Genomic DNA, 72089 nt, shown 5'->3' with positions numbered 1-72089 from the left:
GAATATAACAAAAAAATGAGTATGTAACTGTGGGGCTTGAGGAAGAGAAGGAGTGCTTAATGGGGGAGAAGAAATGTCCAAGTGGATAGAACTAATCAACACTTAGAAATACAGTATATGAATGTTTAAGAAACCATTTAATCATGTTACTCAGAAGACAGTACAAGAAAAGGCTGAGGGTTAAAAATGGCTGTTGGTAAAAAAAATAAAATCAGAGAGAGAAAAAAGTCAAAAACTGCTGTTGCTCCATCAACTCTAAGAGTAGTATTTGATATGTCTTGATTGTATATATATTTCTTTGGTAAAAAATTAATTTAAATATTTTTATGAATACTTGGGGGGTATATCCAGCAGTGCTCCAGGCTCTGTGCTCCAGGATCGCTCCTGGAAGTGCTCAGGGGATCATATGCAGTTCCTGCATATGTCAAACCATGGTTCCCACATGCAAGGCAAGCACCTTAAGCTCTATACTATCTCTCTGACCTCAAAGTAATAAGTTTTCAAAGTGTTCAAAGGAGAATAGAATAGGGACAGATAAGAATAAAATATCATTATCAAGAGACGTAGTTGCCAGATTTATTAAGAAAATACTGAAAACATTTTCATTTAAGTCTAAGATTAAGTTGTCTTTGAGTTGAAGTATATGGAGGCGTCAAAATATTGTTTTCTTCTTTAAGGAGATAAAACAATGTTGAGCAAGGTTCACAATTCAATTTCATCTTGATTCAGCTTGTCTCTACTGTATATTTCTGATTTATTTATTTTTGCTTATTTTTGGCCACTCCCAAAGGTTGTCAGGAATTATGTTACAGATCACGGGATGAACCAGCCCCAGCTGAGAGCATGTTAACATATAGTTTAGCCTAAGAGAACTTTTATATGCTGTCTTCAAAATCATGTTGGTTGAAAATAGACAGAATTGGGGCTGGAGCGATAGTATTGTAGGTAGGGATTTGCCTTGTAGATGACCAATCTGCATTCTATATCCAGCACCCTCTATGGTGCCCCAAGGACTGCCAGGAGAAATTTCTGAGTGCAGACCCAGAAATGAGTCCTGAGCATCACTGGGTATGGCCCTCTCTCCCCACAAAAAGAAACATAATACATAGAATAATAGAATTTAAAGGTGATTATGGTCAATAAACAGAAGAAAGTGATAAACATAAAAGGATCATCTTTTTCTATAGATTTTGTTGCTATATAGTTGAACTGTGTCCTACACTGTTGTGTGGAAATCAGAATTTGTAATAAACTTAAGATATTTAGATGAAATTTTAAAGTAAATTGTACAACCTGGCTTCTTCTGGCTTTTATAAGTGTGAGTAGAGAGAAATAGAAGCAGCACAGAAGCATGAGAGAGCCAATATTGATTGTTTGAGTATAACTATCATATCTAGAATGCAAAGGTTTCCCATTGGAGATTTGCTATTAGAAAAATGTGTGTTGAAGAGACTAGGATTGCTCTGCACACACTTTGTTAGTGTTGGCTCTTGGGTGTCATTTTCCCAGACAAATTTCTTCTCCAGTAGAGAAAATTTCATTAGGTTTCAAGGCCTAAGATTAATTCTCTGTGTCCGAACAAGTCCTCTGGATCTACATTGTTTGTATAGAACTATGCATAATTCATAATTCATGCATGTATTTATAATGGTTGATAAGTTATTTTAATAAAGTAAAAGTAAAGTAAAGGCCTTTCCGTTGTTCATTGATTTGCTCGAGCGGGCCCAGTAACGTCTCCATTGGAGATTTTGTTGTTACTGTATTTGGCATATCGAATACATCACAGGTGCCTTGCCAGGCTCTCTTGTGTGGGCGAGATACTCTCGGTAGCTTGCCGGGCTCTCCGAGAGGGGCGGAGGAATCGAACTCGGGTCGGCCATGTTGGCTGCGTGCAAGGCAAACACCCTAAATAATGTACAATAAGATATATTTTTAATTATTTTTATGTTACTAAGCATAAACTAGAAATACAATTATATAAAATAGCACTGCACTGCACTGTCCTCCCATTGTTCATTGATTTGCTCGAGTGGGTCCAGTAATGTCATTGTGAGACTTGTTACTGCGTTTTGCATATCAAATATGTCATGGCAAGTAGCTTGCCAGGCTTTGCATATCAAATATGTCATGGCATGTAGCTTGCCAGGCTTTGCCGTGAGGGCGAGATACTATTGGTAGCTTGCCGGGTTCTCCGAGAGGGGCGAAGAATCGAACCCGGGTCAGCCGGGTCAGTTGCATGCAAGGCAAATGCCCTACCATTGTGCTATTGCTTCCGCCCTAATTATTAAAGTATAAAATTCTGTATACATTATGATAAATTATTGGCACATGAAATTTACTTGTAAATGACAGAAATCATTTTTCACAACCAATATACTTGGATATCTTAAATTTGAACCACTGGAATATTATTGTTTGCACTAACAATGGAACTGAATAATGTTTTTCAGGACTCAAAAGGACAATTAATTCTGCATGCCCATGTCTGGTTTTGGCCTAAGCAAAGGTCCTTGGTCTTTGCTATGCCCTCATCAAAATCACCAACACTTTTAAGATGCTTTTCAATCATTAAATAAGAGCATCTCTTAGAACTTATTTTACAGTAAAACAGATACCTAGTATTTGAGGGAAGGTACTGAAAAAAAATTCTATGTGTTATTTTGAGACCACTGTTCCTGGTCTCATCAAATATTTTGAAGCCATTGCCGAAAATATTAATTTTTTTCATTGTCACCCAATTTAAATTGGTCACAGTTATTAAGAACCAAAGGCATGCTTCAGTAGTTGCCCAAGTTGAGAAATTGGGTAGAATTGGTGGCCTCTTGAAAGGATGGGAGCCAACTCCATGTGCTACTCCCAGATTTTATGTCAAATGAAAAAAATGGATCTTTCCTCATTTCATTTTGCAGTTGAGAAAAGCTTCAGTCCTAAGGAAAGTGACTTCCTAATAAAGAAGAAGATTTTTCCTTAAGGTCCTCAAATTCTGCACTAATATCTGTATTTCTCCAACCATACACTATGGCCAAGTCTCAGGAATTTCACTTTCTCTTAAAAATCCAGAAGTTTCTAGGTATTTTACAAGACAAACAGGAAAGTGAGGATGACCAGGGTGGAGACAGCACTGAAGGTCTAAAACAATGTGCCTAGTTTCAACAAAGACAACACACTGTCCTTCTCGGGGAGATGGAAGAACTATAATCAACTCCCCAAAACTTCCGCCCCCGAAAAAGAAAACATCAGATTTTTTAATTAATGTCAAATACCAGTGAATTTAGTAAACAGATACCAAGATTCAAAGAGAAGGGAAGAGCTGAGTGAGCGAGGTGGAAAGAACTCAGTGCTGGGCTCAATCCACTAGGGGGCGTTCCAGTAATCGTGCAGGATTTCAGCGCCAGGGTGGATAGTCTGGTGGATAAGAAACACCTTGGCTAAGGTGTTAAGAGGTTAAGAGGTTAAAGCCATTGATTGCTTTCAAGCTTCCAACCACAGTTCCATCCCCAATACCACATATGATCTCCTGAATACCACCAGGAATGAGCACTGAACCAGGAGTAAGCACTGAGAACCTCTGGTTGTATCCCAAATTCTCCCTTGAGCTCCCCACAAAAAATAACCGGAAATTTTATAAAATATTGAGTAATTTTCATGTTACAAGTCAGTAGGTTGCTAGAGGAGAGCACACCCAGAAATTCCCAGGAGCTGAACGTGGTTCAGTACTCAGGGGATCATGCAGTGTTTAGAATTGAATCCAGGCCTCCACCATACACAATATATACTCCAGTCCTTTGAGCTATCTTTCCAATTCCGCAAAAGATATTTCATTTTCTGGGGTTGGGGTCTTCTAAATTGATTGTCTACATGTTCATAAACAACAATGCCTGGTGCTTGGAAGGTCATGTGTTGTCAATCAAACATAATTCAAGTCATGTGTCCTAATCTCTATACTATATCTCCCTGGTTCAGTGCACTATTTGTTTTTCCTTTATAAAAAAAAATTGTCAGAGTACTGTATTTAATTACAATGCATTTCGTGTACTGACTTAAAGGGAAATATCGTAAACAAAAATGAAAGTTTAGGGGGAAATGGCAGTTGAACTTGTACTTATTTTATTTATTTTTTTTGGGGGGAGTCACACCTGGCGATGCACAGGGGTTACTCCTGGCTTTACACTCAGGAATTACTCCTGGCAGTGCTCGGGGTACCATATGGAATGCTGGGAATTGAACCTGGGTCAGCCGCGTACAAGGCAAACGCCCTATCCACTATGCTATCATTCCATCCCAGCTTGTGCTTATTTTAACAACACATTTGTAATAATCTGTCTCATATTTTAAAGTTCATTATTGAATTTCAGAATAAAAACTGAATAAATAGAAAATATGACATCAAGAGTTAAAACAGAGAAAGTGATAGATTGATACGTTGAAAGTAAAATTTATCTTGACTAGGCTTGAACACTGAAAGATAATTTTCTCCAAAGGAATGTTTATCTTGGACCAGAAAGATTATTTATGTAGCTCAACACCATTCTCAAACTAGGAACTCATGATATGATGAAAAATTGATTTTTGTTTTTAGTAGAGCTGGGAATAAAAGAGTACATTCAAGGTAAGGTTTTATATGCTCTACTTTTGAGATCTACAAACAGCTTTATTTAGTTACATCTGCTACCTAAAATCCTACTGAATGTGTTATTTGCCATGTGTTCTTGCTGAGTTAACCATCTACCCTCTTAAACCCAGAGACTTCACCTATGGCTCAAGTTTCATGAAATATTTGTAGAAAGCACCAAAAGAATAATCTGTTGCTAGAGGATACTTAATGGTACAACAACTATTCTACAAATAAAAAATACTTGTCTGTGAATATTCCATAGAAACTAAAAATGAGAAACCCCAAAACTGATCTGCACACAAACACACACACACACACACACACACACACACACACACACACACACACTAACATTTTTAAATTTTTCAGAACAGGTTTTCTCCAGGGTGCCCGGACACGTTGCATACCAGGTCCGGGCAGACGTGGGGCAAAGGAGGAACACCCCCCTGGGAGCAGCTGATGGCTGCATCTTTTATAGAGGGTCTCAGTCTAAAGGAAGGTCAAATCACATAAAGTTTAGCATCACTGGCCTGCTAGCTCTCCTACTCTGCCTTGCCTTAGTCCAATCCCAATCAAGATTAGATGCTGCAGTTAAGATAACCTGCTAAGCATATGTGACAGATTCTGTCTTAGGAGCATGTGAGTAGCAAGTCAAGTGAGACTCAAGTCCGGACACCTGGTGCTGACACCCTGTTCTTGCCAACTTTGCCCAGGTACTCCCTCTTTCAAGGGTTCACTTCAGGGCCACTTTGCAAGGTCTGGTCTTATCTGCTCCAGTGCCCATCACCATGCTCCACAAAATTATCGCAGACAGGTTCAAGGAGGTAATCAGGCCTCAACTTTCTAAATTCAAAAGGTAGAGATAAATTTTTTTTGTATATCAAATCAATGGTATTACTAGCTAATATGTTTTGGTTAGAACACTATGGTCTATGTTTTATTAGTACTTTGGTTCCCATTTTTTGAAGAAAGACATTCAAAATATTCACGGCAAAGCCTGGCAAGCTACCCGTGATGATATGCCAAACACAGTAACAACAAAGTCTCATGATGGAGACATTACTGGGCCCGCTCGAGCAAATCAATGAACAATGGGAGGACAGTGACAACAACAACAGTGACAACATTTTTCAGAAGTTTGTGTTTGATATAATATTTCCTTGCAATTGAAGACACACTATTCTGTAAAACCTATTTCATAAATATAATATCACAAACAAAACAAAAACAAACTGTCCTCCCGTTGTTCATCGATTTGCTCGAGCGAGCCCAGTAATGTCTCCATTTTTGTTACTGTGTTTGGCATATTGAATACGTCATGGATTTCTTGCCAAGCTTTGCTGTGCGGACGAGATACTCTCAGTAGCTTGCCAGACTCTCTAAGAGGGGCGGAGGAATCGAACCCGGCTCCGCCGGGCTGGCTGCACGCAAGGCAAACGCCCTACCGCTGTACTATCGCTCCAGCCCCAAATATAATTTTATTATTTTTAAATATAATATACAAAATTTATTCTAAAAGTCTGATCATATAATGGATTCTTTGCTACTAACAAAAATTAGGTTACAGATAACTGAATATAGGGCTGGAGCAATAGTAGAGCAAGTAGGACATTTGACTTGCATTTGGCCCACCCAGGTTGGATCCCTGGCATCCCATAAGTTCCCTCCGAGCATCTCCAGTAGTAATATTGAGTGCAGAGCCAGGTGTAACTCCTGAGCATCACCTGGTGTGACCCAAAACAAAACAAAAATATTTTAATAAAACCAAAAAAAAACCCCAGATAACTAAATAGAAATGGAACTACCAACTAAACCAGTTACACAGGAACTGTACTTCATTTTAGGGGGAAAATTCAAACCTCACTATTAGAAAAAAAAGTGCACTGGTCATAGTATACATTTTAATATTTCATTAAAGTGGGAAGTAAATTTTTATTTAATTACCTATTTGGCATTTGGGCCATACCCGGCAATGCTCACGGTTCACTCTTGGCTTGCACTCAGGAATTACTCCCGGTGGTGATTGGGGGAACAAACCCAGACTGACTGTGTGTAAGGCAAGGGCAAGTGCCCTACCGGCTATACTTTTGTTCTGGACCCTAGGGGCTGAATTTTTGTAATAAAAATGTTTAGGACTAACCCTTTCTGTACATTCAGGAACTATCATACTATCACTGGTTACATAATTTTTTCATTTTGAAAAAAAAAAGTGGGGGAGGAGCCATAGCACAGCAGGTAGGGTGTTTGCCCTGCACACTGTCAACTGGGGTTCGATCTTCGGCATCCCATATGGTCCCCTGAGCGCCACCAGAGGTGATTCCTGTGTGCAGAGACAGGAGTAACCCCTGAGCATTGCTGGGTGCGACTCTCCCCGCCCCTCCCCCCAAAAAAAGGAAAGAAAGAAAAAGAAAAGAGCAAAACAGTCTCTCTGTAAGTGGTTTCTGAGACATAATTTAAAAAAAAAAATAGTAACAGCATTTTATTAGCAAGCTGTAAATCAGAGGGGTGTAGCTTTTCTGCAGCTGACTTGTCTAGAGTAATGCTACAAATCCCTCCCTGGATTAGAAGAATAGCACAGTAAGACCTTCATCATTGAAACAAATGATAAAACATGAAAGAGAAGAAAGAGTTCTTAAAGTCACGGCTATCTTTCTGAACGTTTATAAAAGTAAAGGATTGTTTGTACAAATAAAGGCAGTTAATAAAGGCAGGCATCTAAGCATGGTACATAAAGGGAGTGTCAAGATTATGTTAGAATTATATTTATTTTAAAACTTATCTGGTCTATCTATTGAGTATACAAAAAAGTTGGATTAGACATTGGTGCAAGTTTAACCTGACTATATATTTGTGGAGAAGGTTAGTTTTGGTGAAAGCAAAAAGTCAAATCTTTCCTTTTAAACAGAGTAACAACAGAAATTTAAAGGTAGAGACCAAAATAGGCAGTAATTTTTTTCTAATTATGTATTTTTTTCCAATTAAACAGGTTGAAGCTACATCGCGTTAAAATACTTTACAGTCCCCAAACTTATTAGCCTATATAAAGTGCCAGTTCAATTAAATTTTGATTAAAAACTATTTTCCAAGAGCTATCATATCTAGGAGTGAAAAAATTAGATTTCTCCCCGGTCAAAGATATCATTCAACTCTAAACGTAAGCAAAGCTCCATCTTATACATATTAGCCTTCCAAAAGTAATGTGGTTTTAGACTGATGACATTTTGTCGCTTTTGTGGTTAAAAAATAAATAAATAAATAAACATATAAGTATTTACCAGACACAAAAATATAAGTACCAATTAGGCATGTTCAGTCTTATTCATCTCTAAAGCTTATTTAATTATGGGCACTATGAAATAACGCATAGAATAATTATTATGCAAAACAATAATGCATTTTGGTACGTGAATCACGAATTGTGGAAAGAAGTAGTGTATTCAAGAAAGACGATGGTTCATATACGGACAAACAATCACAGGGTGGAACAAATTTCTTCTAGGAACTTTGCGCTTTGGGTTTCAGCTGGTCGCTGGTATATCCTTGACTCGATTCTTCTTCGGGGCACACCTTTCCTCGGGATGTCTGCGCTATCACTGGTCCCCCTGGCCCCCGCGGCGCCGCCGCCGCCGCCGCCGCCGCCGCCTGCGCCTCCTCCTCCTCCCCCTCCTCATCCTCTTCCTCCCACTCCTCCTCGTTCAGATCTTTGGAAATGAGTTCTCGGGCTAACTTGATATTCAGGCCTTCGTTGTAGTGCAGCTTCCTCTTAATCTCGAACTGCCGCTTTTTCTCACGCTCCTCGGGGGACAGGTCGTTATCCTCGTCGCCGCTGCTCTCCAGGTCGTGGACTCGAAACTTGATCTCGGAGCCCTTGGCCGCGGCCAGTTTCTTGGCCAGGAGCGCCGGGGTGCCCGCGTCGCTGGTCTCCGAGTCGCTGGCCGCGTCCTCGTCGCGGCCGGCCCGACGGTTGTGGGGGCTGCAGGGCGGGGCGATGTCCACCAAACCGTAGTCCTTGTCCGCGGCGGCGGCGGCGGCGTGGTAGGGCGCCAGCAGGGTCCTCGCCTCCCGGGGGGTGTTGCTCAGCTCTTCCGGGACGCTCCGGGGGTCGTCGGGCTGCTCGGCCGCGCCCACCACCGTGGACGTCGTGGAGCTCTTGTTCTTCAGGATCCCCTTGATGGGCCGGTGCGAGGCCGTCGAGGCGGCCATGGTCCTCCGCACCCACCCACCCACCCACCCGGCTCGGCTGAGCGTCGCTCGTGGGTGCTGCGTCCAGGAAGGCAAGGGCTGGGCTTGGCCAGGCAGCCGCGGAGCCCTTCGGCGGCGGGGGCTAACGCGGCGCCACTTGCCGTCGCGGAGAGGGGGGACCCCCGTCGTTGTCACGACACAATGATCTTGGTGACCCCCCCACCCCCGATGGATGGCCCGGAGCAGACGCCGCCGCCGCCGCCCACCGCGCGACTGACTGGCCACCCACCGCGGCTTCTTCCCTCCCCATCCCCCTCCAAGACCCCCCCCCCTCCGCCACCCTCCTGCGCCCACCCCCCCACTGCCAAGGAAGCCGCCCTGATCCCTTTTCTTCTTCTTCTATTTTTAAAGTATTATTTATTTAGTTTTATTTATTTATTGAATTATGGGCACTATGAAATAACGCATAGAATAATTATTAGGCATAGATAATATGCATAATAATATGCATAATAATATCATGCATAATAACGCGTAGAATAATAATTATTTCCACTGCCTGAGAGCAAATCGATGCACAACCGGGACGACAGTGCTACAGTGGCTGCGTTTAGAGGAGTCCTCAGTTTACCAAATCGATGTTGGAGATTTCAACCAGGTAATTAGGGCGTTCAGTGTGTGTGTGTGGGGGGGGGGGGTGATTGATTTCTTTCCCTTACAAACTCCTTTGGGTTGGAGCCATAGCACAGCGGTAGGGCCTTTCACGCAGCCTTTCACAGAGCCAGCCAGCCAGCCAAATCGAGCCGGTTCGATTCCTCCACCCCTCTCGGAGAGCCCGGCAAGCTATGAGAGTATCTCGCCTGCGAGGCAAAGCCTGGCAAGTATTCGATATGCCAAAACACAGTAACAACAAGTCTCACAATGGAGATGTTACTGGGCCCGCTCCAGCAAGTCAATCAGGGAGGACAGTGCTACGAACTCCTTTGAAGTGAATTAGATCCCAAAGGAATGCTCCAAATTGGATTTATCCGGAATTGGAAATCATCAATGCAAACCCTATCAGTGTTTCTGGCAAAGTATGGATGTGGTTGAGAGATTTTCTGAACGTCACATGCCAAGGTAAGGTTGTTCAGGTAACCCCCAAGGCCATCTAAGTCTGGGAAACTGTGAGGATACAGTAGCCAAATAGGGGATAGCTGGTTATTCACCAGTTGTTAAAAGGCAGTCATGTAATATGGCCAGGCAACAGGATTAACTCACTGTTAGAAATACTCTTCAATGTTTTTGAGTTCTAGAATAAGCCACACTGAAGTTAGTGAAGCAGTTTGGAGCATCATTCCTAAGATACCTTACAAAAATGGATTGTTTGTGGTTTGATTTTGGGGTTTCAGAGCCACATCCAGCTATCCTGGGGGCTTTTTTTTCTGGGTGGGTGCTCAGGGATTACTTCTGAAGGTGTTCAAGGGAACATATATAGTAGCCGGATCAAATGTGGCAACTACACACATCCTGTGCTATTTCTCTGCCCCTTGATATTAGCTGAGGAGCATATATTCAGAAACACTATTTAACTGGGGGTGCAATTATTTATGGGGTACCAAGTGCAAATCATTTGCAAATGGAAAGGAATTCACTTAATTTTCATATTTTATTCATCTTATCAAGAGACCATTCCTTCTCAGAAATATTTTAGGGCACCGTAGACAATGGAATAGTTCTGATGGATGCAAATATCTCCTGGAATAATAATTTATGATCAGTAATATATAGCAAGATTATAAAGCAGAATTTAACTTAGCTAATTTCTTTAAATTCATGTGATTACAGTAGATGGAGTTTTAGCAAATGCAGAAATTTTAACTTTCTTAATTGTAGAGGCTCGAAAGGCAAATATCAATTTTTCTTTGCTGCAAAAAATATTTGTAAAAATGGTTTTAGAGTTATACTTTTTTTAATATACCAAATTATGGGATTATTCTCTGGTTTTTACTTTCCTCCATTGAATTCAAGCTGATCACTTTTGCCCTCCTTCCTTTCCTTCCTTCCACCAACTTGAAAATCTGGTTTTACTTCAAAGAATGGTTCATCTCTGCTCACAGTTATAAATTCACTAGGGAACCTAAAATTAAACCATTAAACTTTGAGTCCCCCTCATGGTTCTTTACAGAGTTTAAGATTCTGCAGTTAAGTCTTTTGGGAATTAATCCCTTCCCTGTGACACACAGATGCTTTGGGATTTTTTTCCCCCTATTACCCTGGGGATCAGAATCTTTCTACTGATAGAGTTAGGCAGTGGTAGAGTGTAAACAGGCCTTTTACTGGCAAGCTCCCCGTGACGTATTCGATATCCCAAACACAGTAACAACAAAGTCCCCAATGGAGACGTTACTGGGCCCGCTCGAGCAAATCGATGATCAACGGGAGGGCCTTTACCTTTACTGGAGTTTATAGATACAAAATTTCAAATCTTCATATAATGATGGTTATTTTACCCAAACTATTCTCTTTTTCATAGGAGTGGAATGAATATGGCACAGATGTCTTTCCCCGTAAGCTCTCTGCAGAACAGCACCAATGTTGAGCGGAGGCACACAACTAGTTACTGCTTAGAATCTGGTCCTACTGAACAATTCATTTGAAAGCATATAGCACTGTAGCACTGTAGCACTGTCCTTCCATTGTTCATCAATTTGCTTGAGCGAGCACCAGTAACATCTCCATTGTGAGACCTGTTGTTACTGTTTTTGGTATATTGAATACACCACGGGGAGCTTGCCAGGCTCTGCCATGCGGGCAGATATTCTCGGTAGCTTGCTGGGCTCTCTGAGAGAGACAGAGGAATCAAACCCAGATCAGCCGTTTGAAAGGCAAATGCCCTACCCACTGTTCAATCATTCCAGCCTGAAAGCTTATGGTAGGTGTTTAATAAGACACATATGATGGAGACACATTTGTTTTGGGACCTAGGGCATGGGAGCCCCTGGAAATGCTCGGGAGCTATTTCCAGTTTGGAACTCAGAACATGAACTGCTGGAATCAAATTCAGGGTCATGCAATGGCATCTCTGGCCCTTCTCTTAAGTTCATAATTTATTTTTATTTTTGCAGCACCAGGCTTCTAATCAATAGCCTCACCTGGGTAAGGCCAGTGCTCTACCAAGTTGTAGCCACGTTAAGAAAGAGACCAAGACACAATTTTAGTCATAGCTTTGAACTACCAGGTGGAGGAGATAACTCAAAGGGCTAGGGTAATTATTTAGAATTGGCAGAGGTCAACAAAGGCAGCACAAAGCGCAGCTGCAGTGCTCACCAGCTTTGCATGCAACAAAGCCAGGTTAAGTCATATGATGATGCCACATACACATGATTAGATCATGAAAAGTTTTATTATACAATGAGGCCTTAAGTGGAAACTAGCAAGGTAATAAGAGTTTGGGGGCTGAGCAAACATGTATTTTTTCCAGGTGATTAAAAAACATTTATTGACATAATATTAGTCTATAAAATGTGTTTTAGGCATACCATCTTATAATTTGACATATGAATATATTTCATGATCACCAACAGAAGTTGAGTTTCTCCGTTACTGTACAAGGACCCCTGTACTGCACTTACTGAGTGAATATATTAACAAAGAGTATTTAAAGTGTTTCTCGGGGTTACCGGCTGGTGAACTGTAGAGATTCTAGCATAACTAGGAATTGCTTGGCTTGAGAGTTTCCCTTGATAGTACCATCCTATCTTTTTTTTTTAATGTAGGGACTAAAGAGAAAGAAAAAATGAAACTGCACTTGAGTCATCAAACATAGAATCCAAAACTTTATTTACAGTGTTTCTTTCAACAACAGGGGGGAAAAATACCAAACCATCTTCTAATAAGCACATCATTGCTCCGTAACTATACTGATCATAAGAGAATCTGAGGAAGATCCAAACGAAAAAAATGGTATCACTCTTTCTGGGAATGTACCAGTAATCTTACGCAAGAACAACTTGCTCTTCAAATTATAAAAGGAAAGTTCTCCCAATTCATAATCCAGAAACACACCAAATCTTCTACTTTGTTCTCCTTGTTCAATGTCCCTAGTATTCCAGATGGGCCTCAAGGTCTGATTAAACTGCCAGAAGTCATTGTCAGAGATTGATGACATCGGAATACTTTCACGGAAGATTTCTTTACACACTCCTAGGGAAAATTCACCAGTACCTTTGACTTCTACCTGCCAAAAATGTCTGCCTTCATTAAAGTACTCACAACACAGCACAGCTGGGAAAGGAATCCTGTTCTGAAAATTGTCTACAATGTTTGTTGGTCTTATTCCAAATGCTACCCTTTTTCTGTCATTGGAAATAATAAGTTTTGGATGGGCAGTTTCAACGTCTAGTGTCAAATTTTCCTGAAAAGTGCTGACCATTTTCTGTAGACCAAAATAATGAGGAGGGAGAATGAAACTGTCTCTCTCGATCTCACATGTCAAGACCCTCGAGGATGGCAGGTCTGCATACTCACTCTCAGTACTTTTAATGCTTCTTAAAAATTTCTGGTCGGCCTGCAAACACTTCTTTGTTATTTCATACAGACGATTTTTCAGGGTTTTCATATGGTTTGAAATACAACTTTTGTTTTGAGTTAGCTTATCTTCCATAATGACCTCTGAAGTAAGCAAAGCGGCGGCCATTGCAATCTCCTCCTTTTTCAAGATATACTTAAATTTCTCAAGTTCATGGCGTAATTCTCCCTTGCGATTTTCTATCTTAAACCTTGCATCTGTACATTCTGAAAGTTGATTTTCATATGCCATTTCCGCATCGGAGATCTGTTTCTTCAGAAGTTCCACATACGTTTTGAGCTTCTTTCTTTGATGCACTATGGCTCTCCCAGTGGGCATCAGGTGGTGACCCTGATGGTCAGAAGAGGTCCTGCACTGGGGACACAATAGCTCAGAGTCCTCCTCACAGAACAGGTCTAAGACTTCATTGTGCTTCTCGCAGATGGGTTCCTCTTCCTGCTGTTTCCTCTTACTACTTCCATTGGGAAGCTGCTTACTGGCATCAATAATGTGAGACAATTGGGCATTCCTTTTGGTGTTTCCACCAGGGCAGTGGTGAAAGCAGACTGGACAAAGGAAGACGTCCTGTAGATGATCCCAACGCTCTTGGATACAAGAGTCACAGAAGTTGTGCCCACAGTCAAGGGTGACTGCATCTCTCAGGTAATCCAAGCAGAGGGGGCAAGTGGCCTGTTTCGGGAGCTCAGTTAGGGAGGATGCAAAGGCCATTGCTGTGGGTGGGGTTTGTCTGAGGAAATGCCGTTCAGAAAGTCCTGGTTTTCCAGTCACTCTGAAGGTTGAGAAACAGACACTTCCTTAACTTTCACTCTTGGGGACCTGAAATCTTTCCAGGTTCCCAAGCTCTAAGGTCACAAGCTTATTTCTGCTTCCTTTTCTTCAGCCACTGAAGCAGATGCTAAGTGTAATCAGGTCCAGGTAATCACTGACCACAGTCTCCGGATTCCTGTTGCTCAAATTATCTTGACCAGTTAATTCTCCTTGATAGGAAACAGCTATGAGATCAACAAGTGAGGCGGTCTGATCACTTCAGACGAGATTCAGGGTGATGGCCACAGACGATCTGATCACTTCAACAGAAACTATCAAGGAGAAAAAAAAAAGGCGATAAATAGCATGTATGTCAGTAATAAAATATATACAGTTTCCTGATCCCAATTTATACATAATTCTGACACAAAAATTAAGCACATGTAATATAACATTAATACTTTTCATATTTATGATTACATTATTATATTGTGACTCCTCCACCCCTCTTGGAGAGCCTGGCAAGCTACCAAGAGTATCTCACCCATACGGCAAAGCCTGGCAAGCTACCCATGACGTATTCAATATGCCAAACACAGTAACAACAAGTCTCACGATGGAAACATTACTGGGCCCGCTTGAGCAAATTGATGAATGGGAGGACAGTGACAGTGATTGTGACTAAAATATTAAAACATCAATTATCATAGTATAGGATTTCTCAGGTTCTTCCCCTCTGGTCCCTGCCCGCCCCCACTCCCCCCAGTCCCCACATTCCATACAGTGTGCCACAAATTGTGATCCCTGAGCAAAGGGTTAGGAGCAAGCCTTGAGCACAGCCAGATGTGGTGACCAAACAAAAACAAAAAAGGGATCGTCGAGCCCTTTTCTAAAAAGGGGTCTTTTTCTCACAAAGAAAACAGATCCATCAGAAATGATCAAAAATGAAAGAAGTTATAACAGACACCTTTGGAAATATCAAATGAGATTATTATAAACAACTTTAATTCACTGAACTAAAGAATCTAAAAGAAATGGATATATTTCTATTCTTATCCTCACCAGACTAAGTCAAGTGGATGTGGACATTCTAATAGAACTTCTACTATCAAGCAATTCATGCTGAGACAGTTATAAAAAGTTTCCCCCAAACAAGAGCCTGGAAAGTCAGGGAGGAGGACTGATGTCAGAGTTTATGAGGAATGAATGCATAATATGGAGGTCCAGCTCACTCTGATTGTGAACAATCACTTTTTGGGACAATGGTGTAGGACCTTGATGCTCATTATAAGGGTCGTATGTACGTAAGTAGGAAACTAGTGTTTAGGGATCACTCCTGGCTGTTGGTTTAGGAAAAATATGTGATGTGATGCTTTGGATTAAATCAAGGATGGGAAATAATAAGAAAAGTACCTTAACCCCCTACTTGCTTTCTAGTCCTCCTTTAAACATATAATCATCTAATCTTCGATAAGGGGGCAAGAAAAGTGAAATGGGACAGGGAAAGCCTCTTTAATAAATTGTGCTGGCAAACCTGGATGGCTACATGCAAAAAAGTGGGCTCAGATCTCTGCCTAATGTCATGCACAAAAGTAAGATCGAAATGGATTTATGACCTTAACATCAGACAGGAATCCATAACGTTTATTGAAGACAAAGTTGGCAAAACCCTCCATGATATTGAAGCTAATGGTATCTTCAAAGATGTCACGCCACTGGCCGAACAAGTGAAAACAGAGATAGACAAATGGGACTATCTTAAACTAAGAAGCTTCTGCACCTCAAAAAAAACAGTGACCAAAATACAAAGACAGCCTACAGAATGGGAAAGGATATTCACCAAATACACATCCGACAAGGGGTTGATATCAAGGATATACAAGGTACTGGTTGAACTCCACAAGAAGAAATCACCCAACCCCATCAAAAAATGGGGCGACGAAATGAACAGAAACTTTCTCAAAGAAGAAATCCGAATGTCAAAAAGGCACATGAGAAAATGCTCTACATCACTAATCATCAGAGAGATGCAGATCAAAACAACAATGAGATATCATTTCATACCACAGAGACTGGACCACATTCACAAGAACAAAAGCAACTGGTGCTGGCGCGGATGTGACGAGAAAGGGACCCTCCTTCACTGCTGGTGGGAATTCCGGCTGGTCCAACCCTTTTGGAAAACAGTATGGATGATTCTCAAAAAAATTAGAATTTGATCTCCCATTTGACCCAGCTATAGCACTCCTGGGAATATATGCCAGAGAGGCAAGAAGGTATAGTCGAAGTGACATCTGCAATTGTTTGTTCATTGCAGCACTCTTTACAATAGCAAGAATCTGGAAAAAAACTGAGTGCCCGAGAACAGATGACTGGTTAAAGAAACTTTGGTACATTTACACAATGGAGTACTATGTAGCTGTTAGAAAAGATGAAGTTATGAAATTTACATACAAGTGGTACTACATGGAAAGTATCATGTTAAGTGAAATGAGTCAGAAAGAGCGGGATAGACACAGAAAGATTGCATTCATCTGGGGAATATAAAGCAACAAAACGGGAGACTAACACCCAGGAATGGCTGAGATTAGTACCAGAAATTTTGCTCCATGACTTGAAGGCCAGCCACATGTGCTAGGGGAAAAGGAAGCTCAGATAGAGAAGAGAGCACCAAATAAAGGGTGTTGTGAGGACCCTCCCAGGGTGGGAGAAGCATGCTAAAAGTAGTCTATAGACCAAACATGATTGTCACTCAATGCCTCTCTTGCAAAACACAGTACCCAAAAGAAGAGAGAGAGAACAAGGGGGAATGCCCTGCCACAGAGGCAGGGTAGGACCGGGGGAGGGGGGGATGGGGGGTGGAAGGGATGCTGGGACCTGTGGTGGTGGAGGATGGGCACTGGTGGAGGGATGGGTACTTGATCATTGTATAACTGAAACCCAAGCACAAAAATTTATAAGTCTATAACTGTACCTCATGGTGTTTCACTAATAAAAAAATTTTTAAGAAATGGCTGGAGCGATAGCACAGCAGGTAGGGCACCCTTCTCAGAGAGCCCAGTAAACTACTGAAAGTATCCCGCCCACATGGCAAAGCCTGGCAAGCTCCCCGTGGTGTATTCAATATGCCAAAAACAGTAACAAGTCTCACAATGGAGAAGTTACTGGTGCCAGCTAGAGCAAATCGAACAACGGGAGGACAGTGCTACAGTGCTATATATGTGTGTGATGTGTGTGTGTGTATAGCATATACATATAATATATTTATATAGTTATAGAAGAAGTTTCTGGCTTCAGACCAGCCCCTTCAGGTGATTTGTCATATGGCAGGTACTAATCACTGTGCCCCATCTGCAACTCAACACCCCCACTCATCACATAACCCCACTATTTCTGATCTAGGTCAGGCTGCAAATTGCTATCTGTATTTAGCAAGGATTTGTGTGATGAGGAAACAAAGCCTCTGGAGAAACTGGGATTCGTAACGAACAGAAAGTCTTTCCCAGTAATCTAAACAGAGGCTGCATTTCCTTTGCAGGTGCAGACCTCTGTCTCTGCAGGGCCAGAAATCTCCAGAATCTGTGTCCCTTCAGAGTTCTGCCTCCCCACATCCCACATCATTTCCCTGCTTACCTGGGTGGCCAGTTGTAAAGGTCTTGAATTCCTCTGTGGTCAGTCTGCAGCAGATCACCTGGATACTCTGTGAGGGCAGCCTGGCAGCAGTGCATGGACACTGAGCTGGCCAGCTCATCTATAGGCCACTGGGTGGGTCTCCACTGGGTGGGTCTCCTCCACTGGGTGGATCTCCACTGGGCAGGTCTTCGAGCTACTGTGAGCAATCCCAGGAAAGAGCGATGACTCCGCCTCCAAGTAACATGAGCTGGACTGGCCTGGGGCTAAAGGGTTATTTACAGAAAACACTTTGCACCTTTTGGTAGCTAACTAATGAGTTAAAGACTAACTCATTTTGTGGAAAATGGAAAGGAATGAAATGCAAAGATGAAATAACCTGCTTAAATAACCACTGCACAAGGATTTGAAGCCAAAATTTAACCCCTGCTGTCTCCAGATTCAAGCGAAAACATTACTCTTGATGACCTTTGAAATAAGAGATCATTCAAAAATTATAATCACCTGTCATTTAAAATTAAAAAAAAAATCTTAACTAAAATTTCACATCTGGAAAAGGCCTCTGTGACCAGCTTCCCAGGTCAAAGGCCTGCACACACAATTCTGAAGTTGCCAGTGTGCATCCCAGCTCTGGGTACATAATTTCATGGGGTTTTCCTCTCTGTCTCTATTTTGATTCTATCTCTGGCCCACTCTCTCCTGTGGCGTCATTCCTAAATGAAACTTATTTTGCTTATAAAAATTTTAAATACTAGAATTTCGACTGTCACAGGGGCCAAATCAACACAGCCACCACCACCAAAAAACAAAAAAAAGTCAAGAGATAAGGAATGATTTGAAGTGACAAATGAAAAAGCCACATAACACCTGGGCTTGTATAGACTGCAGGTCCTATTAGCATTTGTTTCCCTTAGGAACATATTATTATGATGCTTTCTGCCAGCTTCTCAAAATGATATGGTCTCTCTCTCTTTTTTTTTTTTCAAATCTTTAAATAGCTTCGACCTGGTGGTGAGGCTTGGCCAGAGCACAAATGCCACATCTGGCCTCTTGAACAATTTTATCAGCTTTATACCAGTAACAATGATGGGTCTCATTCTCCTAATCCTGAAAGAGCATTGAAATGGCTCTTTTAAAATCTCAGGGCTAGGAAGAAGGAGACATTACTGGTGCCTGCTCTTGGAAATTGACGAACAACAGGATGATCATGATCGTGAGGGTGACTTTGCACCTTAATCCTCACTTAATCCTTTCAGTGTCACTAATCCTTTTAGCCTAAAAAGAAAGTGGAAGATGTTCCTTTGTTCACTTACTGAGTTCTTTTCCTTTGTTCAACACTGAAGCATTAACTGATTCATAGCTTCAACCCTATTTCATTTTTTATTCCTTTCTTTCTTTCTTTCTTTCTTTCTTTCTTTCTTTCTTTCTTTCTTTCTTTCTTTCCTTCCTTCCTTCCTTCCTTTCTTACTCTCTCCTTCCTTCCTTCCTTCCTTCCTTCCTCCCTCCCTCCCTCCCTCCCTCCCTCCCTTCTTTCCTTCCTTCCTTCCTTCCTTCCTTCCTTCCTTCCTTCCTTCCTTCCTTCCTTCCTTCCATCCTTCCCTCCGTCCTACCTTCCTATTTTTTTTTTTGACTTTTCGATCACATCAGGAGATGCTCAAAGGTTACTCCTGGCTCTGAACTCAGGAATTATTTCTGGTGGTGCTTGTGAAGACCATAAACTGGGATGCTGCGATTGAACCTGAGTCAATCACATGCAAGGCAAAAACCCACTGGCTGAACTATCTTCCTGCCAGCCCCACCCCCCCTCCAGCCCCAATAGTGTCTTAATTGAAACAAAAATTAATCAAGGTCTGCAGAGAGAGCCAAATAGACTGAAAACATGTGAAGCATACTTTGTATAAGAAAGGCTAGGGTTCAAGTGACCTCTGAACATAACAAAGTGTGGTCCCCAAAAACACATTTTATTTATATTTTTGACCATACTTGGTTGTGCCTTACCTACTCTATCAATTTTTTTAAAATAATATTTAAAAAAAAAACAGGATAGTCATCTTTATTGGATTACTATGTAAAACAGTGTATTCACACATGATGGTGGGAAGTAAGATACAGGCGACTGGTTACAAAACTATTATAATCCATCAAATTTACTTTTCCACTTAAAAGAGATTGTGTACCTTTGAGATAAAATGGTTGGCTCTTGAGATGATCACATTCTTGGAGAGGAATTGAAAGGTAATTACTAAATGATATTACTCATAAGAAATGTGACTAGCAAAAGCAACTGAATTGGCAAAAAAGGCAACAAAACTTTCCAGAGACATAGGACCGAGGCTAAGGCTCTTTCCTTGCATGTGGTCGGTCAGCCCTGGTTAGATGCCCAGCCCTGCAGATGGTCTCCTGAGCACCACCAGGAGTGATACCTAAAGTCAAGAGGAAGATCTGGGCACTGTTGGGTATGGCCACTGAACAAGAAAATAATCAAATAAATTACTCTTAAGTGTTTCTAGAGGAGTCAAAGATATCATTATTTTTCTAACTGTTCTAAGTTTTCAACCAGTGTGAAACAACTGTCTAAGTAAATTTCTTTAAAAAAAATCTGCAAAAGTCATTTATTCTGAGAAATCTAAAATCTGGACAAAAAATATTGAACTTTTTACAAAAAGCCTACAGGGGATTTTGTTTCTTCCTAACAGATTAGCACTGTAGCACTATCCTCCCATTGTTCATCCATTTGCTCAAGCGGTCCCAGTAACGTTTCCATCATGAGATTTGTTGTTACTGTGTTTGGCATATTGAATACGTCACAGGTAGCTTGCCAGGCTTTGCCGTGAGGGCAAGGTACTCTCGGTAGCATGCCAGACTCTTTGAGAGGGGTGGAGGAATGAAACTCAGGTCGGCCGGGTGGGCCGTGTGCAAGGCAAACGCCCTACCCACTGTGCTATCGCTCCACAAAAAGAAAGAAAGAAAGAAAGAAAGAAAGAAAGAAAGAAAGAAAGGAAGGAAGGAAGGAAGGAAGAAAGAAACCCTCAAACTTTTAGGAAACCATTATTTTTCCAGTTTGTCTGCAGTGGTTAATGATTTAAAATATTTCTATTCTGTTGAGGTATAAGCTGCAAACTTTGATAAGGTTAGGGAAAAAAAATCCATCCCCCAAATACAAAATAGCCAAAAATTAAAAAAAAAAACCACACACACAACAATAAAGCCAACCTAAGTTATATAGGTTTCTCAATAACATATACAATAACCACACACAAAAAATTATTTAGCCAAAGTGTTCATTTATTAACAAATATATATATATATATTGTTGAAATTCAATCCTCTTATTGAACCAAGACCGGCTCTAGACAAGCTCTTGGCACAGGGGAATGCGGGTTGACCAGTTTTCTGAAGTGGCTGGCTGTGCCAATAGTGTGGTGCTAAGAGAAGCCCTTGTGCTTTCAGAGACAGACTGAGCCACAGGCACTTGAACGTGGCTTCCAGTGTTGGGGGTGGAGCAGGGGACACTGTGGGGTGGCCTGCGTGGAGAAGGGTCTAAAAGAGGTGGTTCTGGAGTGGGGGGCCTCCCACTCTCCCAGCTTGGGGAAAGGCTCGTGAAGCAGAGGCAGTGTGGAGTGTAGGCCCTCTCGTCTACACTGGGCCAAACTGGATTTTTTCTCTTCTTCCCACAACTTCTGGCCAAAGGGACACCCCCTCCCCCCCCCTGCCTCCCCTGCTGGCCACCCACCTGGCCCATCCAGTCTGATCAGAGACAGTCATAAGTGGTGATGCCCAGGGCAGATGCCTTCCGCTCACACTGTGGGAGGGGGTGGCTCTTGGACTGGTTAGGCCCCCCTGGGGAGGGGAAGGTGGAGGCTTTGAACTTGCCCTCAAAGGCATAGACCCCTGGCTGAATCCACATTAAGTTTTTCCCTCCTAATTCTGACCTCAGAAATAATAAGCCTGCAGGGGCATTTTGTTTTTATCTGCTGAAAGGAAGGTTGTGTCTCGGATGGTGCGGGTTAGGGGATTTGGAGGTTCAACTTTTCTTTCTTTCCATTTCAATTCCTAAAAATTTACAGATGAGCCGGGAGGGAAGAAGGAAATAAGATTGGGGGTGGGGTGGAGGGCAGGGGGCATTAGGAAGCCAACAAAAAACCCAGCCAGACAAATAAGAACGTTTCAAGGAGGGTGGGGGGGGGGGGAACAACACATTTTTTTCTTAAGCCACTAAAATTGATGTCTCAGGCGCCTCCCCTGGCCAAGTGCCAGGAGGAGGAAGAGGAGGAGGAGAAGGAGGATCACTGGCTGCTGCCGTGACCAGGGAAGAGATGGTTGAGCACCGCCTGCAGCGCCTGGTTCATCTGCATGGAGTAGCGGTGGTTCAGATCGCATCGGCAGGCCGGGCAGTTGAACACCTGAGCCCCAAAGGAGTGGTCCAAACAGTTCTTGCAGACGTTGTGCTGGCACACAGTGGTGATGGGCCGGAACACCAGTTCCTGACAGCAGATGCACTGGAATGTCTCCTCCACCTTACTCAGGAACAGCTGGAATGTGCCGTCCTGCAGCAAGCCCTGGATGTTAGCCCACAGTTTGGCATTGCTCTGGTCCTCCTCCTCGGACTCCTCCCCGGCCTCCTTGTCGGTCGCCTTCAGGCCGTTTTCCTTCTTCTGCTTCCGGGATAGGGCTTCTAGGTAAGTTTCAGGGTGCTGTGTGGTCAGCCCCAGCTTCTTCATCCAGTCCTTCCCTTCCTTGGTCCAGGGCCCAGGTTCCTCCTCGTCCCTCCGCAGGAAGTGGCGCCACACCAGGAAGCTGGACTTCCCCTTCTCAGGCCAGTACCTCACCACCTTATAGATGCCATCGTACTGATTGCCCTTGGCCGGGGTGTACTTGCTGTACTTTCCCCCCCTTCACGTTGCGCACTGGCTTACCCGACAACCAGTCCTTGGCCTGGGCAACCTTGGGGTCATTGATGGGTGCGGAGCAGTTCCCTGTTGTTATTGGTGAGCTGTTAGTCACAGGATTGCTCGGCTGTCCGCTTGTTCTGGGAGAGGTCCCAGCCACTGCTGCCCTACATAAGGAAGTTCCCGTGGTCCACATCGTCCTCATAACCCCCAGCCAGGACCAAGGAGTGGGTGGCAGCATTGCTCCAGCCGTGAATGCCCACCACGTGCAGCCGGTGGACTCCCAACTCGCTGACCTGCACTCGGAACCTCCACATGGTGCCCACAAGGATCCTCGGATTGGGTCCGTAGTGATTGGAGGGGACAATAGTGCATTCCCATGTACACTCCACGCAGGCCATGCCCTTGCCCCAGTCCTGCCTGGACGAGGACGTGGCTGAGGCCATTTTCACCTTCTTCTTGCTCTCTTTCAACTTTTCTCTGGCCAGCACCACCTCGCTGGGTTCATTGCGGCACTCGGAACAGTACCTCTCATCTTCGTCAGGGATGCTGCTGAGGGGAGGGCTGGAGAGAGTAGAGGTTGGAAAGCCATGTTGCACTCGTTGCACATGAGCTGCTTGTCGGAGTCCTGCTTGTCCCTGCACAGGTGGCAGGCGCACAGGCAGCACGGCTTGTTCTTGTCATCCTTACACTGTTTGCAGGAAGGCCTGCTCTTGCGTCTGATGAGATTCTCTACTACTGGGCTCCCCTCACCCGGGCGCTCGATCTTAACAACCTCATCCATGAAAATGATGCGACAGTCGTTGAGAGAATCGCCCCTGATCATGACATTGGGAAGGAACTCGCGCTGAGTCTGCCGTCTCCCTCTTGCGCACAATCTGAGCGTCGTACCAGAAGCCCTGCACCTTGGGGTTGTCGGGGTTGTAGCTGAGCATGACCGTCTGATGCACCTCCAGCTCCTGCCACTGGAGGATGTGTCCGGCGCGGGCCCCGGGCACCACACAATTCCTCACCTGGGAGAGCAGTGGAGCTGCAGGGATCATCTGGCGACAGTCCTCTCTTGGTCACCTGGACTACTTGAGCCTCGAACCAGGCACCCGTGTTGGTGTCCCGGGCATCCACTTACTCGTTCACCTTGTACAGCCCCAGCTCCTTCCCGTCCTTATGTCTCAGCTGTTTGACTTTGGTCAGCTTGGACAGAGAGTCCACGTTGCGTGTCTCCTTCCTGTCCAGGGTACACACGCGGATCCACATAGTTCCTGCTGATGCTCCAGCCTCTGATGCCGGCCCCCGTCGCTCCAGCTGGACACCCCAGGAGCCCCAGGCTGGGGCCCCACTCCTCCTACTCTCGCCAGTCCATGCGGGCCACGCTGCGAGCCCATGCCTACCCCCGCTGCTGCCGCTGTCTAAGCAAATTTCATCATTATCCAGTTTATCTTTATTGTGTGTTTCTGCATTTCACTTGGTTTCCAAAAACAGGATTAACCAATTTATTTTTTAATTTAATTTTTTATTTTAATGAATCAATGTGAGATACAGACTTACAAATTTTCGTGATTACGTTTCTATCAAACAGTGTTCTAGTACCCATCCCTCCACCAGTGCCATTCTCCACCACCAATGTTCCCAGTGTCCCTCCTGCCATTCCCACCCCTTCCCAACCCCTGCCTCTGTAGCAGACAAATTCCCTCTTTCTCTCTCTCTCTCATTTTGGGTGTTATGGGCTGGAGTGATAGCACAGTGGTAGGACGTTTGCCTTGCATGCAGCCAACATGGCTGACCTGAGTTCGATTCCTCCGCCCCTCTCAGAGAGCCCGGCAAGCTACCGAGAGTATCTCGCCTGCACAACAGAGCCTGGCAAGCTACCCATGACGTATTCGATATGCCAGACACAGTAACAACAAAGTCTCATGATGGAGATGTTACTGGGCCCGCTCGAGCAAATCGATGAACAACGGGATGACAGTGACAGTGACAGTGACATGGTTTGCAATTAAGGCACTAAACAACCATCATGTTTTGTCCATAGTCTACTTTCAGCACGCATCTACCATCTCGAGCGATCCCTCCAATCATCGTTTACTTAGTGGTCTCTTCTCTCTCCCAACTGCTTTTTTCCCCATCACATGAGATTGGCTTCCAAGCTGTGTGGCAATCCTCCTGGACCTTATCTCTACTATGCTTAGGTGTCATTCTCCTATTACATAACTTTATATTCCACAAATGGGTGCAATCATTCTGTATCTGTCCCACTCTTTCTGATTCGTTTAGAATGATGCTCTCCACGTTGATCCACTTATATGCAAATGTCATGGTTTCATCTTTTCTAACAGCTGCTGTGGAATTAGCCAATTTAGACTGAATATATAACATGCTAGTATAGCCTTGAAAATTGCATGCTTTTACATAGCTGTGCCCTACTTTTGAGCACAAAGTAGGCCTTTTTAAGTCATTGACTTGAACTTTAAGATTTCCAAAGGTATTGAAGGTAAAGTTTGGTTCTTCTTTGGGATGGATAGATAGTGCAGCAGGTAAGGCGCTTACCTTGTGTACAGTTGACCCACATTCAATCCTCAGCATCCCATACAGTCCCCCTAGCACTGCCATAAGTTATTCCTGAGTACAGAGTCCTGCCTGATGTGGTACCCCTCCCCCCCAAAAAAAAAACAGGCTTGGCTTCTTCTTGTGGATTATAATAAATGTAGCACTGCACTATAGCACTGAAGTCCCGTTGTTCTTCGATTTGCTCGAGCAGGCCCAGTAACGTCTCCATTGTGAGACTTATTGTTACTGTGTTTGGCATATCGAATACATCACGGGTTTCTTGCCAGGCTTTGCCGTGTGAGCCAGATACTTTTGGCAGCTTGCCGGGCTCTCTGAGAGGGGTGGAGGAATCAAACCCAGGTCAACCGGGTTGGCTGCATGCAAGGCAAACGCCCTACTGCTGTGCTATCATTCCAGCCCATAATAATAATGAGATTAATTCAACAGTTAAGCAAAAGGGTAAGCAGAATTTATGATGTATAAGACCCAGACCCGTACCCTACCAAGATTTCAAAACAATGCACAGCAGTAGGGCGTTCGCCTTACAAGCAGCCAACATGGCCAACCTGAGTTCGATTCCTCCACCCCTCTCGGAGAGCCTGGCAAGCTACCGAGAGTATTCAATATGCCAAACACAGTAACAACAAAGTCTCCAATGGAGACGTTACTGGGCCCGCTCGAGCAAATCGACAATCAATGGGAGGGCCTTTACCTTTACCTTTACCTTTTATCAAACAAACCTATAATTGGGAGATTCAATCTCAGAAAGTACATTAGAGAACCAAGTTGTAGCTTCACAATTTTGCTAGTGATTCCATTTCCCAGGTCTGCTTTTCTGGCCTGAGATTATTTTCCTGGGACCAAAGACTGTATCCTCTGTGTCCACACTTAGTGATTCTTTAAAGAATTGCACTGTTGGGGGGCTGAAGTGATAGCACAGTGGGTAGGGTGTTTGCCTTGCACGTGGCCGATCCGGGTTTGATTCCCAGCATCCTATATCGTCCTCCGAGCACTGCCAGGAGGAATTCCTGAGTGCAGAGACAGGAGTAATCCCTGAGCATCTCCGGGTATGACCCAAAAAGCAAAATAAAAAAAGAAAGAAAGAAAGAGAGAGAGAGAGAGAGAGAAAGAAAGAAAGAAAGAAAGAAAGAAAGAAAGAAAGAATTGCACTGTAGCACTGTCCTACCAATGTTCATCGATTTGCTTGAGCAGACACCAGTAACGTCTCCATTGTGAGACTTGTTACTGTTTTTGGCACATCAAATATATCACAGAAAGCCTGGCAAGCAAGCTTATCAGGGAAAAAAAGAAAATAACATTCCTAGTACAGATTGGAATTCTCTACACTGACTGGATTGAAATTCCAAATCTCAGAGTGATTGCATCTGTGTTACCAAAGTCAAGTCCAAGTACTCGGAACTTCCCAGTAGGATGTGGGAGTTTCCATGCTGATTGGATTAAAATGCCATCCCACTCCTTTGTGGGATATAAAAGAACACAATATGAAACTAATATCTAAAGTCAGTAGAAACAAGAGTCACAAGGACTGGTCGACAGTTGGAAGCTTGCCACAAGTGGTGGCAGGGGAGGGCAGTTAGTCTAGAGGAGGAACCGCTATAACAAGAATAGTTGGAAATAATCACTCTGGACAAGAACTGAGTCCTGAAAGGAGGTAAAGGAAGAAACATGATAACTTTTCAGTATCTGTAGTGCAAACCATAATGCCAAAATGGGAAGGAGGGAGAGAGGAAAGGGAGGGGGAGAGACAGACAGAAAGTGCCTACCAGAGTCAGGCGGAAATTGGGGGATGGGGCAGGAGAGAAACTGGGGACATTGGTGATAGGAAATGTACACTAGTAAAGGAAGAGGTTTTGGAATATTGAATTCCTGAAACACAATCACAAACAAATTTGTAACTGTCTATCTCATGGAGATTCAATTAAAAAAACAAAGCCATTCTTCAGAGTGACTGCACTTGTATTAATAAACCCATAACCCCCTAATTAAGGACCAGAGTGATAGTAAAGTGGGTAAGGGTATTTGCTTTGCATGTGGTCATTTGATCCCTGGCATCCCATAAGGGTCCTGTGCACCACCAGGAGTAATTCCTGAGTTCAAAACCACGAGTAACTTCTGAGCATCGCTGGGTATGGTTCAATTCCCAAGCTCCCCAAACCGCCCCCATCTTGCCTCAAATAATTGGAACCTATATTCAGGTGGTTTTCATTAGAAAGAGCAATTTCTTGAGAGACAAGGGTTGATGTATAAAAGTTTATTTAATAGCTAAAATCTAGAGTAGATGATGAACTTCTTGTTCTCAAAAAAATCTCCCCCTGCGGATTTGTATAGGTCTGGTTGGGACAGTTATAAGCTAGAAGAAAGGAATTCTCTCTGGAGGTAGGCTGGGATGGTATTAGCATTTAATGAATCCTTGGAGGATAATGAACTCTCTCATATAATATGGTCAAACACTAGCCTTTCCTCAGGTCTGCATGATGAGCTTTAAGGGTCTTTGCAGAAGGGGCTGGACTATAGGACAGCAGGTAATGCATTTGCTTTGCATGTGGCCAACCAGGGTTTTATAGTCAGCATCCCATATGGTCCCCCAGGCACCACCAGTAGTAATTTCTGGGTCAAGAGCCAGGAGTAACCCCCCTGAGAATCACTTGATGTAATGCAAAAAAAAAAAAAAACCCAAGCCAAAACAGAGCCTCTGTACGACTCTCCACCATGGGACAGAGGAGTCTTTGGTATGAGAGACCCAAGAGTGCTCTTCAAGAGCCTGTTATTTTTTTTCCCTATAAACCTCCATCCATAACTGGGTCTGGTTGAATCTCATATCATAAAGCTTCAGGGCAACTCATAGGACTGAAGGACAGAACAAAGAACAAAGGAGAAAGAAGGGAATGCTTGAATTCTGTATATGAGGAGCAAGATGAAGATTCTAAAGGTTGCTCACTGGATCCCCTTGGTACTAGATCTATGGGATTTAGTTTATGAATAATATTTGCATGCTTTTGTTTGTGACAGTGGGAAAATAAATATTCATGAGTAAAATGTTTATGTTATGTTTGTGTGAAAGCATTACATTGTCTACTGGAATCTTCTTTTTTTCTTTTTGGGTCACACTTTTTTTTTCTTTTTGGGGCACACCGAGTGATGCACAGGGGTTATTCCTGGCTCTGCACTCAGGAGTTATCCCTGGCAGTGCTCAGGGGACCATATGAGATGCTGGGAATCAAACCTGGGTTGGCCATGTGCAAGGCAAACACCCAACCCACTGTACTATTGCTCCAGGCCCTGTCTATTGGAATCTTGAATAAACCATAGTTTAGATAAATCCTTCAAGTAACCTTATACAGTTTAAACCATGAAAATCAAATATGTTGTTGATGTCAAGGCAACAAAAGACAGATATTGTCAAATAAAGCGAGAGTACCCCATAAGTCTAATTGTACAAGCTAGTTCCATGGATGTATTTGATTAAAGACCAGAAGCTGAAAACCAAACACAAATATAAAATACATGTGACTAAATTTCTATGCCTCTATATAATTTCAATGTGAAATTTTATGAACAAGTAGCAACTAATAATTGAATCATGTTTTTCAGGAAAGCTCCTATTTAAAAACAAAAGAATATCGGGTTTGTTCATACAAGGTGAGAATGGGAGTGAATATTATGAAAAATGGTAGGAATTATTCCACAATAACGGGAATATGGGAGACTTCTGTGAAATGATGATAATGAAGTTAAGCTTTGGAATAAAATTAAATTGCTTTAAGATCCCCAGTTGTATCATACTTAAAATTTTATTACATGTAATTCTATAATTTTAAAAAGTGAAGTAATGTACCATTCAATATAATATAATTGATGTTTTATGAATGGAAACTTCTACAATTCTTTTAGCATTATTTGGGGATTGTGAAACCCCTTACAGGATACTCAGAGGTCCCCAGGGTTATTCCCATCAATACTTAGCCTAAGGAGTCAATAGGTCAGTCCTTGGGCCTATTTATTTGTCACACAGACACAGCAGTGCTGGGGGCATTTCTACATTGTTTTGTAAATATTGGCTTAGAAATGTTGATTTTCTCTTGGGATACTGTTGTAAAAGGACCATGTCAGGGCCAGAGAGTTGGCTCAAGTGGTAAAGCACATGCCTAATATGGAAGCTCTGAGTTTATTCACAGGCCCTGAATTGCACCTGAGTAAATCAGCTGTGTTCCTTAGCACCCAAGTCCTACCATAGTAGACTTCCTGACCTCAGCAACATTGAATTTGAACATCAAACCCTAAGGCTACAAAGGAGGGCCACACAACATCAAAGGATGTGTCAGCATTTGGACTCACATTCCATCCCAGCACCACAGGGTGTGACCTTTATTTAAAAAAGCCTGTATCCTGTTGCACTTTAGTACTGCACTGTCCTCCCATTGTTGATTGATTTGCTAGAGCGGGTACCAGTAATGTCTCCATTGAGACACTTGTTATTGTTTTTGGCATATCGAATACGCCACGGAGAGTTTGCCAGGCTCTGCTGTGTGGGCGGGATGGATACTCTCGGTAGCTTGCAGGGATCTGCGAGAGGGACGGAGGAATCAAACCTGGGTTGGCTGCGTGCATGGCAAACGTCCACACACCAAAAATTACTTTTACTTTGCCAAAATCTTACCTAAAGTTTTATATTGTGTAAATGAGTCTGAATTTTTAAAATGTTGCTTACATTGTGATTATTTTTTTGCTTGTTATGGGATTACATCCAAGAACACTTGGATTACTCTTTGCTCTTGCTCAAAAGCATTTCTTACGGTTTTGCGGTGGAGCTGTGTGGTCCCAGGAATCAAACCAGGGTCTTTTGCACGCAAAACATATATCCTAGCCCTTTCAATTATCTTTCTGGTCCTATGTTTTCTTACAGTTCTTGCCAGTAGAATTATCTTTTACTAAAATTATATTTTCAAGACATTTGAATATTTTTAGTTACTCTGCAATTGGGGCTGGAGCGATAGCACAGTGGTAGGGCGTTTGCTGACCCGAGTTCGATTTCTCCACCCCTCTCAAAGAGCCCGCAAGCTATGGAGAATATCTCGCCCGCATGGCACGGCAAGCTACTGTGATGTACTCGATATGCCAAACACAGTAACAACAAGTCTCATGATGGAGATGTTACTGGGCCCGCTCGAGCAAATTGATGAACAATGGGAGGACCGTGACCGTGACTCTGCAATTAATAAGTTGCATTCAATTAGAAAAAATTCTAAATTTTTATCCCATGAAATAATTTACAGAAACATTTTTATATTATGTGCAAATATTTTAATTAAATTATTTTTTTTAACAAATAACCATCAGTACCAGAGATAGGTCAATGTACCAAACACATTATTTCTTCTATAAAAGGTCCATTTTTGATTCCTACTACCACAAAATGCCAGAGCATCGCTGGGAACCACTCCTTAATACAGACGGAGGAGTAATCCCCAAACACTGCCCTTCCCTCATAAACAAATAATCATCTGAAATAAAAATCAGATGCTGTCAATTGTTTACTAACATTTACTAAAAAAGTTTATAAATATACAGATACATTTTATATATATATATACATATATATTATAGGCTAGTAAATACATGGATATGTAAACTGATATGAAATATTGTATCATGAATGGGCATAGAAAAATCTTGTTCTCTACAGAAATTGTACATATTTCACTCAAACCTCTCTTCTGTCTTTCTCCTAGTACTCAAGAATGTTCCTGTATACTATGTCTTTAGTGTAAAAATAAGAAACAATCATGGATAAAAAAGAACAAGCAGAAATGGTCCTTTCTTGGTATCACTCAAACCACCTATAGCCAATCTCCATAAAAAATGTTCTCTTGAGTTTTACAAAGAACAGGTCAGCACATCTCCGGGATTTATTCAACTGAAGATTCCAGAGGGCTACATCATGGTTTGTCTCGTTCATTTCTCTTAGCCCAATGCTCTTCTCTTTTTTTCTCCTGCTTCATTTACACCTTTAAACTCCAATCCCCAGCCTGAGAATAAAGTCACGTGGGGGATCTACAAATCCACTGTCTCTCAGGTTGCAACACCTGTTTTTTCTTGAGCCAATTATCTTCTCTTAAGTATTCACATTTGAATGACTAATAACGAGAAGTTGAATTAGGTAAGGCAAAGCAATTCAAGGAAATAGTTTACTTTATATTGAAAGTCTGATACTATTGTATAACACGTTCATTATTTTTGCTCTTGTATTTGTATTCAAGCTATATTTATAATTCAACCATGAATTTAAAAGTAGTATTGCAATACAATTAGTTTTCCCCAATAAATTTATCATCTAGCAAAGCATAGTACAGCTCTTTCTCGTTCCTTGTTTAATAGCAGATCAAACACATTAACTGGTCACACCAGTCTTTTTTTTTTTTTCTTCTTTGGGTCACACCCAGCAACGCACAGGGGTTACTCCTGGCTCATGCACTCAAGAATTACTCCTGGCAGTGCTCAGGAAACCATATGGGATGCTGGGAATCTATGCAAAGCAAAGGCCCTACCCGCTGTGCTTTCACTCCAGCCCCACACCAGAGTCTTTAGCGTATTCAAGGTTCTGCTGCTCAAGAACTTGTCCAGGGCATGACATTTCCAACTGAATTTTAAGTTCTTTAAATATATTCTAAGTCAATAGTGAAAATGCTTGTTTCAATTAGTAGGTCTCCTTCATTACTATGGAGTGGCAGTAATTGCGTATTCCATAATTTGTATTTCAGGGAAATATTTGTTTTTTTGTTGTTCTTGTGTGTGTGTGTGTGTGGTGGGGTGGGAGGAGTCCTACCAAGTGGTACTTAGGGCTTATTACTGGCTTTGCATTCACTTCTGGCAATGTTAAGCAGCCCATATGGGGCCCAGGGACCTAATCCAAGTAGGCTGCATGAAAGGCAATTGCGAGCCCTGTTAAAACAATACTATCTCTCTGGGTGCCTGTGTTGAGATCTCTTTTTAAGTCTTTGATTGTTTTTAATATATTAAACTGCAAAAAAAAAAATGCTGTAAAATTTCATCTAACCATTCAGGTATACTGTTCAAAAGAATGAAGACGGCAACAGAGAAAGTCTGCAGTGTATGCTTTTCATTCAGGAAACCTGGATTTGACCCCTAGTGTTGCAGGTTTGCCTGAGCACTGCCAGGAATCACCTAGCCCCAAGCACAGGTGCTGAGAGTAGCCCCTGGCCACCACTGGGGGTGGTCCAAAATCTAACAAACCAAAACAAAGCAAGACTTTTCAAAACTGACCTCAGGGAACATGGCAGTCGGAATAAGTTCAACTACTTTGTAAAAAATCGTTATGATTTTGTGTAGTTAGCATTCACTATTTTCTTCTTCCATTAGAAGAAATTGTACATGACCAGGCTTTTAAATGAGTTTCAAAAAAGGGGGGTCAGAGAAAATGTACACATTTACCATGTGTGTGGTCAGTCAAGCTTCAACACCAGGCACTGCATATGACCTGCCCAACACTGCCAGGAGTGATCACTGAGCACAGTGTCAAAGGTAAGTCCTCAGCACCACACTTCTCTCCCCTACCCCACCAAAAGAGATTATTGAGGGGTCCAGTGTTGTGCTGGCATGAGCTGCGAGTGAACAGAAAAAGACAGCTCAGCAGAGGATAGTGAGTAAATAGAGGCTCAGCACTGAGGACCCCAAGTCAGAAGAGAGAGATGCTGAAAGGGTCTCTCTTTTATCCTCTCAAGGTGGGCTACAATCTACATACATTCTGATCAGTGAAACAGGAGATACAGAGGTAATAGGCAAAAGAAAAACAATCAATGCATCTTTCAGGCACCCAAAAGGAGAACAGTGTCAAGGCCCACTTGGTGCGGCCTTCAGGTGCTGTCCCCCGTGCACACCCATAAATCTGTTGGGTCCAGTACACTCCCATGAATCTGGTGGGCAGGTGGGCCCTTAACTCCATTAATTGGGGTCATAAAAGGAATGCTTCTTCCTCCCTTCTTGTTTAACTTAAGGGGTCAGTTTCACTTTCTCAGTCCCCATGGAATTTTCTTAATTTTTGTTAGTTTGTTTTATAATTCTTATTAAATACAGCTTCTTATTTGTCATTACAGCCGGGATGATAGCTCAGTGTTAGTGTATGTTCATTTGTGAAATGCTGATCCCCACAACCACATGGTTCCCATGCAGCTCCAGCTCTGAGGAAAAGACATGGTGGGAACTGGGACAAAACTCTCTAGGGCACCATGGCTGTTCCTAGGCCAGCAGAACTGCTCTGCAGTCCCCTATCTACCTACTACCCAGAACATCCTTCCAGAGCACAGGGATGTGCCAAGTGAGAAAGAAAAATGGAGCTGCCTGTACCACCAAAAGCTGTGTAATAATATCACTGAGTTACAAAGCAGCTAGCCAACTGCAAGGAAGAATTACAATCCACTAAAATAAAGCTCATTATTTCTAAGACTCTTGTAACTTCTGGGAAAAATCACTACAGTCTTCCATGTTTTGATTCTTTAAATTGAGAGTACTTGTGGTCTTCAGAGCTCAGGGATTATTCCTGGGGATTGAACACAGACCTCTGGCACGAAAAGCACACACTGACTTGTTCGAGTTCTCGCTCAGACCTCAGAAATCAGACAATCAGACTTGCAACATCTCCTAAAACTTTTAGAAGTGGGGGCTGGAGTAATAGCACAGTGGATAGGGCGTTTGCTTTGCACGCGGCCAACCCGGGTTTGATTCCTAGCATACCATATGGTTCCCTGAACACCACCAGGAGTAATTCCTGAGTGCAGAACCAGGAGTAACCCCTGTGCATCGCCGGGTGTGACCCAAAAAGCAAAACAAACAAACAAACAAACAAACAAACAAAAAACTTTCAGAAGTGTTTACCATAACTCAAATTAGCCTGTGCAATTTTTCCTAAAGCCTCTCCGTGTGCCGACAGCCACTCCTGAACTCAGTCTGCACTCTTGGAAGTCTATCAGGCCAATGCTGATGATGTCAGCCGGAGCTGTCAGCTGGAACAATGACCCTTGGACAGGCTTTTCAGGATTATGAGGCTTTTCTTCAAGCGATACCTGCTCCTTGAAAATTCTACTTCCTGCTACTGTGGAGCCAATTAGCACAGGTGTACAAGTAAACATGGAGAACCGTCCATGTAATTCTTTCAATGATCAAGTCAAAAGAACAGAATTTCTTCAAAGTACAGGCAGAGCTACCGGAGCCTCAACACCTCACACTCTCAACGCAGTGGGCCCACAGAGTCCTCTGTACTGTCCTGTGCTCAAACTGCCTGGACATTTGGTTCTTAATTTTCCTTCCCGATTTGTTCCATGTTCATGCATTTCTGCCCAGCTCTGAGGAGCTTCAATTATCACTGCTTAGATGTTTATATTTATATATACTTTTATGGTTTGCAGATCTTACCTGGTGTTGCTCAAAGCTTACACCTGGCTCTGTGTCCAGGGATCACTCCTGACTGATTCCGGGGGCAATATAAGGTGGCAGCATCAAATACAGGTTAAGCCACGAGCAAGGCAAACACATTATCTGCTGTGTTATCTGCAACACATTACTGCAGCCCCTATTACATTTATTCTCTTTCTTCCTCCCTCTCTCCTTCCTTCCTTCCTTCCTTCCTTCCTTCCTTCCTTCCTTCCTTCCTTCCTTCCTTCCTTCCTTCCTCTTTCTTTCTTTTTTCCTTCCTTCCTTCCTTCCTTCCTCTTTCTTTCTTTCTCTTTCTTTTTTCCTTCCTTCCTTCCTTCCTTCCTCTTTCTTTCTCTTTCTTTTTTCCTTCCTTCCTTCCTTCCTTCCTTCCTTCCTTCCTTCCTTTCTTTTCTTTTTTTTCTTTCTACTTTTCGGCCACAACTAGAGCTGCTCTGAGCTTAAACCTGAGTTTATGTTCATGGATCACTCCTAACAGTGCTCAGGAGACTATATGAGGTGATAGGGATTGAACCTGGGTTGACAATGTGCAAGGCAAGTGTTCTACCTGTCATTCTGTATCTGTAGCCCGAACATTATTTGATTTTATTTGTGGTTTCAAGTCAGGTATGACCTTCAGATAAATCAGTAGAACATTTTGACATGGGACTGAGTATAGATGAACCAAAAATTGTGTGATGTAGAGATATTTATGAGACTTTCTATTCATTATATGGCATGTTGGGATAATGCTGGGACCACTCTCCACACACTTGGATGAGCCTCACGCATAAAAGAACTGGCAGAGGAACCCAGGTGTGTGGGACCCGGGGCTGCACGGTTTGGGACTGGACCTGCCAGTAACTAGACAGTTACACCCACCAACTGCCATGTAACTCCAACAACGGCCAGGATCCAGAGATTATCACACTCAGCTCCCGGAAGCGCGCAGCCGCATTCGTGGCCGCGCGACATCTTATCATCTCATTCCTACTTTGGACAAACTGGCGGGCTACCAAATGTAACCTGCCTACATGGCAGAGTCTGGCAAACTCCCCGTGGTATACCCAATATGCCAAATACCAGTAACAATGATGGGTCTCATTCTCCTAACCCTGAAAAATCCTTGAATATGGCACTTTAAAAAAAAATCTCAGGGCTAGGACGAAGAAGACGTTACTGGCACCTGCTCGAGGCAATCGACGAACAACAGGGCGGTCGTGATCGTGATATGGCATGTATGAGCAACCATTTATAGATTTCATTGTTTGCTGCCTCAGACTCACTCTGAAACTTTAAAACTAGATCCTGATCAATCTAAACCAATTACTAACTGTAATGCTCAGATATTCACAGAATATGAGTCATAATTAGATCAGAGTCTTAGCTATATTAAATTATATAAAAAATATCCCATTTATTAACCTGCCTGGTCAGACATTGGCTAACACTATTTTGATATCTGACAAGAATATGATTGCCAGTTCCCAACTGGCTTTATACACAAAATTATATACCCTTTGTACTCATAAATCCTACCCCTTATGTTCTTAGATCTTAATTTGGAAAAAAAATGAATTATTTGGATACCACTAAGCAGTGCTTAGGGCTTACTCCTACCTCTGTGCTCAGAGATCACTTCTGTTAGATCTTAGGGGATCATATGTGGTGCTGGTCATCCAGGTTGGCCAGCTACATACAAGGCATACAACACAATACATTATTTATTTATTTATTTATTTATTCTGGCGATTAAACTCAGTGCCCTTCACACCCATACATCAAAACACTCTACCACAGCCTTATTCCCAGCCTGTATAAAACTCTCCCAGGGGCGGCCAGGGGGAGGCCCCGACACTCGCTTTTGGGGTAGGCCCAGGGGCCGCTCGTCCAGCTGCAGCAGCCCGGGTCATGGGGCAGATGGAAGGAGGAGATGAGGGCCAAGCCGGTTGATTGATCAGATGCTGTTTATTCCATTCTCCCCAAGCACCTGCCCCAGTCTCTCAAGTCTTCCATTCTAATCTCACACTTCCCCTCGTTCCCATTTCTCCCTGTCTCTCCCACTCTTCTCTCCGCACTCCATCTCACAGCCTGGGCTCTCTCTCTCCACGTGCCTGCTCCACGTGCATGCTCCTGTATTCTTCTACATCCTTCTCTCTCTATCCCCCTTGCTAGTCTCTCAGCACTCCATCTCGCAGCCCAGCTCTCTCTCCTCTCTCTCCAGCTCTCTTGTCTCTCCAACCCCCCCAGTACTCTGGGCTGACATTGCACCCAGTCTGGTAGCAAAATCAGCATAAGAAGGCCCTTCCTGACTGCCAGGCTCAAGGGCAGTAACATCACCTAGGGGTATTCTAAAACCCTTTCTAACTGCCCAAGAGCAAAATACCTCCTAAGATGTTTTTCTCTTTTGCTCAGTCCAATAACCCAATCATCAACATCTTAATACCAGTTATTTTTGTATGGACAGTAAGAGATACACTGAGGCTTGTAGGGCCGCTCTCCTGGGAATATCTTGGCACAGACTCAGACTACAGAGCTCAGGCCACAGATTAATCTTTCTTAATCTTAGCAGGGTCCGAATCTAGTCATTATTTTTTTGGATCATGACAGCATTTAACTTATCGTTAAATGACCAAGCTCTTAACTTATAGTTAAGCATTAGGCACTTTGGCCAGGCCCATCTCGATGCCAGGGTAGCACATAGCTTACTCCTTGCCGTGGTTCCATCCAGTCCTTTGTTAGGACCCTGCTTTGGGGGGCGCTATGAAGTAAGGACAGCTGAGGCTTAGGTCTAGAGAACAGATGCCCAGGAGAAAAAATACTACTGAGTCATGTTGCAAAAGCATAGCATTTAATGTCTTCTAGTGTCCATACAAAAAGGACATTGCTCTGAATAAACTATGCATAGAACTTAAGGAAAAGAGAAAACCAATATTTACAACTCAACAGAGCACAAAGAAAGAAGTTACAAATAAACACAGAGGAATGGGAGCACTGTGATGGGAGCAACCCAATCAACCTAAACTACCTGAGGCTATGCAGGAAGGACAAAACAGTGTTATCCTACACCAGGCTTCAGCTGTTTTTAGTCTTACAATACTAAAACCCTCTATGCTTTATACTCTAATTCCTAACACTCATACTTTTTTTTTTATCTTAATGAAATATTTCCAATTTGTTTCTATGATGTTTACTACTATCGACATTTAACATAAATATAATTGCAGAACACTTGCACTTTCATCTACTGATAGTGTTTAGGATAGTGTTTACGATAGTGTTCTAGATTTCTCCAGTTATAGGAGGTGAGAAGATTTGCATCAGTTTCAAGATAGTGTAATATTTTACTGTATGAAGATGCTACATTTACTTTATCCATTCATTTGTTGACAGATTTTTTTAAGTATATAATTTTGATTATAGGAAACATGAAATTACAAAAAAATCCCAGTAAATAAAAATCAGATAAGAAAACTTGATTTGAGAACTGGAGTTATAATACAGAAGTCAAAGTGCTTGCCTGTAAGAAAGCTTGCTTGTCAGTAAGCAGCTGATCCTGACTTACTCTCCTGCTGGTAAAAAATAAAATCCCTTGATTTTCAAGGAGATCATAATAAAGTCTCTGGATATTATACCAATCAATGGTGATTTGGATAGAAATTAAACAATATTTTAACTTGAAAGTTTCTGAGAAAGTTATATCAAAAATCTTGATCACTTGATCACTTAACATCCTGTTACTCATTGATTTGCTCGAGTGGATGCCAGTAATGTCTCCATTCGTTCCTTTCGCGTGCTAGTGTAGCCCAATGGCATCTGCTCGCTCCAGGAACATAAAAAGCCTCAAACCGATCATTGAGGGTCTTGACAAAAAAGTCTGACCATCTCGTAGATGGGCAACCACACAATTTTTTTTTTTTATGTAGGAGCACTGCTATTCATTCATCCACTGATTAGCTGATTGAATTGGGCATGAACGCCACACCACACGACTTTTTTGACATCCTGTGGAATACAGTAGGTAATGGCTCTAGTCCAGCTGTTGTCTCCAAATCACATTACATGTCTAGTCCATCTGATTTTCGATGCCTTAGCAAACAAGACAGTGTCCCTGATTCTTGATCGTCGACAGGTCGAAACTTTGAATTCTTTCTCTCACTTGAGTGGAACGTGCTCCCATTCCTCTGTGTTTATTTGTAACTTCTTTCTTTGTGCTCTGTTGAGTTGTAAATATTGGTTTTCTCTTTTCCTTAAGTTCTATGCATAGTTTATTCAGAACAATGTCCTTTTTGTATGGACACTAGAAGACATTAAATGCTATGCTTTTGCAACATGACTGAGTAGTATTTTTTCTCCTGGGCATCTGTTCTCTAGACCTAAGCCTCAGCTGTCCTTATGGTGACCCTATGGTCTCTAGATGCTCTATCATCCACCTCTTGCCTGACTTCCTCTCCCACTATCACCCACTGCTGGATTTAAAGCTGTTACCTAACCCCTACCTAATCCAGCCTCCTTCCTAATTGTAACTCATCTCAGATGCTGGCCTTTTCCAACTCCTGAGAATATAGAACCATCAGAAGTTAACAGCTCTGCCATTTTATTTTATTGGCAATAGGCCCATATATTTATACTATGGGTAGTTGTATGTGGACCACCCACCCTGGATTCACGGGCCCATATCCCCTGCAGAAAAATTCTTCTATTAAGTAGAAAAATCACTATGTCTAAACGCAGTAAAGGAGGAATCTTCTAATTCCCCTTTAAGCCCTATAAACATGCCCCGCCCTCTGTGTGTGTGTGTGTGTGTGTGTGTGTGTGTGTGTGTGTGTCTGTCTGTCTGTCTGTCTGTCTGTCTGTCTGTCTCTGTCCTTGTCTCTATCTCTGTCTTTTTCTCTTGGGTCATACCCAGCAGTTCTCAAGGCTCAATCCTGGTATTGTGCCAGGGATCAAACCCTGGGCCATCATGTGCAAGGCAAGTGTCTTTCCTTCCACTTCCCTTCTGTACTATCTCTTCAGCCCATGAATCCTTTGAGTAAACTGTCTTTTCTGAAAGTTTAGAGAGTTAGGGTATAAGCAGAAGTTTCGTTGTGGCACTCAGTTAGAAGTATAGATGCCTATAAGGATAGGGAATATGAAACAACGAAATAGACATTAAGAACAGGGCATGTAGTTTTGCAAACAATCTGATGTGTTGAAAGAACTTGGGTAATATAAAACACAAACTACTCTTCTTACACTATGGAACCATGGTAACAACTGCTGAAACTTCAGCCCTGCGTTTTCCCTCCATTTCCCTTTTAGTATCTATGTAACAAAACTTTGTCTTTGAAAAATATGAGAAATAGAGAGTGTCCTAAATAAAGAAAGAGAGGCTCTCCAGCCCTTGTTCTCCCCTTGACTCTATCTCACCTGCTTATCTCTGTCTCTGTGCTTTCCACTCTGGAGAAGGCTGTGTTCTCTCTTGAGCACACACTTCCTTTCTTTCTCTCCCTTCACATCCACTCAAGTAAGTTTAAATAACAACTACCTTGCTTCACTTAACAGAAACTAACTAACTAACTAACTAACTAAATAAATAAATAAATAAATGAAGGAAGAAATGACACACTGTGAGCTGGGATGCTGATACTGAAAACTCCAGAAAGGAAGGCCCTTTCATCCTTCCAGATGGGCCTGCTCATCTCTTTATTCTCTCATTCATGAAACACTTCACTCACCTCAGAAGATCCACTTAATAACTTTACTCATCAGATTCCTGGAACACAGAGGAAATGACTTGTCATCAATCCAGCCCGGGACATTCCATGGGGATAAGACACACACACACACACACACACACACACACACACACACACACACACTTTCTCTCTCTCTCTCTCTCTCTCACACACACACACACACACTCACACACACATGCACACACACACACACTCTCTCTCACACACACACTCACACACGTACTCTCTCTCTCTCTCTCTCTCTCTCTCTCTCTCTCACACACACACACACACACACACAGGCAATGAAGGACTTTTCTTGTTTCTGAGTGAATTCAGAGGAAAGGATAAGAATTTTCCTTTTTTAAGAACAAAAATTCCTTTTCATCAGAGCTGGACACTGACATGTAGCACCATCTACTGGAAACTGTTTGAATACTCCAGAGAAGAGATGGCTATAAAATTTTACTACCTCAAAAATAATTCTGGAAACTTACCGCAAGTGGCTGCTACTACACATGTCAAACTCACAGCTGTACTATATTCCCTTTAGGTCTTTCCTGGAAGTGGTCTGTGGCATACAGATGTTCCCTTTTCATTTTAAACTCCCAGTTCCTTTTGTTAACTTAACATATATATGGTCTTAGAAATCTTCCTTAGCAGCCTAACAGGTACTTTACTGGGGGCAGTCAGTTTTCTAGCAGATATCTATATGAAAAATGGACTCATGATTAAAAATGAATACCTTTGAAGACCGATATATTTCTGCTTGATTAGTCTTTCTTCCAGTATTTGTTACCTTCAGTTTTTTTTTGAAAGTAAGTATAAAATTTATTGGCTTGACAGGGTGGGATGGAAACTGGGGACACTGGTGCTGGAAAATTACACTAGTGGAGGGATGGTTGTTGTAACATTGTATGACTGAACAATTTTGTAATGTTCTATCTCACAGTGATTCAATAAAAATGAATTTTTTAAGCACTGTCATCCCATTGTTCATCAATTTGCTCGAGCGGACACCAGTAACATTTCCATTGTGAGACCTGTTGTTACTGTTTTTGGCATTTCGAATACGCCACAGGTAGTATGCCAGGCTCTCAGTAGCTTGCCGGGCTCTCCAGGAGGGATAGAAGAATCGAACTTGTTTTGCCTGGGTCAGTTGTGTGCAAGGCAAAAACCCTACCTGCTGTGCTAATTAAAAAAATACTCCCCCAAAAGTAAAAAAAAAAAAGTTTATTGGAAAGAAGAGAAAGGAAAAGTAACTCCTCATATGGGGAGGAACTTAGTATAGGACTAAATTCACCTCCATGTGTTCATACAAAAACCAATACTACGTGTTCAAATAAATATAAACTCCATGCTTTGTGTTTTACCCAAATATCTATCTACTTTTGGTTTGAGAGTCGTGCCTGATGATGCTTAGGGCTTATTCCTGGTTCTGCACTCAGGGATCACTCCTGGTCTGGCTTAGGTGACAATGCGGGGTGCTGGGGAGAGAAACCAGATTGGTCACGTGGCAAGGCAAACACCCTGCATACTGTACTATCTCTTTGACCTGCAATTCAACATTCAATTCAATTCCACCAAATCCATTGCTCTTAGAAAATGTTTCTGTTTCAAATACAACCAAAGGGTCTAATACCAGTGCAAGGCCAATCAAATAACACTTTGATGGACAGGAAAAACATTTATAGACAACAAACTTTCAGATTGGAAGATGGTGAACTCATGTTCTCAAAGAAACCATGTTCTTTGCATGATGTCCCTAAAAAGTTTTTGTGGGGAAAGACTAGGGGAGGAAGAATGGGGTGCAGACTACTCGGCACCAAAATGAATAATAAAATTGCTGCAAGGGTTGGCACACTCTGGCTTCTCTTCAAACATAAAGTAAGGCTTAGGCTTTTGGAGAAGGACAAAAAGAGAACAAATTGTCCTTACTTTTAGACTTGGGGGCAAGAGTATTTGTCCTTGTTTAATATTGATCTTTGGCCTAGTTTTAGAAATAGTAGATATGTGTGAATAGTTAGAACTGGGTTTACTGACAAATATGAAAACAATTAGCTGTGAAAAAATAAGCAGTAGTACAAATACTAACTCAAGACAAATGTATGGCGTATCCTGTCAAGTACTATAGCCTACAGAAAATGATCAACCTACTTAAGGTAAATTTGACACTGGATTTTGAAATTGTCTATCTCAATCTTATTTTCTCAGAAGACAGGAAAATCATAAAACTAGGAAAGATAAAACCAAACTTTATAATCTTGAGAAAATGATGCATTTTTTTTTCTGGAGTGCAAGTGGTAATTACCAATGTTAGCCAACTTTCCTGATTCTATTAAAATCTGACATACCGGCCTGCCATTGTTGGTCAGTGAACACACTCTGAGGATCTATAGGGCAACTCTCCCAGAAACAGTATGACCTTGCCATCCCCAGAGATTAACGCTGGCACTCAGAGATAGTTCAGTTAACTGACACTGACACTATGCATTATTATTGTTTGGTTTGTTTTGGATTGTAGTTCATTGTGTGTGTGTGTGTGTGTGTGTGTGTGTGTGTGTGTGTGTGTTTGGTGTACACCCTGTAGTGCTCAGGACATTCTCCTGACTTAGTACACAGGGATTAGTTCTGGTGGGCTCAGGGCATGATCTGGAGTTTGGAGGATCAAACCTAATTGGTCATGTCCAAGCATGTACACCCTCCCTGCTGTACTATTTCTTTGGCTCCCAAGGCCAGGCTTTTCATGCTGGAGGCTTCCAGAGCATTGCCAGGACAGTTCTGAGCACAATGCTAGCATCAACACTGCTGAATGTCATCCACAAACAAAAACAACAACAAAAAAGATGCTGAAAAATCTGGCTCTGCTCCTCTGTGTTATATTGGGATATAAATACACTCCAGGTGGATAACATTTTTTTAGACCAGGATTTGGGAGAGGTTTCTTTTAGCACAGCGGTAGGGCGTTTGCCTTGCACCAGCCAACATGGCTGACCCAAGTTCGATTCCTCCGCCCCTCTCGGAGAGCCCGGCAAGCTGCCGAGAGTATCTCGCCTGTGGGGCAGAGCCTGGCAAGCTACCTATGACGTATTCGATATGCCAAACACAGTAACAACAAAGTATCACAATGGAGACGTTACTGGGCCCGCTCGAGAAAAATTGATGAACAACGGGAGGACAGGACAGTGTTTTCTTTTTAAAATTAAATAAATCTTAGAGCTGGAGGGATGGCTTAAAGGGACCGAATGCATCTTTTGCATGCTGGATGCCCAGGTTTGATTCCCAGTACTACCTGTTCCCCAAACACTGCTGGGAGTTACTCTGGGCTGTAGCTTTAAGCACCATCAGATGTGCCCTTCTGCGAACAAATGTATCCTTCTGCCCTTAAAGAAAAACATAGGTCTATGTCTATATTGGACCTACCTCACCCTGCTCTCAATCTTTTTGATGCTCTAGGACTCCATAAAATAATGTTCATGTTGATATCTAATTCCTGTTATTGATTGAAATTGTAATTAAAAATTGATGAGAGGGGCCAGAGTGATAGTAAAATGCACAGGATTCTTGCCTTGCATGTCACCAACACAGGTTCGATTCTCAGCATGACATAGGGCCCCCAAGCACTGCCAGTAGTGATTCCTGAGTGCAGGGCCAGGAGTAAATTTCTGAGCATTGCAGGTGTGACCCAAAACCAAACACACAAAAAAGTTAATGACATTAAAAAAAAATGTGTGATCGTAAGAGTATGATTAAGTTTCTCTTATCAACACGTGATTTTAACTTATTTTTAAAATAATCATATCACCACAGGATATTTTATTTATTTTTTTTGGGGGGGACATATCTTCCTGTGGTCAAGTCTACTGACTCTGTGCTTTAGGAATCACTCCTGCTGGGATTGGAGAACCATTTGGGGGTGGTCCTCACATCAGTTGCATGCGAGTCAAGCCTCCTACCTGCTGTACTATCACTCCTGCCCTACAGGAAATTTTCAAGATAGTGCAGTATGCTCCAATATTCAACACCTAGAAGATTCCGATATTCTGTCTCTGTTCTAGTGTCTAGAGATATTTCTATTTTTAAAAAAAGTTTTAAGAAAACAGTCTAAAAAATTCCCATAGGAGAATAAACTAGTTTAGTCCTACAAAGAAAGATAATAATTTAGGTTACTTTGTGAAAGATCTTGACTTGAATTATTTCATGTATCTATCTTGGAAGCATAAAAATAACACACTATTTCTTAGGATGGAAGTGGGCTAACTCAAACCAATTTCTTTTCACACAATCAATTTTAACTAATCACTGTGAGGACAAAACAGGCACTGCCTTCTCATTATGTGAGATGCTGTATAACAAGGTACCCAGAGCTTCCTCCTATGGTTGTGAGCTCCTAGACTGTAGTGTGTCCTTGTGATATACGCAGAGGAAAATTTTTTGATTCTTGCTTCAGTAATTCTTTGACCTCCCCATTTTCTTTCTATTTAACTTACCCGTTATTTATTTATTTATCTATTTAGCATGTTTGTTGTTTCATTTGCGCCACACCCAGCGATTCCCAGGGCTTACTCCTGACTTGGTGCTTGCAGAGAAGAATCTGTTTTGGCTTTGATCATAGTTATCACCCCACATCACTGTCACATTCCCTTCTGTCCCCACCTCTGTTCTCACATTGTCCCACTTAAATTACTCTCCTTAACCACTGGCTCTTTAAATAATAACCTAATACCTTATGGTATCAAGTGGGCTTTACTCTAATATTACAGAACCTAAAAAAATATTTCTCTTCAATATTTGAAGCCTAGTAACAACAAAAGTCTCCAATGGAGACATTACTGGGCCCGCTCGAGCAAATCGATGAACAACGGGAGGACAGTGACAGTGACAGTGACAGAAATTTGTCAATAAATTTAATAAACTAGTGAAGTTCTAGAAAAGTCGGCTATAGAAAAACACATTTGGGGATGCATTTATTTATTTGATAAGGACAATAAAGATTAACTGATGGTGTTTATTATATATTTCATTTTGCAATTATAAATCACTGCCAATATTTTCTGAAAAAAATTCTTGTAGGAAGATCTGATAAGGGCTAAAGAGATAACCTGACAGACTGGATTGCATACTTTAATATATCAGGAAGCGTGGACTTGGTCCTTAGCTCTGTCATGATGGAATTTGCTTAAACAGTTACACCAAAAAACATCTTGGGTGAGAATGCAAGGAGACTTAGTTACTTAATTACCAACACAGATGGCAACTAAGCAATCACAGTGAAATTACAACCCAGGGTAGGGGTACAGTGCCCTTTTTGCAGAGTCTTTCTGGCAATGATGGTAGTGATGAAACAAGGAGAAGGGCACAAAAATGGAGCTTTTTGCTTGATTGCACAGTAACAATACATTGAGGTACACTGAGGCAAGAGAAATACAACATGGGACTTAGAAGGAGCCTCTTGTTGCCGGGAATCTTTGCGGTAAGTACATTCTATTTTAGGTCCCATAAACAGTTATTAGTTTACCAACTGTTTCAGTGGCCCCATTTCCCTTCCTGCTAGGTAACAGGTGGGCTGGGGTGCTTCTATTCCAATCTGGTCAGCTTTGTGATATATGACCTATCCGTCTCTGCCCAGTTCCACTGAGAACTTCCTCCTCTGGCTACCTCCCTGGATACCTCTCCTTAGTTACTTGCTCATGATTTTTAACTTTCCCATCACTATAATTCATAAAGATAAGGTGTTTTTTTAATTCCAAGGAGAATTAAGCATTAATTAAGAATTTCACTGTAGCACTGTCCTCCCGTTGTTCATCGATTTGCTTGAGCGGGCCCAGTAATGTCTCCATCATGAGACTTGTTGGTACTATGTTTGGCATATCGACTATATCACGGGGAGCTCGCCAGGCTTAGCCGTGCGGGCGAGATACTCTCAGTAGCTGACTGGGCTCTCCAAGAGGGGCAGAGGGATAGAACCCACTCGGTCAGGCTGGCTGCGCACAAGGCAAACGCCCTACTGCTGTGCTATTAATAAGAGGAGAGCTAAGCAAAACCTGCAACTTAAATCCTTTACATACCAGTGCTCCATCTCAAGGACCTAGAGAAGTATCTTCAACAACAACTCATTGCCAACCTGGCAGCCTACTCACACCATATCTCCACAGTGAAAGGCCTTCTCTGGGGAAGTGGCAGAAAGGAGTATGATGTCTGAGGAGATGGTTCTGGGGGATAGGGGTGGGGAGGTAAGGGGCCTGCAGCAGCACTGTGAGAGCCTGGAGCTCTGCTGTGCTGCTCCAGAGCTTCAGGCAGGTGGCCTACAGCCTCCCTCCACTGTGCCCAGCCTGAACATCCAGGTAACTAAGCCTGGGAACATGAAATTGCCAAGATAGCGCAGTGAACCTCCCACCTACTTGACTGAGTACACGAGGAATGGCCCAAAGGCCCCTTGAGCAGTGTGCTTGGACGCCCCTTAAAAACAAACACTTGTCCTCCCATTGTTCGTCGATTTGCTCAAGCGGGCCCAGTAATGTATCCTTTGTGAGACTTTTTGTTACTGTGTTTGGCATATCCAATACATCACGGGTAGCTTGCCAGTCTTTGCCATGCGGGTGAGATACTCTCAGTAGCTTACCGGGCTCTCCAAGAGGGGCGGAGGAATCAAATCCGGGTTGGCCAGGTCAGCTGCATGCAAGGAAAATTCCCTACCCGTTGTGCTATCGTTCCAGCCCAGGAAATGATAAATTTCTATTTGTGTTTCCTGTATTTATGATTTGGAACACTCGTGTTAGGATTTTTATTTGAAATAGCCACAATTTTTTATGGGGTTTCAATTGTATGGATGTTCACTATTATCTGCTCTTTATTGTTTTAAATGTTCCAGAAGCCTGCCTTATTCATTCCAGTCCTGACTCAATTCAGCCATAGAAGTTATTTCATCAGGATTTGAGATTTTAACAAAAGATCCCAGATATGCCCTATTCTAGGAAGGAGACTGCTTAGGCCTTAGTAGTCATATTATAGATACGAGAAGACAGAACCCAGTCAAATGCGTGGGGGTGGGGGGTGGGGGTATCAAAGTCAAAAAAGATATGTGTGAGGATGATGGATTGATTCGATTTACCTGAAGATTGATTCGATTTACCTGAATGTCTCCATGTCCCTTGTGGGCCCAGGAGTAGGAGTGGTTATAGCAGGGACAGATAGTGTGTCTTTTTGTGAGGCCCCCATTTCAGATTCTTTACTTTGTGCAAAATAACACTGCAACACTGTCACACTGTTATCTCATTGTTCATTGATTTGCTCAAGCGGGAACCAATAATGCCTCCATTGTGACACTTGTTGTTACTGTTCTTGGCATATCTCCCCAAGGGGAGCTTGCCAGGCTCTGCTTCGCAGGGGCAATACTCTCAGTAGCTTGCTGGGCTCTCCGAGAGGGACAGAGGAATTGAACCCGGGTTAGCCGTGTGCAAGGCCCTACCCACTGTGCTATCGCTCCACCCTTGCAAAATAGATTCTTGGAAATAGAGACAAATATATTAGGTAAGTGCATTTATTTATTTATTTATTCCTTTTTTGGTCACACCCAGCAATGCTCAGTGGTTACTCCTGGCTTTGCACTCAGGAATTACTCCTGGCAGTGTTCAGGGAACCATATGGGATGCCGGGATTGAACCCGGTTCAGCCACGTGCAAGGCAAATGTCCTACCCGCTGTGCTACGACTCTGGCCCCAGGTAAGTGTACTTAAAATAATATTTTTATAGTACTCTGGACAAGCATTTTTATACTCTAGGAAAGTATTTTCAATCCGTTTACATTTTTTACTTTTTATTTTATCTATGCATTTGTTGGATATGCGCCTCAATATATTTAGTTATGTCCTTCTTCCCCCAATTTTTGGAATTTCTCAAAGATCAAATAAATAAAATAAGTCTGGCTAATAAATTTATGCAACATTGACATAATTATGTAAATTTTTTGGAAGCAAAGTAGCTTTTATTTATTTATTTTACTTCTGGGGGTCACATCCTATGATGCTCCTGGCTTCTGCACTCAGAAATAGTTTTTATTTAAACTAAGAAGGAAGTGAGGAGAAAGAGAGGAAATATGTGTCCAAGAGAGAAATTGGGCTTCTGAGAGTCGAAACAGTAAGCAAAGACAAAGACCCAAGGATATAACATACGTGTTGAATGGTAAAATCATGCTTGAAGAACGAACTTTTTGATTAGATAAATTTTACCTATACGTTTTTGGGGGAAGGATGGGTACACCTGGCAAAGCTTGGGGGCTACACCCAGCTTGGTGCTCCAGGATTGCTCCAGGTAGTGATTGGAGAGGGCGGGGCTCCCATTCCATTGAACTGTCTTGCTAACCTTATTTTTCTTTTGTTGATACAGAGCAGTTTTAATTAGCATGTGTAACTATCTTTGCACTCCTGGAATAAAATCCTCTTGGGGATCAAGATGTACTTCTTTTTAATTTGTTGTTGATTTAGGTTCACAGAGATTTTATTATTATTCATCTATATGCATCGTGATAATATTCTGCGATTTTCTTTATTAATGTGATATCTCTGCTTTTGGTAGTCGAATAATGTTGCCTTATAGAAACTGGAAAAATTCCTGTTTCTTCTATCATTTGGAAGAGATTGAAATGGATAATAGGTTATCTTTGAGCATTAGGTATAACTCAGTATTAAAACTATCTGGATCTCAGTTTTTGTTTTAAAGAAAAATTCATTTTTATGAGGTGCTGGGGATTAAACCCAGGGCCTCATACATCAAAGGCAAGTGCTCTACCTCTGAGTTACATCCCATTTTGGGGGGAACTCTCAGTTACTGTTTCCCTTTCCTTGCTTATAATCTGCCATGTCTCTGTCTTCACTTTTTTTTTTTGAGGAGAGTTTTTTTTAACTTCATTACAAAGAGAAGGGGCCTTTATGTGGTCAGAAAATTAAAGATTGCTCTTTTTATTTTTTTTTCTCTTCCAATGAAACGCTGCTGTTCAAACAGTCAGAGTGAATTGTCACAGTTCACTTCTTCAAAGTTCCATCACTTTCACTTGGGTATGGATGTCCTTGGCTGATGAAAGTCTGGCCCTTTAGTGCACAGGGTGAAAAAGCCCCCTGACCAGCAGTTCCAGAATGTCTCATTTTCATATATTGCATCCATGAATATCTCCTAAAATGAGGTACAGCATGGCAAACATTTTCCAAAATAGATGCCATATATATAATATATACACATTCGCATATACATACCTTTATTCATGTGATGTCCAAAAAAATTTTTTCCCTTTTTTCTTTATTTTTTTAAATTTTTATTAGTGAAACACCATGAGGTACAGTTGTAGACTTACAAATTTTTGTGCTTGGATTTCCATTATGCAATGATCAACAAAAAAAATTTCTTAATGTTCACATTTATTACAAAATTGCAACAAAGACTGGACAGTGCTTTGCTCATTCTGGAAAGATGAAGCTCAGTAATAACACAACTCTGGAAAGCAGAGATTGTGGCAATAATTCTCTTCTAAACAGTCAGATATTCATTCAAGCTTGGCGGAACTGCCTTTCAAAAACAGAAGTAAAATGAAGGAAGCAGACCTTGCTCATCTTTGCAAATGAAATAAGAGAAGGATCTTCACATAAAAATGCACAAACTTTTGTTACTTTATTACCAATAGTATTAGATATGCCAAACACAGTAACAAGTCTCACAATGGAGACATTATTGCCCCTCCTTCTCCGGCCTCCAGCAAATCAATGAACAAGAGGAGGACAGTGTTACAGTGCAGTGCTACAATAAACATGTAAATTCTGTGGTCTAATTTTGTTGAGTCTTTTGTGGGTTTTCTTTCTTCTTTCTTTCTTTCTTTCTTTCTTTCTTTCTTTCTTTCTTTCTTTCTTTCTTTCTCCTCCTTCCTTCTTTCTTTCTTTCTTTCTTTCTTTCTTTCTTTCTTTCTTTCTTTCTTTCTTTCTTTTTTAGAAACTAAATGGTAAACTTCTGTCAGTGTACTTGCTTGTCTGTTTACAGACCCAATTCTGTCTGCTGACAAAAAAGAAAATAAATGAAAAAAATCAGACCTTGATCAAACTAGTGAAAAACAAATTACAAATTTAGTTGTTGGGCAGCACATAATTAGTAAGGCAGGCCCTCAAATGGTGAACCTTTGTGTAAGCCAATTGACAGATCCTCAAGAAAGTAAAACCAGGGTGCCTGAGCCACATCAGTTCTGCAGCTATGTTGAGTATTATGCTGAGACAGCCAAAGAAAAGGGAGTCTTTTATTTTTTTGTATGTTTCTTTTTTTATTTTTTTTAAGAAGGCTTGCTGAGCAGGGTTGTAGTTGAAGGTGGAGGTGGCAAGTGAGGGCGTTCTTCCAATTTGTCATATTCCAGATGGAACTCCTTAGCTACTTTCTTCCAGTTTAGACAGTCAAAGAAGTAATACGTTCCCCTCTCATATGTATTGGTTTTCATTGTTGGCTCCATACTTGGTGCCCTGGTAATCCATACTTGTTCTTCTTTGTGGTATCTCCAAGCACGGTTATAAATCTCAACTGCAGCTAAAAGTTGTAATACATCTCCTCCATTCATATAATAGAGATAGAAGAGAAGATCATCTCCACATCAGTCAAATTTTATTGCAGCCAGCTTATTCCTACTGTGAATGTTCATTAAGTATTCAGGCGGAACATGGAAGTCTATGTCTTGAGGTTGACAAGGTGAAGATGCCCAGGGTGATGCAAATTTGGGGTAGAGATTTTCAGGAGAGTTTACATTGAGGCCTAATGTTGTTAAGTCACTTCCTAATGCAAGATGTACCATCCTTGGGTCTGTCACTGCTGTCCTGATAAATGATAATAGGCCAATCATTCCAAATTGGTCTGTCACCATCCCATAAGGAATGTTAGTAACCCGATCATCCAGTAACTCCTGGATCCCTTTCTTCTGCTGGTTATTATTTTGTGTTGTTGAACTTTCTCCAGGAAATTTTGGTCCATCAGTACTTGATGTTGTCTTGCCAGATGTATTCAAATTAGATTTACTCTCATCATTACTTGATGTTGGATCTTTATAGCTGGAACTAGGTAGTGGTGGAAAATCTTCATTGTGTATTGAGAACTCCTGGAATTGCTCATTTGCTGGTTTTGTTACCATTCCAGCATTAGAAGCTCTTCCAGACAAGGGTTTTATTAATGGAGTTGAGTTACTACTTACTTCCTTTCTGTTTCGGTTGACTAATGCTGGAAAATCCAAAAGGTCCAATCCCGTCACATTTTCACTTCCATCTGTTCCATAAAAAGTGTTACATGATAAGGAGTTATTCATTCCAAATGCCTGATTCCTGTTCATTCCAAATCTAGACATACTGTTCACAGTAAAAGACTGTGGAGAATTCTGCTACTTTGGCACACCTATTATGCTTGGCAAACTTCTGTTAGGGCTACCTAACCCTGAACTGCTCATGTTATTTGTCCTGCTAGGAATTCCAATGCCCGGACCAACCTGGGAGTGGTTCATCATATTCCTAGGATTCATAGGAAAAATACCCCTGCTTGGAGATGGAAGCATGTGAAGTGACATTTTTGGTACCTCTGTTGTTGGCATGATGTGGCTCGGTAACTGAGTGCCTTGTGATAAGCTGTGATTTAATTGAGGGATATTGTTGCTCACCACCCTCATTGGAAGGCCTAGTGCACTGTGTTGCCCATATAAACTTGCCCCAAACTGAGACAGCTGACCTGATGTAGATGGTGATGCCAGCATATCTTTTTCTGACCAATGTGGAAACATAGAAGACTGGCTGTAGTTCATGTTTTTGTCATGGTAGTCACTGTCAACCCCCTCTGCAAACTTCTTTCTTGAAGCACCAAACATGCTGTTTGTCACCTGTGTAACATTACTACCCTGGGGATTGGAAAGCTCAGAGCTGGAGATTGAAGTGGAGAAGAAAAGGTTGGAGGTTGAGCCATGGCACTAACCTCACACTAGGAACTCCTTTGAGATGCTACAGCAGGGTTGACACCATAGCACTGAAGTTCAAACTCCAACAAACGATAAGAAAGGAATCCAACCAGAATATGATAGATGATGAAATTCTTCGCATGAATTTTCTTGTCCCGCAGATCCAAGATGGCGACGTATCCCTTCACTTTGTGTTTTAATAATCTATATATTCACAGTTCAAAAAGAGAACTCCCAGAATGACCATCAACTGGGAACTCTTTGGTACTATTGCAGCAACATGGGAAGATGCCATTGTTGACAACATTGACGAGGAATACGATCGACTGGTTCAGCACCTCCATGAATGTCCGAGGAACGCCAAGAGAGAGATAGCCACAAAAAATCGCCTATCTTCGAAAACTCTTGAGCTAATTCGCCAGCGTGGTTTGGCGCATGCCTCAGGCAACCGCAAGCTAACGTCCGAGCTGGCAAAGCAGTGCAGAGATGCGACCAAGGAAGAACTCAAAGAGAGAAGAGCAGAAGTACTGGTAGATGCGGCAGAAGCCAGGAAAAGTATTTGTAACGCCCACCTGTCCTTCTCCAACTACAAGACCAAGATGACTGCCTTCCGACGTCCTGATGGATCCATCACATCCTCCAGAACGGCAATGGAGAAGATTATCCATGACTTCTACTCAAATCTCTTCGATAGCCATGTCCACTTGCCGACATACCAAATTCCACAGGATGGATATGTCGTTCCCAAAGTTCTCCCTTCTGAAATCCGACACACCATTTCGTCGGTAAAGAAACAAACAGCACCTGGCCCAGACAAGGTCAGACCTGAACAACTGAAGAACCTGCCATCAGTATTCATCAATACACTGGCTCGGCTCTTCACTCGCTACCTGTCTGATTGCAAGGTTCTGTCCCAATGGAAAACCAGCAGGACCATACTACTGTTCAAGAAGGGAGACATCCATGACATTGGCAACTATCGCCCGATCTGCCTATTGTCTATCATCTACAAGTTGTTCACTCGAGTCATCCTAAATAGGATTGGCAGAACACTAGATGAAGGACAACCATGCGAGCAAGCCGGGTTTCGCAAAGGATTCAGCACCGTCGACCATAAACACACGATAACCAAGCTCATTGAGGTTTCTCGGGAGTTCAAGATGCCGCTCTGTTTAACATTCATTAATTTAAAGAAGGCCTTTGATTCTGTTGAAACGGAAGCGGTCATTGAAGCCCTAGCCAATAAGGGCATTCAAGCCCAATACATCAGGATCCTCCGTGAGCTGTATTGCGGATTCACTACCAGGATCTCACCATTCTACAAAGAAGTGATCGTTGATGTCAAGAGAGGGGTGCGGCAGGGTGATACCATTTCACCGAAACTCTTCAGTGCCACCCTCGAGAACATCATGTGAAGACTGGAATGGGAAGGAATGGGAGTGAAGATAGATGGTCGGCAACTACACCACCTCCGCTTTGCTGATGACATTGTTTTAATAACACCAAACATCAGCCAAGCGGCACAAATGCTGGCCGACTTTGACCATGAGTGTGGAAAGGTAGGACTACAGCTGAATCTTACGAAGACAATGTTTATGAGAAACAGCCTTGTTCCTGACGCCCCATTCGCTCTCAATGGAACGACCATCTCTGAATGTAACAGCTATGTGTACCTAGGTCGAGAGGTCAACATGACAAATGACCTGGAACCCAAGCTGTGCAGGTGGAAGAGAGCGGCTTGGAACGCCTTCAAGAACGTCGAAGAAATAGCTAAGAGGACGAAGAACCTCCAGCTCCTGGCACATCTCTTTGATTCCACTGTTCTTCCTGCATTAACATATACCTCAGAGACCAGGGCCCTACGCAAACAAGATGAGAACGCTATTCAGGTCTCCCAAAGAAGAATAGAAAGAGCTATGCTTGGAATATCACGTTTCACTCAAATGAGAGAAAGAATCCGGAGTTCTGACATCCGTCGACGATCAAGAATCAGGGACGCTGTCTCATTTGCCAAGGTGTCGAATATCAGATGGGCTGGTCACATAATGGGATTTAAAGATGACCGCTGGACTGGAGCTGTTACTGACTGGATTCCATGCGATGTCAAAAGACCGCGTGGCCGCCCACCTACCAGATGGTCAGACTTCTTTGTCAAGATCATGAACGATCAGTTTGAGGCCCTTCATGTTTCCGGAGCGAACAGATGCCATTGGGCTACACTAGCACGCGACAGGGACAAATGGAGACGTTACAGGTGCCCGCTCGAGCAAATCGACGACTAACAGGAAGTTAAGTGATTAAGTGAAGTGATATATTCACAGAAAATCAAAAACTTACACAAAGGATTTTTTCCTACCGTTAAAATTAATTAATTTAATTATTATTTTTTACAAAATTATTGTTTAATATTTTCAGTGGGCTGGAGTGATAGCACAGCGGGTAGGGTGTTTGCCTTGCACATGGCTGACCCGAGTTCGATTCCTCCGTCCCTCTTTGAGAGCCTGGCAAGCTACCCAGAGTATCCCACCAGCGCAGCAGAGCCTGGCAAGCTCCCCGTGACGTTTTCAATATGCCAAATACAGTAACAAGTCTCACAATAAAGATGTTACTGGTGCCCGCTCGAGCAAATCAATGAACAACGAGAGGACAGTGCTACAGTGCTACAGTGCTAATATTTTCAGTGTTTCTGAAATTTCATGCCAGCTAGCAATCAGAGTATCAAGATTCGTGCAAAGGGCAATTTTTTTCTTATAAACTTTTATTAAAACTTATCTCGAGCGGGCCCAGTAACGTCTCCATTGGAGACTTTGTTGTTACTGTGTCTGGCATATCGAATACTCTCGGTAGCTTGCTGGGCTCTCCGAGAGGGGCGGAGGAATCAAACTCGGGTCGGCCATGTTGGCCGCTTGTAAGGCGAACGCCCTACCCGCAACTTATCTAATCTTATTTTTTTATTTTTATTTTTTATTTTTTTATTTGTGGAACACCATGAGGTACAATTGTAGATTTACAAATTTTTGTGCTTAGGTTTTGATTATACAATGATCAAGTACCCATCCCTTCACCAATGCCCATTTTCCACCACCATGGATCCCAGTATCCCTCCCAAACCCATTCCCCCATCCCACCCTGCCTCTGTGGCAGGGCATTCCCGCAAAGGGCAATTTTTAGGAGTACCTACTCCCAGTGTTGCTCAAAGGTCACGCCTGGCTCTGCACTCAGGAATGACATCTGGTGTGCTTGGAAAACCACAACAGATGCCAGGGACTGAACCGGTATTGTATGTGTGCAAGGCAAACACTACTCTTTGAACTGTCGTTCAGGCCCCTGATATGTTTTAAGCTCTTTATTACCTTGATGGTTTGTATGGTTTGAACTTCTATCCTACTCCTACTTAAGAATACAAAATCAGAAAGATGACCAAAAAGGAGGGTCAGGAGTAAGATTATAGTACAGTTGCCCGAGGGCATCTTTGTATTCTGCTCTGCATGTATATACATTTAAGAATCTCTGAGTTTATTTCCCCCCCCCCCCACCCCCATCAAAGGTCTTTCCTCTAACAGAGAAATATTCTTCTAGGTCTCTTGGGCTTTTCCTTCCCTACTTCCTTTTGAAGGCAGGTAGGGCCACCAGGAAATGCTTGACTTTGTGTTCAGAGTGACCCCGGGTGGTACTCAGGGGATCATATCATGTGTCGGCTGAGGATTTGGATAAGGGAAGGACCAACCACCAGCAAAGCAATGCTTTATTTATCATCCTGTACTATCTCCCCAGCATTATCTTTTATGTCATCCATTTCATTGATTTTTTATTTCAACTTTTTTTATGTAAGATACTATGCTTAGGTTGTGTTTAAACCCACTAGTTAAGGGGATGGATAGATAGTACAGCAGGTAGGGCATTTGCCTTGCATGTGACTGACCCTGGTTCAATTCCCAGCACCACCAGGAGTAATTTTCACGTGTAGAGCCAGGAGTAACTCCTGAGCACTTCTGGGAGTGGCCCAAAAACAAAACAAAAACCCAAATCAAATATTTTAAATTCTTTTTCAATTTTAGTTTCTGCTTAATGGTTTTGTTCATAATTTGGACAATGGATAGTTAGTAGTAAGTCATTTCCCTGGGACTGTTGAGCATCATGATAGTATGAAAAATGGACCAGAAAATAATTAATGATAATTTAATCGGACTAATATATTCTCAGGACTCCGAGTGACTTTTTCTAAGAATAATTAATTAGATAAATCATTGACTGACTTGAGGAGCTTTTCAACAAATTCCAAAAGCAGAAATGTAGGAAAGCAAATATCTGTCACTCCAACATATGCCTTAGGCAAAAGGTTAAATTTGTTAGGAAGATCCTGAAGGGAGAATAGAGACTGCTTTTGAGAACACTTGTGCATGTAATCGTAATGCTCAGTATGAGCTGGAAACTATATATTCATCCTGGACACACTATATTCATCCTGGACACACTGAATAACCCAATATGTACCTATAATTGTACCTGAAACTGTTGGGATCAGTAAGAATTGATAAATAGGTAAAAAGTGCTCTCATCTGGTTGTACAGACACATTATAAGACAACGAAATGTATGTGTTTGCTAGAATAGTCACCAAAAACTCCCATTGATTAGAGACTTCACTTCCTCTATGTTTACCCAGTCTACGTTTACCCTCTATGTTTACCCACTGTATCACTGTATCACTTCCTCTATGTTTACTCTCTATGTTTACAAGAGAAAGTGCTTTTAAGCTCACATGAAGGGAAAATAACCCTGCATGAGCTATCCAGCCAGATAAGGGTGCCCACACAGGAAGGGTCTTCCTAGATGTTCAATTGATTATGTAATTTACCAACATAGAACCAATCTTTTCTAATCTGACTGGAGAATTTTCCTGAACAGATCAAAAAACACTTCAGACGAACGGCAGTGTCACTTGCACAGCTAAGTTTTGGTACTGGATTATTGTTATGTGTTGACTCATGTATTGCCATTAAGATAAGATTTAATGTTCCGGTAGGAACTCATAGAATTTGGGGAAAGCACTTCTATAACTAGAATAAAGTCTACCATGTAGCTGGACAAAATTATCGGGTATACAATAGCTTACATCATGAAGTTCCCTGATTCTAAAAGGAGAACTCCATTCTGAACCTGGACACACACACACACACACACACACACACACACACACACACATACGTATCAGTATATCTAGGATGGTAGTCTCTTCAACTGCTTTTAAGGGGCCAAGGAAACAATTAATGGAGGTTACAATGATTAGTTGTATAGAAGACAAAACTGGCTAGTCACAAGGTTTTTGTTTGGTTCCTTTTGTTTTGCTTTTGGACCACACCTGGTAATGTTCAGGGGTCCATATGGGGTCTTAGAGATAGAACTTGAGTCAGTCATCTACAAGCAAATGCCCTACACTGTGTATTATCTCTCTGGCCCTAGACTTGTCACATGTTATGGTCTCCAAACAAATTTCTTTCAATGCCCATTGTCTGTAGGAAATAGTTACAGAAGACAGATCACCTCTAAGCCACTCAAAAATTAGGGGTAAAATTATCAAGGAGGGATTTCTTAGTTATAATAGCCAATAAATATTAAACCTTGAGCATGTGATTAAAACTCTGAACCGTACAACTTGAGGTCAAGGAATGAAAATGTTTCTCTTCTCTTTTTACTCAGACTTACTCTGAATATTCTCAGAATATTTCAAGATTTCATAAAAAATTTAGTAGAATTTTTAAATTTCTGCTTCATAAGGTCAGTGGAATTTTGATAGGGACTGCACTGAACTTGTGTAATGTTTGGGTAAGTTGATTCTTTATAATAATGTAAATTATTACAAGTCATGAGCATGTAGTATTTTTTCATTTTCTTGTATCTTCTCCTATTTCGTTAATAGTAAAACTTTTAAAAGTATGTATTTCATCTCTGTTGTTATCTTGATTCCTAGGCACGTGATGTTTTGAACACGATTATAAATGGTTTTTAAAAATTTACTTTTTTTCTAGTTTGTTTTTATAAAGAAATTCAACAGATTTGTGTGTCTTTATTTTGTAGCCTGCTACTTCATTGTATTGGTTTCACTGTATCACTGTCATCCCATTGATCTTCAATTTACTTGAGTGGGCGCCAGTAACGTCTCTATTCCTCCCAGTCCTGAGATTTTAGTAGCCTCTTTTTACTCATCTTTTCCCAGTGATTGGAGGCTCTTTCAGGGTCAGGGAATGAGACCTGTTACAGTTACTGGTTTTGGCATATTGAATACGACATGAGGAGCTTGCCAAAGCTCTGCCTGTCTGGGTGGAATACTCTCGATAGCTTGCTGGGTTCTCTGGAAGGCATATATTTATATATTTCTCTCTATGATTTGTTGCTTAATGTCTGAACCCCATAAAATGATGTGGTAATTATAGGACTCCACCCCAGGCTGTTTTCACTCAGGGTGCCCCAAAGAGGGACGGGTGAGTGCCCTCCCCACCCCAGGGGACCCAGCCCTGGCAGCCAACCTCCACTACCCAATTGCCACCATGCTATGGGCTGCTTTCTGGACCGTGGGGCCGCACATTATAAGACATTTCCTACCCATTTTCCATAATGTATTGGTTTACTATTTTTAAGTTTTTTTAGTAATAACTGTATATATATATATATTATCATGTTATCTTCAAATAAGTAATAGTTTGATTTCTTTTCTAATTTTAACCTCATTAATTTTTCTTGCCTATTTTCTGTAACTAGTTCTTCCACACATATGTACATTCTATAAAGAGAAATTATAATCAAATATAATAAGGAGCGATAGCACAGCGGGTAGGGCGTTCGCCTTACAAGCGGCCAACATGGCCGACCCGAGTTCGATTCCTCTGCCCCTCTCGGAGAGCCCGGCAAGCTACCGAGAGTATTCAATATGCCAGACACAGTAACAACAAAGTCTCCAATGGAGACGTTACTGGGCCCGCTCGAGCAAATCGACGATCAACGGGAGGGACTTTACCTTTTTATAATAATAATCTCATTGTGTAAAATATTTTAAAATGATAACATATTTAATATCATTATTAGAACAGGAGATATTCAATAATCATCATAACATAACATAAACTAATACCTATCCTGGAATTTTCAGATAATATTGAGGAAAGAATCAGTGGGACCATAATAATGCAGAAGGCTTTATGTTGTTTATTTTACTATTTTCTGTTTTGTAGTTATAGACGTTGCAAATCATACTTTAAAAGCTAGTCATTGTTGTTTTGTGTCTCTACCCCACCTTCTAGAAGGTGTGCCTAGTTCTTAGACTTTTCACAGAGTTACCTTTATTTATGCCTTAATTTAAAAAGCCTGAATCTTTTGAATCACTCTCTTCCTCTTCAAAGTTCGCAGGAAACTGTTCTGATCTCTGATCTCTACAACTCCATTTTTCTTGTAAGATGTAAATCTGCCAATTTAGATGAAATTGGTTGGCAACCAGAGCCAGCCCCAAGCATTATGATTCTACCAGATAATACTATGGAATCATTGTCAAAAATATGAGGACTGTCTACGAGCCAGAAGAAAATTGAGACATAGAGTACAAAAATGCAACAAAATGAACACATCACTAAGAATCTATCCACCAAAATTATCACTCACTTTTGAAGGAAGGATACAGAGTTTGATGAGCAGGCAACAGTTTTGGGAACTGTTGCCTTGAAACTGCTTTGCAAGAAGTTTTAAAGGAGCTTCTTTAAAGAACAGAACGAACTTCCCAGTATGTGGCATTGAATTTGACATTTACTCATTGTACTATGGTTGCTCTTGACTAGATTAAAAATAGTATGTATGCCTAATTTGCTAAGGGATTTTATATATTTTCAGCAATGAATTAATATCTCATTCATATTGAATGTTTTTGATGAGTTTTTTTATATCACAGATATTTTTAGTGCGATCTTTTACTTATTAATTCAATGCTTAAGTGGAGTCTATGATATATTTTCTAAAAAAATCAATATTCCATTTTTTAGACCAGAACACTGAGTTATAAGAATTTATTAGTACTGGGGGCTGGAATACAGCAGGAAAGGTGCTTGTACACAGCTGACCCAGGTGTGATCTCACATATCCCTGATGGTCTCCCAAGTCCATCAGGAGTGATTTCTGTGTGCAGAAACACACAATTTCCTCTGAACATCACCAAGTGTGGCCCCCAAACAAAAGCAAAACAAGAAGTTTTTATAGCAAAAATGAACATGTAATGGTCTTTGTATTTCTGCAATTAAGATGCAGTTTTAATGTGTGCATCTGTTTAAATACATATTTTTAACAGCATTGCTTTGGCACACGAACTTTTCAGCACTATCTGAATTGCCTGAAATCTCATTTTTCCCAGAGCACATGTATGATTTATACTGATAGTATCCAACCACAAGGATATAGATTTAAAATATTTATTCAGGATTCAGAAAGAAATATTTATTCAGGATACAAAAATTCTGTTGAAATTTATTTTCTGCAGTAATTTTGTAAAATGAGGTATAATAGAGCCCACTATAAATAGTTTTTTTAATTAGAAACCACATATGAAATATATAAATATACGTATATATTAATCCTTTTTCATAGCATCAACATATTCCTTATTTCTGATTTTTTTCACTTTACATCTCTATATCATTTCTCACTAATCATCCCAGTTTTTTCCTCCTATCCTGAAGTAAAAAGGTTCTAATGTCTATCAAAATTCATTAGAAATTCTGATGTATATTCAGAACAGAGGTTTCAGAAATTGCCCTCAAGCTTCTTACGTACTCTGGGCTGTCGCGAGACCCATAAACTGCCACTAGGTTCTTGATGCAAGAGTATTATCTATTTTCAAACATCCTTTATTTGGTGCTCCCTTCTCTATCTGAACTGCCCTTTCCTCTAGGATACCCGGCTGGTCTCTAAGTTATGGAGTAATCCTCCTGGTGCTGATCTCAGCTATTCTTGGGTATTAATCTCATACTTCGTTACTTTATATCCCCCAGATGAATGCAATCTTTCTATGTTTATCCCTCTCTTTCTGACTCATTTCGCTTAGCATGATACTTTCCATATTGTACCACTTGTATGTAAATTTCATGACTTCATCTTTTCTAACGGCTACATAGTACTCCATTGTGTAGATGTACCAAAGTTTCTTTAACCAGTCATCTGTTCTTGGGCATTCAGGTTTCTTCCAGTTTCTGGCTATTGTAAAGAGTGCTGCAATGAACAAACAAGTGCAGATGTCACTTCGACTATACATTTTTGCCTCTCTGGGATATATTCCCAGGAGTGGTATTGCTGGGTCAAATGGGAGCTCAATTTCTAATTTTTTGAGAATCGTCCATACTGTTTTCCAGAAGGGCTGAACCAGTGGACATTCCCACCAACAGTGAAGGAGTGTCCCTTTCTCGCCACATCCACGCCAGCATCGGTTGCTTTTGTTCTTTTGAATGTGGGCCAGTCTCTGAGGTGTGAGATGGTATCTCATTGTGGTTTTGATCTGCATCTCCCTGATGATTAATGATGTAGAGCATTTTCTCATGTGCTTTTTTGCCATTCGGATTTCTTCTTTGAGAGAGTTTCTGTTCATTTCATTGCCCCATTTTTGGATGGGGTTGGATGTTCTCTTCTTGTGGAGTTTAACCAGTATTTTGTATATCCTGGATATCAACCCCTTGTCAGATGTGTATTCGGTGAATATCCTTTCCCATTCTGTAGACTGTCTTTGTATTTTGGTCACTGTTTCTTTGGAGGTGCAGAAGCTTCTTAGTTTAAGATAGTCCCATTTATCTATCTCTGTTTTCACTTGCTCGGCCAGTGGCGTGGCATCTTTGAAGATACCATTAGCTTCAGTTCAGATAGAGAAGGGAGCACCAAATAAAGGATGTTTGGAGGATCCTCCCAGGAGGGGAGATGCATGTCGAAAGTAGACTATGGACTGAACATGTTTGCCACTCAATGCCTCTTTTGCAGACCACAACACCCAAAAGGAGAGAGAGAACACAGGGGATTGCCCTGCCACAGAGACAGGGGGGATGGGGGGATGGGGGTGGGAGGGATATTATCCATGGTGGTGGAAAATGGGCACTGGTGGAGGGATGGGTATCTGATCATTGTATAATTGAAACCAAAGCACAAAAAATTGTAAATTTACCAAAAAAAATAAAGTGAATGTAATTAAACTAAAAAAAAAAGAGTATTATCTATTTTCTTGCCTACAACTGTCATTGCTATAAACATACTGTCACATTATAGAAAAAAAAAAAGACTCAGAACCTCTGAGTTTGAAACACTTGAACAAAAGCATAAATTTGGGTAGTGAATCTAAATCTCCCATTACAGAAAAATTACTCAAACATCCTTAATGTAGGACTGAGCCAAGTTTAGACCATCTGGCATTTCCCCTTGAGTGAAGGTTAACCTTCCTTTTTCAATTGCCAAATCTCCTGGTACTCAGTAAGGCAGTTTACTCAACAACCTGAACCTAATTTACCTGAAGGCAGAGCTTCTTGGTACTTTAGTGAATAGCTGTGGGAGTTTTATGCTAAGGATAGCATTGGCAGTTCTAACTGATGAGCTCAGTGGAAATTCATCGCTTTTCTTTCCTGTATTAGGAAATTCTGATAAATGATGGTTCAGTATGATTGTGCAACCATCAGCAGTTATCTCAGCACTGGAATTTCTGCAAATGAACTCCATATAATGTTTTTAAATTTGGGTGTCACCCCAAGTAATGCTTAGGATCTAGCCTGAATAGGAAAGTAAAATCTCTAAATAAAATGTAAATGCTAAGAACAGAACAATGGCATAGCATGCTCATATTATACAACTAAACAAACAACAAAAATTGTATTTTTAGGAGGATTTTTGAGAGATATGGAAGACAGTTAAGAACAATAATCTGCTGTCCCAATCACCAGAGAATTAGTCAAGCCAGAAAACAGAATATGTGGTTTGGAGGAGTCCTCCATGCAGATGTCTATTTCAATCGCTGAATAAAAGAATGTATTCAATAAGGATTGCAATTACTTGTCCAATGAATTAACATTTTTAGAGTCATAGTTGTAAAATTTGAAGGCAAATGATGCTATAAAACTGGAAAACAGACACTTGGAATGTGTAATTGAGGATCCACTGAATTCCAAAGGGCTCTGACAGCCTAGATCACTGGGTGGCCATTCTTTGTGTTTCCTTTGTTTTTGTGGTGGTGCCTGTGATGATATACCCAAGTACTCACACAAGCAAGACAAGTGTTCTACCACTGAGCTGAATATTCAACGCTTGGCAATTTTCTTACGATGGAGACACTAGTTCAGATCTTTTTTGTCTGTTTGTTTGTGTTTTGGGTCACACTCGGTGATGCACAGGGGTTACTCCTGGCTCTGGACTCAGAAATCACTCCTGGCATTGCTGGGGGACCATATGGGATGCTGGGAATTCAACCTGGGTTGGCTGCGTGCAAGGCAGATCCCCTACCCACTGTGATATCACTCCAGTTCCCAGATCAGATCTTTACATTCAGACTTTTTATTCAGTTCCTCACCTCTCTAGTGAGAGCTAATAAAAAGCATGTTACATGAAATATTAGTGAGTTGCCTTGCTGGGTTTTTGAGATCAGAAACTCAGTCCTGTTAAAGATCTAGATATATCAACATCTGAGAAAATGAATTTACCAGGAATATGGGTAAATTTATTTATTTGTTTATTTATGGATCTGGGGCCACACCTGGCTGTGCTCAAGGCTTACTCCTGGCTCTGCACTCAGGGATAATTCCTGGCTAACAATTTCAGTATGTGCTTTGACTACATCCTTCTCTCTGACTATGAATTTAGTGTAAAGAAGTGGTAAGCATCTGGTAGATCTTGTTAAGAGAGACTATCTTGGGACAAAAAACCCAAAGATACGTAGAGAAAAAGAGAGAACCTAGGAAAATGTCTGAAAATCAAGAGTTTCTTAGAAGGAATAGAGAGAAATCTAATTCTTTGGGGGAGGAGGAAGGGGTCACACCCAGCGATGCACAGAGGCTACTCCTGGCTTTGCTCTCAGGAATTACTCCTGGCGGTGCTCAGGGGACCATATGGGATGCTAGGAATCGAACCCAGGTCGGGTGCATGCAAGGCAAACACCATACCTGCTATACTATTGCTTCAGCCCCTGAGAAATCTAATTGTTTAAATTGTCTAAACTATAAAATCTAAGATGGAAAATCAAGATCACAATCTTGAACAGAGAGGGTAATTAAAACTTTAATGAAATAGCAACAACTCTGGAAATCATATCACTACAAAAAATAGAAAATTGTTTTTATATCAGTACAGAGAAATGACAGATGTCTCTTTTTGAGGGTCAAAGATGCGTAGACATGCAAGAATCTTTTGGTCTAGAAGACCAATTAATATGAGAACTTTAATTTTTTAAATTTTTAATTTTTATTGATCTATTTTTTCTTTTTGTGTCACACCTGGTGTTACTCCTGGCTCTGCACTCAGGAATTACTCCTGGTGGTGCTCTGGGGACCATTTGGGATTCTGGGGATCAAACCCGGGTCAGCTGCATGCAAGGCAAACGCCCTACCTACTGTACTATCACTCCTGTCCCAATCAATATTTTTGTATTTAATGATATATTTGTGTATCTAGTTTTGTACCACAGTACAGATGCAAGAAATAATCAGCATCCAAACTGATGATAGCTAATAAGTAATTTATTTTTGCTAAATAACAGGCATTTAAAAATATGTGCGTATATTAACGCACTAATTTGAGATCATTATTATGTTAATCCTATGACAAACCCTGTTTCAATGTCCTTTAATTGCTATTTATTAATAACTCAATTTTCTTTCTGTGCAGGGGCCATCAGGACCACACTGCCTGAGGTCATGCAGAACCAGGAATTGAACCCGGTGCCTCTTAAAAGCCAGGCAGACTCTTCAGCATGAGTTATCTGGACTTCTCTCACCTTTAAGAGGATAGATTCAAATAAAAAGTAGTTAGAAATTTCATCTATTTTGACTTTTAATAGTTTTAATATTACTAATGATTATAGAGTACGTTTTTGTCTATTATTTTAAATGTGTATCACTGTATCACTGTCATCCTATTGTTTATTAATTTCCTCAAGCAGGCACCAGTAACATCTCTATTTTTCCTAGCCCTGAGATTTTAGCAAGTGCCACATTGGAGGCCCTTTCAGGGTCAGGGGTATGAGACCCATCATTGTTACTGGGTTCGAATACACCCTGGAGAGTTTGCCAGACTCCGCCATGCTGGCAGGCTACTCTCAGTAGCCTGCCGGGTTCTACAAGAGCGAGAACTAGATAATAAGAGGTCGTGTGGCCACTATGTAATATTATGTAATAAAGATTAGTGGTTGAGGGATCAAAGGAATGATAGTTTGAAGTGTACCTAGATATCCCATCTCTGGAAAACTGGTCAGAGGCATCCTTGGGTAAAATCAGGAGGGCTCTGGTGAAACATGTTAAAGATAAATATATGTATAATTCACATGTGTAACTAGAGCATAAACTGAAAGGAACACACTTAGTTTGGGACTTCACTTATATCTATGATGATGAACAATTTGACTCAATTCTGTCTTCTTTTCTTTATTAATCAATTCCATTAGATTTAGGCCTCAATTTGTGATAAAGGAAATAATCAGCCCTATAGAATATTTTTCCACTTCTAGAGGGCTGGAGCGATAGCACAGCGGGTAGGGCGTTTGCCTTGCACACAGCCAACATGGTCAACCTGAGTTCGATTCCTTCACCCCTTTCAGAGAGCCCAGCAAGCTACTGAGAGTATCTTGCCCACACAGCAGAGCCTGGCAAGCTCCCCGTGATGTATTCGATATGTCAAACACAGTAACAACAAAGTCTCCAATGGAGACGTTACTGGGCCCGCTCGAGAAAATTGATGAACAACAGCAGACAGTGATAGTGACAGTGGATAAAATGAGACATAATTCCTTGATTCTATGTTAAGTAAATCCAATAATATTAGAAAAATGTTGATTAAATTATCTAGGTGAGGCCCAAGAGGCAATTTTATCTGATTACAAAAATGCATTTCAACAGGTAGTGAAATTGAAACAGTCTAGAATATAGACACAGTAGTGAAAAATAATCACTTATCTATTTTATACATAATTTTTAGTCCTTTTTGATATTGAAATTGAACGAAATAATTGCTCAATCTTCCAGTATTTACCTCCCTACACTCAACGTGTTTTGATTACTTTCACTGATTTATTTTTCTTTCATCACTCCTCTCTTTTCTTCCTTCCCTATTCTTAATATGGTAGTAGATATACATCGTAGAATGGTCTTCTTTTCCCCATTCCCATGTTTTTCACTCTGGAAAACTTAAAACGAACCATAAAGAGTAGAATCCACATACCACCTCTCTAACTGTGATTCACTTATTGTTTAAGATTCTGTGCTTATGACTGTTGTAAGTTAATCCCTTCAGTGCAACAGCATGGTGCTTTTTTCTTAGACACAAACAGGTCAGATTCTTTGTTATGAAAGAAATTTAGGTAACTGCAAATGTAGAAGGAAAAAAAGTTACTTTTTTAGGGTCTTAATAAACTTTCTGCCCGAGAAATGTTGACATCAATAGTTAATCTTTATGGTCAAGTTATACAGTGACTATCCTTGCTTCACAGGAATGACAAAACAATGGACTGAATACCATACAGAGAAAGTCTTTTCCATGAGTGCTTTGCATACCAGAAGTCAATATCTAATTGAGAGACACAAACATCTGGGACACATTAGAGTCTGTCACTTTTGCTATGTGAGCCACAGTTAATGTCAGAATCTAGAGTCAACTCACTAGAAGACATACAAATAGATCTGTACTGAGACACTCAATAGAATCACTTTTAAGAAAAGAGTTCAGAGATGCTTTTGTCCCTAATGTCATTACCAAGAACAGCTGCATCTAGTTCAGTTCACAGAAGTGAGTCAGTTCAGCAGAAAGGGCAGAAGGTTCCCACCAGGATTGGCAGTTGAATGAGTTGAAGCCAAAGCTGCAAGAGAGAACCTGATGACACCCTCCACATCTCCTTATTCATGCTCACAACATCAGGTTGGAGCAATAGCACAGCGGGTTTGCCTCACATGAGGCCAACTAGGGTTCAATTCCCAGCATACCATATGGTCCCCTGAGTACTGCTGGGAGTAATTCCTGAATGCATAAGCCAGGAGTAACCCCTGTGCATCTCCGGGTATTACCCAAAAAGCGGGGTGAAAAAACATTGGTTCCTGGGAAAAAGATTGTATAACAGGGTCCCTCATAAAGTTGTTCCAAATGTAATTATACCACACACACACATGAGATTATAAAAAGTTTTATTAATCACTGAATGAGGTTGGTTTAAATATATTTATGTATACATATATATGATATTGTACAGTTATATATATTTTGGGGAGTTACATATATTTTGGGGAGTCACACCAAGTGTTACTATTTGCTTACTCCTGGTGCTCTGGTGGTGCTTAGGGAACTGTATGCAGTTTTGGGAATTGAACTGCGGTCAGCTGAGTGTAAGGAAAGCACCAAATCCTGTACTAGCTTTCTGGTCCCAATAAGGTGTTTAAAGGAAAGTGGAAAGGCAAAATAGGTTCCAAAATGACAGTGCAGGAAAAGAGTAAGTATGATGGACATGGTCCTTATTGACTCACAGAGGAGAGAACGCAATTAGGGACTTCCTTGCTGTAATCTTTTCATCTGCTCTCATAGTTGGTTTTATGAGTTTGAGAAGGTCTGGGATTAAGAGGAAGAATAAAAGGTGAATGCTTGGTCTTTCAGCTGTCAGACATCAAATCTGAACTTAAAACCTTTATATTTAGTCTCCTTCCCATAACAAAGGAATAAGAAAATATGAACAACCATAAAATAATCCTCTAGTGTTTCATTCCATTCTGGCCAAACTGATAAATATTTGCTTTGAAGAAGGTTCAATAGCAAAAACTGGCAGCACTTTTTCTGTGAATACATCGGCGAATTTAGACAAATATTTCTTCTTATTTAAATTGAAAACTGAAAATTCTCCCAACTCAAAATCTAGGAGAAAAGCAAGTCTTACAGCCTGTTCAGTGTCTTGGGTTCCAGAGATCCTATTGCCCATTCACCTACACCTCTGACTACAACCTGCCCAAAGTGACTGCCACCATAAAAACCTTCACAGCTGAGCACAGCTGGATAATCCATAAATTCTGAGGAATTATCAAGATAGGTTGTTCTAAGAATCACATTCTGTCTGTCTTCAGAGCTTGTAAGATATGGATCGGCAGTTTCAGGGTCAAATGTCAAATCTACCTGGAATATGCAGATCATTTTTTGCAGACCAAAATAATGTGGAGAGAGAATACAACTCTTTTTCTTGAGATCACATGAAAAGACATCTGGGGGTGAGAGTTTTTCATATCTGTCGTGAATATTTATAATGCTTTTCAATAAATCAGTGTCAGTTTGCAAAGACTAAATTGTTATTTCATTCATGAGATATTTAAGGGTGAATATATAGTTTAAAATTTGGCATCTGTTTATGTTTAGTTTTTCTTCCACCTCTTTCTCTTCCGAAAGCAAACTAATTTGGGTTGAATCTTGCTGCTTTCTCAAGAAAATTTGAATTTTTTCGAATTCAGGTTGTAATTCTTCCTTCCAGTTTTTTATTTGTTTTCTCACTTCAAAAGATTTTAAAACCTGACTATCCAAACTCATTTTACCCTCTTCCATCTGTTTCTTCACAATCTTCGTGCATATTTTGAGCTTCTTTTTTGACTCACTGCAGCTCACTCAGGTCCTCCTCGGGCTCCAGATCCTCCTCACAGAACAAATCCGGGATCTCATTGTGTTCGTCAAAGAGCGGTTCTTCTTCCTGCCAATTCTGCCCAGTGCTTCTGCTGGCGAGCTGCTCAATGATGTCAATGATATTACCCAATTGGTAGTTCCTCGTGAGTTTCCCGCCAGGACAGTGGTAGAGGCAGGCAGGACAGGGGAAGACATCCTCTAAATCTTCCCAGCGCTGGCGGATGCAGAAGTCACAGAAGTTGTGCCCACAGTCAAGAGTCACCGGATCTCTGAGGTAATCCAAACAGAGGGGACAGCTGGCCTCTGCTTTGAGTTCAGTCAGGGCGGCTTCAAATGCCATTGTTCTAGACATCGGTGTGATAAAATATTTTTTCAGAAATTCTGATTCTCCAACCACTGTGAGAAGTGAGAAGCAAATTGTTTTATAGCCCTTATTCTCCTGAGGAGACTGTGATACTTTTTAGTTATCAGCAAGCTCCAACCCCACAAACCCATTTCTCATTACATCCCATCAGGTCAAGAAGCAACTGGTATGGGAGATAATGCCCAGATAATCACTGATCCTCTTACTCTGAATCACTGTTGCCCAAATCGATCTTGATCAGTTGGTTCTCTTAGACAAAAACATCTATTATTTTAAGAAAGGATGAAATTCTGCCACATAGAGAATCTTCATAGAATAATTGTTCTGATCACTTCCATTCAAACTGACAAGGAATTAAATCTCTCTCTCCACACACACATAAATGAATATAAAATTAACAAAGGGTATGTATATCAGTAAGAAAGACAATTTTATTGATATAAATATATGCATTATTTTTTTTTTGCTTTTTTGGTCACACCCAGTGGTGTTTAGGGGTTACTCCTGGCTCTGCAGTCAGGAATTACTTCTGGCGATACTTGGGGGACCATATGGGATGCCGGGGATTGAACCTGGGTTGGTCTCATGCAGGGCAAATGCCCTACCCACTGTACTATCGCTCCAGCCCCAATACATGCATACATGCTTTTTTTTTTTTTTTTTTTTGCTTTTTGGGTCACACCCGGAGATTCACAGGGGTTACTCCTGGCTCTGCACTCAGGAATTACCGCTGGTGGTGCTCAAGGGACCATATGGGATGCTGGGAATAGAACCTGGGTCAACCATGTAGTCACTTGAACCCCATCAGAAGTGATTTTGAGTGCAGATCCAGAAGCAATCCTTGAGTACACTGGGTGTCACCCAAAAACCAAAAAATAAATTAAATATGCAGCATATATATCTAAACTGCATGTGTTTTGGATTGCTTCATTATACTGAGGAAGAGACAAAAGAGGGGAAAGGTTTGTAAATTAATTCATTTCCTCTCTTATTTTGCCGATTACTGTTACCTAATAAAATTAAGTAATCTAATCATTAGTGTTGTGTGCCCCTATTCTAACCACTCCAACTTCTGCCTTACTCTTCTTTGTCTCAGCTTTCTTCTCCCCCCCTTTTTTTTCGTTTCTCAGGTAATTTATTAGTTTATTGCTAATACCCAACAAAGACCTGCAAAACACATTTTCATTAAATTGTTCCATCTGTTAAATTCTAAGTCTTAATCTGAATTTTCCAAAGGAGCTTAGAAGGGTCATTAATTTTTTTATTACTATAAAAGTATCTCTTATTTACCTTGACTAGTATTTTCTTGAATTCATAAGTGAAACAAATGAAGCCTAGTCCTTTCTAGTTCTTACACAGCAGATTTTAAAGGCTAAAATAAAGACACTAAGGTACATAAAAATAGTGTCCCCATCTTTTCAAGGTACTATTTCTCTTTATAGTTTCCCCCATATGGCTTGACCTGTCTCTCCAACTCTTTCTCATTCGTAGTCGTCATTTCTTAAATGTAAATGGCTTATTCTAGTTCAGTTGTGTAGAAAATCAAGCAAGACCAACTAGTAGGATTCTACTGACTCATATTGTGGACTAACAGTTAATAATCACCTCTTAAACGTCGTTTATTCCATTCTCCCCCAAACCTGCAAACATTCACCATCTCTCAATTTTATGTTCCTTCCAAATTATTGCCATCAATACTCCTCTGAAGTATCTTTCAGCCCCCACAGCCCTGGCTGAAACAAAAGTTTGTCTTTTGTTTTTGTTTTGCTTTAGTTTGTTTTCATTCTCCCTCTGTCTTTCACTGGGGCCTGGTCCCTGGAAGAGTTGTATAGACTCCTCTGGTTAGCTTCTCACACTCCTAGCTGTCCTGCTGAAATCTTGCGTCTCATTCTTGATTCCACTCAAGATCAGAGTTCGCAGAAATACTAGTCCCACAGTTATATTGCTTTCATCAATCTACTCTCCAAATATACACAATCAACCCTCAGTGAAATATTGTGAAAGACACAGATAACTTCAGGTCCTTACTTCAGATATTACTCTAAACCCTTGTCCACACATCAAACACACACACACACACACACACACACACACACACACACACACCAGAGAGTTTCTGGTCAAAGACCAGAAAATTGGTATCAGTAAGCAACAAGAATTTATGTAAGTTTGGACAAATCTCTTTCAATGACTGGAATTCACAATGAGTGTATATAATCCTCAAATTACATAGAAATTGACTATCCTATGAAAATGCAAATCTCTACCCCTGCATGGCACAGAAATCCCAAGAAGTGAGGACTCCTCAATGCTCCTGTATCCCACTTGCCCACACTGACATTTCCTGCTTACCTTGGATGACAATTCTGGGGTGGCTCTTGTTTCCTAAGTCTGGTCCATGAGGCAAATGTCTGAATCATGTAAAACCAGTAAGGAAGTGGTTTATGTGATCTCTTAAGGTGACCATGGAGTTTATATAATACTAGCTGGTTGGGGCAATTGAGACCACACCCACGAAAAAAGGTGGTTCTTCCCTAGGAAAGGGGACTGGGCTTGTCTGGAATGGGGATGGGAGAAC

The 72089-nt window shown here is 41.4% G+C and overlaps 2 protein-coding genes and 2 pseudogenes across 3 annotated transcripts; all 4 read right to left on the bottom strand.

The window, feature by feature from the left end:
• Window positions 1-8110: 8110 nt before the first annotated feature.
• On the bottom strand, window positions 8111-8818 carry LOC130028411 (protein phosphatase inhibitor 2-like). 2 transcript variants are annotated; one of them, XM_056119176.1, is made up of 3 exons: window positions 8573-8818; window positions 8264-8500; window positions 8111-8197 (listed from the first exon to the last, which is right to left on the bottom strand). In XM_056119176.1, exons 1-3 carry the CDS (start codon window positions 8816-8818, stop codon window positions 8111-8113), a joined length of 570 nt encoding a protein of 189 aa, XP_055975151.1. The 2 variants fall into 2 exon arrangements, with proteins under 2 accessions (XP_055975151.1, XP_055975150.1); XM_056119175.1 differs by having other exon boundaries at window positions 8264-8818.
• A 3862-nt stretch (window positions 8819-12680) lies between these two features.
• Window positions 12681-14075, bottom strand: LOC130028102 (tripartite motif-containing protein 75-like). The gene has a single exon (XM_056118829.1). The coding sequence runs from the start codon at window positions 14073-14075 to the stop codon at window positions 12681-12683; it is 1395 nt and encodes a 464-aa protein (XP_055974804.1).
• A 7955-nt stretch (window positions 14076-22030) lies between these two features.
• LOC130028101 (E3 ubiquitin-protein ligase UHRF1-like) lies at window positions 22031-23887 on the bottom strand (annotated as a pseudogene).
• An 18266-nt stretch (window positions 23888-42153) lies between these two features.
• On the bottom strand, window positions 42154-69097 carry LOC130028100 (CCR4-NOT transcription complex subunit 2-like; annotated as a pseudogene).
• Between the last annotated feature and the right edge of the window lie 2992 nt (window positions 69098-72089).

The sequence above is a fragment of the Sorex fumeus genome, unplaced genomic scaffold, assembly GCF_029834395.1.
Source record: "Sorex fumeus unplaced genomic scaffold, SorFum_2.1 ptg000039l, whole genome shotgun sequence".
NCBI classification, from domain to species: Eukaryota; Metazoa; Chordata; class Mammalia; order Eulipotyphla; family Soricidae; genus Sorex; species Sorex fumeus.
The sequence above is the reverse complement of the archived record's forward strand: the minus strand, read 5'-3'. Positions and strand labels throughout refer to the sequence as shown.

Excerpts from the sequence above, each read along its gene's own strand:
- LOC130028411 (XM_056119175.1), bottom strand. The coding sequence starts at position 8,818 with ATGGCCGCCTCGACGGCCTCGCACCGGCCCATCAAGGGGATCCTGAAG. Across the intron at positions 8,198-8,263 it reads AGGAGGGGGAGGAGGAGGAG|ACATCCCGAGGAAAGGTGTG; the intron begins GCGCAGGCGGCG and ends GTGATAGCGCAG.
- LOC130028102 (XM_056118829.1), bottom strand. The coding sequence starts at position 14,075 with ATGGCCTTTGCATCCTCCCTAACTGAGCTCCCGAAACAGGCCACTTGC.